The sequence below is a fragment of the Rosa chinensis genome, chromosome 4 (assembly GCF_002994745.2).
Source record: "Rosa chinensis cultivar Old Blush chromosome 4, RchiOBHm-V2, whole genome shotgun sequence".
In the NCBI taxonomy this organism is placed as follows: domain Eukaryota; kingdom Viridiplantae; phylum Streptophyta; class Magnoliopsida; order Rosales; family Rosaceae; genus Rosa; species Rosa chinensis.
In genome coordinates, this window is record NC_037091.1 from 33,585,277 (window position 1) to 33,651,919 (window position 66,643).

At 39.3% G+C, this 66,643-nt stretch overlaps 3 protein-coding genes and 1 pseudogene across 5 annotated transcripts; 2 read left to right on the forward strand and 2 right to left on the reverse strand.

Annotated features, from left to right (window-relative positions):
- Positions 1 to 6,749: 6,749 nt before the first annotated feature.
- Positions 6,750 to 21,092, forward strand: LOC112196949 (histone-lysine N-methyltransferase ATX2). 3 transcript variants are annotated; one of them, XM_024337450.1, is made up of 26 exons: positions 6,750 to 6,762; positions 7,013 to 7,636; positions 7,724 to 7,775; positions 7,883 to 7,957; positions 8,058 to 8,277; positions 9,049 to 9,172; positions 9,278 to 9,382; positions 10,123 to 10,328; positions 10,821 to 10,913; positions 11,034 to 11,131; positions 11,845 to 12,021; positions 12,852 to 12,995; positions 13,220 to 13,267; positions 13,493 to 13,610; positions 13,692 to 13,757; positions 13,838 to 13,899; positions 14,121 to 14,177; positions 15,610 to 15,678; positions 15,850 to 16,048; positions 16,552 to 16,836; positions 17,403 to 17,464; positions 17,536 to 17,613; positions 19,365 to 19,460; positions 19,778 to 19,881; positions 19,958 to 20,104; positions 20,765 to 21,092. In XM_024337450.1, exons 2-25 carry the CDS (start codon positions 7,035 to 7,037, stop codon positions 20,097 to 20,099), a joined length of 3,282 nt encoding a protein of 1,093 aa, XP_024193218.1. In that variant the 5' UTR covers positions 6,750 to 6,762; positions 7,013 to 7,034; the 3' UTR covers positions 20,100 to 20,104; positions 20,765 to 21,092. The 3 variants fall into 3 exon arrangements, with proteins under 3 accessions (XP_024193218.1, XP_040373997.1, XP_024193219.1); XM_040518063.1 differs by having other exon boundaries at positions 6,758 to 6,774; XM_024337451.1 differs by lacking the exon at positions 6,750 to 6,762 and having other exon boundaries at positions 7,540 to 7,636; positions 7,724 to 7,786.
- Positions 21,093 to 26,215: 5,123 nt separating this feature from the next.
- On the forward strand, positions 26,216 to 27,038 carry LOC121052661 (uncharacterized protein At1g05835). Its single transcript, XM_040518064.1, has 2 exons — positions 26,216 to 26,397; positions 26,512 to 27,038. Exons 1-2 carry the CDS (start codon positions 26,328 to 26,330, stop codon positions 26,823 to 26,825), a joined length of 384 nt encoding a protein of 127 aa, XP_040373998.1. The 5' UTR covers positions 26,216 to 26,327; the 3' UTR covers positions 26,826 to 27,038.
- Positions 27,039 to 33,482: 6,444 nt separating this feature from the next.
- LOC121052834 lies at positions 33,483 to 53,470 on the reverse strand (annotated as a pseudogene).
- A 1,539-nt stretch (positions 53,471 to 55,009) lies between these two features.
- LOC112199154 (putative UPF0481 protein At3g02645) lies at positions 55,010 to 57,955 on the reverse strand. Its single transcript, XM_040518538.1, has 2 exons — positions 57,712 to 57,955; positions 55,010 to 57,050 (listed from the first exon to the last, which is right to left on the reverse strand). Exon 2 carries the CDS (start codon positions 57,033 to 57,035, stop codon positions 55,686 to 55,688), a length of 1,350 nt encoding a protein of 449 aa, XP_040374472.1. The 5' UTR covers positions 57,036 to 57,050; positions 57,712 to 57,955; the 3' UTR covers positions 55,010 to 55,685.
- Between the last annotated feature and the right edge of the window lie 8,688 nt (positions 57,956 to 66,643).

Below are 66,643 nucleotides of genomic sequence, written 5' to 3' on the forward strand. Positions count from 1 at the left end.
TGTTAGGTACTTGACGAAGTACTTTGGACGATTATTTTGTGGATTGGCTGCTTTGTGCTATATTGAAGACGCAGCGGGAGTTTCGAAGTGAGTAATCACACAACGTTCATTTAAGAACGGAGTTACCATTATTGTTTTGGCGTTATTTATTTAACTGCAAACTATAGTTGATATTAATATGCATTCCTGAGCGAATGACTACGTATATATAATATATATATATATATATATATATTTGTGGATGATGTATGATAAATAATATGCATGATGAGTTCATATTATTGTTGAATGTGACTTTTCAGGAAACGATATTGTGGAAAAAGATGTTTTATATTGTTTGAAAAATATTTAGCTTGATGTTACATTTTGAGTCAAGTGTGACTCATTTTAAATGTATTAGTCCTTGTAACAAGGGTCACAGATGGTGATCGAGATTAAGTGGCTCACAGATGGTGATTGAGATTGATTGGATCACAAATGGTGATCGAGATTGAGTGGATCACAGATAGTGATTGAGATTGAGTGGATCACAGATGGTGATCGAGATTGAGTCACAGATGGTGACTGGAATTAGGTCATAGATGGTAATTGTAATCAGTGTAACACTTTTAGGTCCATCGCGATTTCTTTGAGATGTTTTGATCTGTGAAGTTCGGGGTCTGACAAGGAGTCGAGAATCATGCCTGTGGCAGGGCGAGTGGTTACGATCAGTTAGAACTCTAGTCTGTGCCAATATACATCATAGGGGGTAGCAGAGAGCTATTTGATGCTCATGAGTATGTGTTTTAAAAGAGAGTTTCGAGGATTTTTTCTTTTAAATGTCCGGGGAGGACTTACGTATCATATTCTATTTGTTAGGTTAACGATAGATATGATTGATGGTGTTGATGTTTTGTCTAGGTTGGACCGATTGTTGTTGTATCTAGGTTGGATCGACTTATCATATTTGAATTGTTAGGTTAAAGATTATATGATTTGGGTCACGGGGTGGCTCGTGTTGTTTTCTTTTGGGAAAATAATGTGTTGTTTTGGGAAAACAGAGTGTGTGATTCTTACTCACAAGTTGATGGGATTCCTTGTTGAGTGAGTTGTGCGTGTGTGTTTGAGTTACTCAAACGGGCTTGCAAAAGCTTACCTGGTTTCTTATGTGGTAACCTGGTACACCATTCAAACGGTGTAGGGGTTAATTCTGCAGGTTAGGATAATCGTGGCTCATGCTGAGATGGCGCCATTTGCAGCTTTACGGTAGGAAGCCATTTTTGTGACTTTACCGTTATTAAGACTTCCGCTTGTGGTGAGCTTTGAGGAGTAATTACGTTTTATTTTGTTGTTGGCAATTTAATTCGTAAGCTCGTGTAATATATTGACACTGAGGGTTCAAGGCATCAGTATGTACTTGGTTGAAAAGGAAAATAATTTCAGGTATTTTGTATTGATCACTGAACAATCACGCATGTATAATTATGAGATTATATATCGATTTTTATTGTGTTAAAAATCAGGGGCGTGACAACAGAATCCCATGGATTCTATGTAAGAACATAATGAATATTTTCATATCCTTTGCATAGGACGGTCTCAGTCCAAATTTCCCTAAGGAATGGGCTTTGTAAAACGAGCGAGAGGCTTTAGAAGCAACCAATGAGGATTTTGGTTTAGCATGAGCGTCTGAAACGCTATTTGAAGCAAAGTTGGTGATTGCAGCATCACCTGGGGCGCCATCACCATGATGTATGCTATTCATGGCATCATGGAAAAGGACTATGCCAGCCCTAGGTAGGTGGTGGATGGCGGTGGCTCCAGAGGCAGCGGCGGTGGTCACACTTAGTTCAGAATTCAACTTTTGATTCATGCTCCTTTTTGCTCAAAATAAATGATGTTCATATGAAGTCTTTAGTAGACGGATCATCATATCATGACTAGGATGACCTATCTTGTCGTGACAAAGCCAATATGATCTAAATCCAAAAGATCTTCTCTCATAACTTTATTGGATTTAATAGCTCAAATAATGACATAGAGTCCACTAGAAAGACACATAAACTTCTCTAAGATGCGCCTTTGTTCGCAATCGTTAGAGGTATTGCGAAGGAACTCATTTCCATTCTCTACACGTGTTTTCGCATGGAATCCGTTGGCTATTCATAGGTGCGATTTGCCCTAGGAGTGTAGAGAGTTTTTGTGACAGTAATCAAGGTGCCATTTGGCAAGGGGAACTTGGACTATTCCATGTCCTTGAATTAATACTGATGGCCCAACCATCGTAGTAAAAAAGTCATATGCTCAGAATCAAAATGGACTCATAATGAAAAGAACTCAAAATTTTAGTCATGAGCCAACAGAGTTACATAATTGTCTCTTTGACCAAAGAAAATCTAATCCCAAAATGCTAGCTAATGCATATATGGCACTTGACTATTACATCTCTTGGAAAAAATAAAGTCTTAAACAGAATTGGCAATCTATTGATCCCAGCTAGATTTGTAGTCTTCAACCATTCATTCTAGATCATCTTCTTGATTTTGTTGTTCCACATAGTGAGCTTCTCTCACTTCGCAATATGCTTTGTTGGCGGTCACAATTTCTTCACGAGCTCTACAAATGTGTGCCCAATGACCGGATGCTCCACATCGAGAACATACACCTCTTTGCTCAGACTCCATTGATTGAGGCTCTTTGAAAGCGTCATTTAGATGGCTTTTAGTGTTGGTGGTGCCACCAACATGGCCAGATGTGTTGCCTCTCTCTCTCTCTTTCCACGTTGACCTCTTCTGTTCCGTGTTCGCCTATTTTGGCTATTACCTTCCCAAGTAGAGCGATTATATGGACTAGAAAGTTCAAATGTATTCCTGAGATTAGGGTTTCGCTCTTGGCACCCTCTCCTTGGGGCGCGACTATAATTGGATTCTAGAATATGCTCTGTTTCCACGGATCTTGAATTATAGTTCTTCACAAAGATGTTGTCATGCTTTTCAGCGACATTCATAGCTCCAATGAGCTCATGAAACCTTGTGATCAGCCCTACAGTAACATCGATTCGATAGTTTTTAGTAACCATCAATGCAAAGACGGGGAAGGTAGAGAGAGTCTTCTCAATCAACATCGCATCTGTGATCTCTTTACCACAGAATTTCATTAAGGATTTAATGCGAAGTGCTTCCGAGTTGTAGTCAAGAACTAAATTGAAATCACAGAAGCGAAGGCTATGCCATCTCACTTCTAGGTCAGGAAGCAGGGAGTCACGGACGTTGCCAAATCTTTCTTCGAGTGAGACCCACAACCTTCTGGGGTCTTCATCATTCATACACTCATACTGGAGCAAATCATCCATATGACGAGTCATTAGGATGATAGCTTTTGCCTTATTTGCCTCTAAGGCTGCTCTATTTGCTTCCAAAGCTTGAGCTTGCTCAACAGTTAGTATGTCCTGGCTAGGCTCGAGAATCGTATCCAGGATTCCATCAGCCTTTGGATGTTGGCGGACATCACGAACCCACTTGTGATATCCCGATCCAGTTGTTCCCAATGGAGCAAAGTCCTATTTGTTCAGGTTACTCTTCCTGAAAGAGAACCAGAAATTAAGGTTAGTTTCGGAGCGAAAAGGTTACCACAAAAACATATAAAATTTCTGAGCGTAGTCGCTTCCAAGAAATTAGGGTTTTTCTGAGCGTAGTCACTTCCAAGAAAATCCGATTCCAAGAGGGGTTTATGATTAGATCAAAACAACGATGTATGTGGTCGATCGTTTTCTTCTCAACAAACTCTTAGTTTGGAGGATTCTACAAGCTCCAAGCTTGGAGTGAGCACAAACCCCCACATTTCGGCTTAATTAAGTCTCCCCTATGATGAAGAAAGGGGGGTATAAGAAGGGAGGTTGCAAGTCCTCGAGAAAAGAAGAGAAAAAGAATAAAAACTTCAAAACGGGAACTTTTAGTAAAGCATGCCTCTTAGGATCGTAGAACGTATTTGGTCCTTACCGTAGGATTTGGAGGCGAGCTTCAGTCCTAGTACGAGCAAGTAGACTTGTACGATTGCAGCGTGGTAGCGGAGTCGCGGGGGTCGCTGATTCACGGAGTCAAGGGGTCGCAGGTTCACGGAGTCATGAGGCCGTGGGTTCGCGGAGTCCAGGTCGCGGGGTTGCAGATTCGCGAGGTCTCGGGGTAGTGGAGTCGCGAGGGCTCGGCAGGGGCCTGTGCGGGACCGCTGCAAGGATACCGCAGGGCAGCTACGGAGATGCTGCGGGGATGCCTCGAGAACTGTTGTGGGGGCAGCAAGCGTAGGGCTGCGGGGGCAGCAGATGCAGGGCGCGCTCGCTGGGAGTAGCGAGAGAGAGTGCTGCGGGGGTAGCAGATTCAAGACGTGCTCGAGGGGTCTATTTGTCACGGGGTCGTGTGGTCAAAGTGTCGCGGGTCAGGAGCGTGAGAGCAGGCGAAACTTCGCGGGCACTGCAGGGGCAGCGAGGCTAACCAGGTAGGGTTAGCGATGAGTTGCGATGTGGGGTTTTGAAGGCTACGATTTTTAGGGTTTCAGGGTTAGGGCTTCGTGCTGATAACATGTTTTAGGGAATCAGAAATTGAGAGAAAATTGTTGCTGTATTCTCATTGATAATATGAGCATCTTTATATAGAGGATTACAATGCATAGAATCCGAATCATACAAGAAAAGGTAATCATACATTAAATAGGAATCTAGATCATTCTAATTTAACCCTATTACCATTAGGTCAAGTAACCTAGGGTTTGGGCCAGATACACAAATATGAATTTACTTAAACAATATTTAGGTTTATACACTTATTTTCTTCTCTCCTGCTCATTCTCTGTTATGTCTTCTCTCGTCTTTCCACTTCTTCTCCTACGAAACGCAAGCCGAAGTTTGCTACTCTTTCTTTGATTTTTAGTAGATTTATGAATCAAGGCAACATTAATCAATAAGGTAATTCATCAAATCTTAATAATAATTGTTTTATAAAAAAAATTGTTATTTTTAGTATTTTATGACTTATGATTTTTTTTCCTATCAAAAGAATGACATATAGATGAATATATGTAATTTTTTTTTTTTAACAATCAATATATACAATTTTATGTTATTTGAGGAATGAAGACGGCAGCACCTATCTCTATTAATCAGATAGCTTTTAGTTTTGATATGAATGAAAACACAGTGTAACTGATAAGTAATGCACAATAGCTTTGTTTGCTAATGATAGTAGCTTGTGGAAAGCATGACAGCAGCATTTCAAAACTGTAGCAGTAGCTATTTTGCAGTATATCAATTATCCAAAAAAAAAAACAGATAAACCAACAAATAATGCATAATAGGTTCGTCTTATAGTAATAGTAGCTTATCAAAACTATTCCAGTAACATTTTTAGAGAGGATCAATATCTTTTTCTACAGGATATCAAAACGAAAATCACAAAATAACTCTATTATTAAAGCAGCAGAACCAAAATGAAAATCACAAACCAAACACAGGGGAATGAGTTGCAATTCAAATATAATCAATTGGCTTTATGATGATACATATCCACTTTACAATACATCCAATTGCACTTTCAACGAAATGAATCCAATATAAATTCAATATTAGTTCTAAAGCTCAGGTTTTGAATTGAAACAAAATTAATTTCAAACAAAATCAAAAAAGAGAAACACATCAAAGACGACGTAGTCAATGTCGGGGACTCGAAGATGAAAACACTGCGGTGATCTGATTGTGTAACGCATTCCCAGTGGAGGTGTATGCAATTGATGGGAGAATCGATCGCCAACGACGTGAGAGAGACCTCGAGATGCTTCAATTAGACAAGTGGCCGTCGTGCTTGGAACGACGAGAGATAGCCGTTGTGCTTGGAACGCCGAGATCTCTCGTCGTTCAGGTCATAGCTAGGGTTGATGAAGGCCGTAGTCGTCTTGACCGTTGTTGCCGAAAGCTAGAGAAACAAAAGTGACGAATGGTTCGTCAGAGGACGAAGAGGAAGAAAGAGCGCTTCCCTGGGAGAGTCGCAGAGAGAGAGAGAGTGAGTAAACTGAGATATCAGCGATCGGTTTTCTTAGGTGGAAGGAAAAAATCGTCAGAGAACAAATTACTTTGAAGATGCAAGTATGTACAAGAAAAATAAGGTGGCATTATGGCTAAGGGCTAGTTTGAGATTGCTGTGACTTTTAAAAAAAATTGCTGCTGCCTGTATTGTGAGAATAATCAGCTATGAAGTAAAACAGTTTCATGTTTAGTAAATAATATTTTTAAAAGTGCTGTCAGTACATAAAATAACTGCAGAGTGTGTTTTTATCTATAACAGCTTCTAAAAGCAACCTCTAAGCTGCTTCTAAAATCTGCTGCCAGTGACCTATAACTTTAAATTAAAGCTGTTTTTTATTTATTTACCAAACATAATAAAATCTAAAATTTTAAACAAAAACTGATTTTTTTAAAAGCGAAAACGAGGCCTAATTAAAGTTTTAAAATGACAATTATGAGTAATTTTTTATATTGTTTATAATGGGCCTAAATTCAGGTACTGTTTGTATATTTTTCTCTGATTTATAATTAAGGTACTTATTGTAATATTTTTGTTTAAAAAAAAACGCTCGAAACGGGTTCGCTGTGCATAAGTATGACGTCTAACTGGCGGCATGGTGCAGATAATAGATAAAAAAGGTTTTCATTTTATTTTATCCGGACACCTTTTTTTAATTATTTTTTTGTTTACAAAGAAGTTCCGGTGGGTTGGGGGTTCCTCTCTCTCTCTCTCTCTCTCTCTCTCTAGTCTCATTGTTGCAGGCGGGAAACTGATAATTGGGGCAAAACCCTCCCTCCAAAACACACTCACCAGATCTGTCTCCCTGTAAATCTCTATCTCCATCTCCCTTCCTTTTAAAACCCTAACCCCACCTCTCTCTCTATTTCTCTATTTTACAAACCCCAAACCCCAAACACAGTACCCAAAACAGATTCTAGAGAGAGAGAGCAAGAGCCTCAAACCCTCCCCCTCCCGAACTTTTGCTCTCTCTCTCTCTCACTTTCCATGGCATTTCCCCTGAAGCATCGAAACGACGACGCCACCATCGACGTCGACACGGCCACGCCCCTCCGCTACCTCTCCCTCGACCACGTCTACTCCGCCACCTCCCCTTGCCGCGTCACCGCCAGCGGCTCCTCCAACGTCATGTCCAAGAAGGTCAAGGCTCGCAAGCTCAACCACTTTGAAAACGACGACGTTTCCGATCACAAGCCCCTTCCTCCTCCTCCGCCTCCTCCGCCGCCGCACAAGCCCGAGATTGTCCGTGTCTACTCGCGCCGCCGCGAAAAGAGGCCCCGCTCCTCCTCGTCCTTCTTCGACGGTCTCGTCGCTAGGGCACAGCCCAAGGCCGTCAAGGTGGAAGAGGTCGATGGGGATGAGTATGTGAGATTGCTGGAGAAGAAGAAGAAGAAGAGGAGGAAGTTCGGGAGTAGCGAGCTAGTCAAATTGGGGGTTGATTCTGATGTTCTGCGTACATTGGACGCGCCTCGATTGAGAGAGTGTCGAAGCAGCAATCAGAAACTTGAGAAATCGAAATCGAGCTCCAAGAAGCGCAATTCTTCTGTTAACGCCGATAAGGTTCCACCTTCCGTGAAGAGATGGGTCGGGTAAGTATGTCAGTTTTAGGGTTTCAGTTCATAAACCAGTCTTTGATTCTAGAAAACTATCGGTAATGTGTGTGTGATTGTCAACAGGTTGAGTTTCACCGGCGTTGATCCGAAAACTTTTATTGGATTACAATGCAAGGCAAGCACTCTGTAAGCTCTTTTGACATTTGTTTCAATTCTTGAGGATCTGAGCATAGCATTGCTGTGCTTTTAGGAAATTCTGAAAAATGCGCTTCTTGAGTACAGGTTTATTGGCCATTGGATGCTAATTCATATTCCGGTCGCGTCGTGGGATACAACTCTGACAGTACTAAGCATCATGTATGCCTCTCCTTTTCGTCTCCATCAGTTTTAGGATCAATAGTAAAAACTTAGGGCTTGAAACTTGTTGGACCCATAATGTTTGACTTTTACAATGTAGGTTGAATATGAAGATGGTGATGAGGAAGATTTGATTCTTTCAAACGAGAGAGTTAAGTTTTATATTTCTCGGGATGAAATGGAGAGTTTGAATTTGAGTGCCAGTCTCAAGAATCTGGACAGTGATGTGTATGATTATAATGAGATGGTTGTGCTAGCAGCGAGTTTGGATGACTGCCAGGAACTAGAGCCTGGGGATATCATCTGGGCCAAGCTTACTGGTACGTGCTTAATATACTGTTTTGGTTTCTTTGAAATGCTATCTTATGGTTTAGGAGATACTGGCACAGAAACATAGTAGATGAAGTTGTAAATGCATTTGCATTGGAAGCTCCTCTTTTATTGGAAAAGACATGAACTTAAGATGTGATTGTTTTTTGGGTCTCATACCAATTTGTTGGTTTAGCTCTAGGTAGATTTAATATTCATTGGTATATAGCTTTTTCTTTCTTTGAAAACATTGATGTTCTTCCAAAAGATAAACGACAATATAGGCCAAATCTCCATGGAGCTATTCAACACAAAGACAGTATTCAGTATTCACGCACTATTATTTTTCATATTTCTATTGACTGGATGTAAATCCAGTCTCTTTCCAAGTGAATAGTTTCCTTTCTTCTTGTTTTTGCTTTTTGTATTTTGGATAAGAATCTTCTGTTGATAAGAAAGAAATAAAAGATATAAGATGATTGCAAATGTTCATTAAAATCAGTTCTATGCCCAGTAAAGTTTTCTTTGTTTCTAAAGATATATTCAAATTCAATCTTTGGTATTGCTAAATTAGGAGTAAAACTGAGAATTATTTTTTCTGCCATGATGGTTGTTTGGCTACAAGTGTAGACTTATTAGGTCTCAGTGAATCATAGAGATAAGTTTTCAATTACATATGTCTCTACTACGGTGATACATGAAGTTTTTATTTCTTTGATTTTGCTTCAACTTTCGCATTCAATTATTGATTTCTCAAACTACTATTAACTGCTTTAGCGCAGGCTATGCTATGTGGCCAGCAATTGTTGTGGATGAATCACTTATTGGTGACCGTGAAGGCTTAAGTAAAACTTTAGTAGGAGGATCAGTTCCAGTGCAATTCTTTGGTACCCATGACTTTGCAAGGTTTGAGATTCATTGACATATAAGGGCTTTCATGCATCTGATGTGCCAATAATTGCAGAATACTTTTAATCTGACAGCATCCTTTTTGTGTTGTACTTGATACAGGATTAAAGTGAAGCAGGCTATCTCATTTCTCAAAGGACTTCTTTCTTCATTCCATTTGAAGTGCAGGAAGTCTCGATTTATTAAAAGCTTGGAAGAAGCGAAAATGTAATCTTAATACGATAGTTCAGTTTCATTAAAATAACATGAAAACATAGTGTTCTTGAAGTTTACTTTCTGAATCATTATATCTTTCATTCATAAATGGGGTCCTTCTGAGTCTTTTCATGGTGCATAGTTCATTTGTTAATATGACAACATGAGAAAATAGTGTTCTTGAAGTTTGCTTTCAAATCCTTGTACTGTATCTTTCATTCATAATTGGGATCCTTCTGAGTCTTTTCATGCATCTGCTGTTATTTGTTATAGTTGTGAGTCACTCAGGCTTGTTCTGATTCTTGTAGTTGTGACCTTATGTCTGCATGCTGGAACACATTGGCATATACCTGGAGGGCGACTTTTCACGAGTCATTTTTTCCCGTCGTTTGAATTATTTAGATGTTTGAATTTCTGTTTGTGAGACATTATCGAGTGTACTTATAGACTTGGAGGGTATGAGATTTAGATGAGTTATGCTTGGATATGTACTCCCGTAACCCTAAGTACCTTTCACGACTGCCTCAAGTATATATATATTTTTTTCATTTCTTTTGTGCTGGTTTTTTCCTTGTTCATACATATTCATCTAGATCTTTTTACAATACTTCTTGTTCATTTTGATTCATTTTTTTTTCCAAAAATTATAAGATTCAGGGTTTAGCACAGGTATATTTTCTGATTCATTTGTCACTGTAGTATGAGAACCTTTTAATTATTGCATAATTGGCATATCTTGTGTTTTTCATCAGGTATCTCAGTGAACAAAAGCTTCCTAGAAGAATGCTACGATTGCAAAAAGGAATAAACGTTGATGATTGTGAAAGTGAAAATGGTGAGGATGGAATGCGCACTGATTCAGGAGAAGGATGTCTGGATGATGTCATGATTCCAAGGTCGCTGGATTGCCTTGGAACTTCTGTGTTAGTGATGGGGGATCTGCAGATAATAAGACTAGGTAAGGCATCGTACTATTGTACTGCTCCCACATTCCTAGATGCCACAATGCCAGGACTAGTAGTAAAAGTTCTCATGCATTATCCACATTTTTGTATTATTGAAAGCTAGTTTTTTCTGGATTGTATTGAGTGAGGAAACACCACCATTCCTGTAGCCAAATTGCTACATCTTCCCCTTGTATAGGGGAAGGTCTTGGGTTCAATTTGAGTTTGGGCAGTGGGGTTCAATGAGGGAATGATACTATTCCTGTATTGCCTACCCCTTGATTAGAAAGATAAAAAGTAAAAAAAATTGGTAGGAGGAAACAATACCACATTTTTATTTATTTGTTATTTAGTTGATTCAGACATCTTCGGGGCAGTAACATTTTTTTTATGATATTTTTCATATATTTATTTATTTCTAACTTTGTTATGAAGAGATATATCCTATTTGTTTGTGTGAGTTGTAACTGCATTCTACTCACTCATCATACGGAATTTTCTTCCAGGAAGGATTGTGAGGGAATCAAAATATTTTCAGGATGAGAGATACGTTTGGCCTGAAGGTTATACTGCAGTAAGGAAGTTTACTTCAATAACAGGTGAAATGTGATCAATATACTATACATTTATTGATTTTTTTTTCTTCTCTATATTTCTATGATAATCTTTATTGCAATAACATCAGTCTCATAATAATCTCGCATTAATATTTTGGTTAGATCCGAGTGTATGTACCATGTATAAGATGGAGGTACTGAGAGATCCTGAATCAAAAATTCGACCTCTGTTCCAAGTCTCAATAGACACTGGAGAGCAGGTTAGTTTTTCTCTGGTTTTAGTTTTCAGTGTCAGACATTGTATGTACTTCTTTCTTTAATTTCCTTGCCCTTTGTTCATATCTCTACTGCAAAATTTACTTATGTATTGCTGACGACTGTAGATATTTAATGTATTTATTGTATCTTAGATTGCGAGCAAGACTTGATTGTATACAGAATAGGATGGTATACATTAAATTCATGTTTGATTAGACATGATAGTTGTGTTGTCTATGGTTTTAGGAACAATTTTTCTTTGGGCTATATGTTGGATTATCCTAAGAATGATTTCCTTTGAGGTGATGCCATTTAGTAGGGAGAGATTGTTATGTAGTCATGGCTTTGAAAATTTGTTCTGTAGGGATAAGTATTATTTGAGTTCTATGGGGGCAAATGGTGGTTGCGGTTGCAGTGGTGGGTTTATTTACTAGTGTGTTTTTTGGCTGATGATTTTCATTACTAGTGATCCAGAGTCGGAAACAACTATCCATTTCAGTGGGATGGAATGTGCAAACCCTCTTTCTAGTTATGGGACACTGCCATTGTTTTTGCAATAGATGCACATATTGTCTTGTAATGTGTTTCAATATTTGTACTAAGATTCCTGTTTTCGGCAAGTCAGTATCTTTACAATACAAGAAATTAAATTATATAAAATCAAGATATGCTGATTCTGTACTGTTATGTATTCTCCCCTTCCCCTCTTTTCTAGTTCAAGGGATCGACACCGTCGGCTTGCTGGGATAAAATATACAAAAGGATAAGGAAAATACAAAACAGTGCTCTTGATGATTCTGATGCTAATGCTGATGATGGATTAGAAAAGCTCTATAAATCTGGCTCTGAGATGTTTGGTTTCTCTAAACCTGAAGTTGCAAAACTTATACAGGTACCTCAGCTCAGCTGTACATTCGCACTAAATTTATTCTGATATACTATATTTGTCAATAGATTAGATGTGGTATATTTTATACGTTTTCTAGAACTATTATATCAAATGTATCTATTAAATTTCAAAAATTATATTCATTCTGGATGTCATGCTGAATTTATCGGCAAGGTTGGTCAGCCAACTTGCAGTAAATCCAGTCCTTACCGAGTCATTATACTTGGTCTCAATGACTACCGTCCGATATAAAATCTTTAAAATGCTTCGAATAATAAAAGAACTTCTTAATCTGGGCCCTTAAATCAAAACTTGGCATCTTTATTTTCTTGATAAATAGTCTGCTGAGTTAATGTAATATATTTGAACTCTCATTACATAGTGATGATAATAATAATAAGGTTGAGTGGTTTGACATCTTCTCTTAAATATTTACTATAACTTGTATTCTGTAAGCATGCCCATCAGTTTTCTACCGCTTTCTCAGATGATCAGAATCAAGTATCAAAACAACAATATTTAATTAGGCTGAACTTCCATGTCCCAACAATATGTGGGTGGGATATAGATGCTTGATTATGAATGAACACATGAAGACATTATAACATTTTCACATATAGGCTTGTCTGTAAATGTCACACAAACATACATACGTGTGTGTGTGTAATATACATATATATTATTTTTTTTAATTAGTTTCTTAGTTTGCTATTTTGTCTTGGCTGTCATCTTCTTAATTGTTCAGGATATGGCATTCTAAAATTCTAAATAAATTGCTGCTTCTGCATATATTGCTCGATTGTTATCCTAAAGCAACATCTGGGATTTGGCAGGGGTTATTAAAATCCAGCCATGCTTCAAAATTAGCCAAGTGCAAGTCAACCTCTAGAAGATATCGAGATGTTCCTGTTGGTTACAGACCAGTTCGTGTGGACTGGAAAGACCTTGATAAATGCAGTGTTTGCCACATGGATGAGGTGGAAGCTTGTTTATTTCACCCTCACTGACTATATCAGTGATACTATGTCTTTGCTTCTGTACAATGTTTGGCTGTTTATTTTCCTGTTTGCTTATAATTGTTTCATTTTGTAATACTATTGTATCCCCTACTGCCAAATTCCATTTCATTTTGTTTTTTGGATTTTGATTATGTATGTAATTATGTCTTTGGTTGGCTAGCTAATTGATGTTTTGTTTTTAGGAGTACGAAAATAACCTGTTCCTGCAGTGTGACAAATGCAGAATGATGGTAAGCGTTTTCTTCAATTATTCAGATTTGGGGATCTCATAACTTCTGCACTGGCTAAGTATAGTTTTGTTTTGGTTGTACCCACTTTAGTAAACCAAGGTTCTTGGTATAGGGTTTTGAAATGCTTATTCTCTGCCATATTTTTTACTATTCTTGAAGTATTCTTGTGCTCCACCTATTTGTGTCTGATTCTCAATTTCACCAGAAGTAGTAATGTTTTTCTAGGTCCATGCAAGATGCTATGGAGAATTGGAACCTGTTGGTGGTGTTCTATGGTTATGCAACTTATGCCGGCCTGGAGCTCCTGAACCTCCACCACCTTGCTGCCTTTGTCCTGTAATAGGTAGTTAGATATCATTATGATTCCATTTTTGAAATTCCATGGGTTTTACATCGCTAAAGTATTGAATTGATATTTCTCTAGGGGGTGCAATGAAGCCTACAACTGATGGGCGCTGGGCTCATTTGGCTTGCGCCATATGGATACCAGGTTCATGATAGAACAGTTTTCATATTTGTTTATTCATCTGTTTATTTATATTTTCTGTTAATGCTCTGAAAATACTCCAGAAACTTGCCTATCTGATATCAAGAGAATGGAACCTATTGATGGGTTGAGCAGAATCAATAAGGTAATTACTTTTTTACTTTATTTGCACACCACTTTCACCTCCTTTGTTTGTTATTCACTCGCTCTGTTTTTCCTTAGCTTATTCAACCTTTTCTTATTTTAATTTCCAAGGATTGGTTTGTGGTATTGGTCTCATCTATTTTCGGTAATATGGAAACAAAATCACCAAAAGCATTTGTGGTGAGGTTTATCTGCTTTTACTGATAATCTGTTCTGTAACAGGATCGTTGGAAGCTGTTATGTAGTATCTGTGGTGTTTCTTATGGAGCCTGTATTCAAGTAAGCTCATATCAGATGCTGTCACTGTGCTGTGTTTTATTATAACCACAATTTCAACCGGTTTATTTGCAATATTTCTTTTTTGTTACATTAGAGGGGAGTCGAACTCCTGATCTAACCTAGTCGTAACTCAATTCCCAACTCCCCTTCACCACTTGGGCTAACCCTAAGGGCGTTTATTTGCAATATTGACCTTTAGTGTCTGGGGTATTATTGTGCTGTCAATATAGAACTGTTTATTGAGCTTTATCCTTTGTGTACTACAGTAGTGTAATTAAATTTTAAAATCAGGGGGAAAAAATAACAACAGGTGAAAGCTAATGGGTGGAGAAAGTATATGTGACTAAATTCGGTTCATCATAATTGTTGAGAATATATACATCCCACATGGGAAAAATGGGACCTTGCCTATGGGTTTATAAGGGTTTGGGTCGCTCCATTCATTGCCAATTGGTTTTGGATGTGAACCCCAATTTACTTTATCATGGTATCAGAGCCAGGTTACCCACGTGTGTATGCCTAACGGCCACACGGGCTCCACATCACCCAAAGTTGTCCACGTGTATGGCTTGAAAATTCGCCACACGTGCGGGGGTGTGTTGAGAATATATACATCCCACATGGGAAAATGGGACCTTGCCTACGGGTTTATAAGGGTTTGGGCTACTCCATCCATTGCCAATTGGTTTTGGATGTGAACCCTAGATTACTTTATCATGGTATCAGAGCGGGTTACCCACGTGTGCATGCCTAACGGCCACACGGGCTCCACGTCACCCAAAGTTGTCCACGTGTATGGCTTTATAAGGGTTTGTGTCACTCCATCCATTGCCAATTGGTTTTGGATGTGAACCCCAAATTACTTTTATCAATAATCATGTTTGGGACGGTGCTAGAATTATTATGATAGCTGGGCTGAGGTTGGAGGGGGTGTGGCCCGTAAGTAAATAAGCTAAGCTGTGGGGTAGAATAGGTTGAGAAAACTTCAAAAACTCGAGGCATAAGCCATGAAGCCGTTAAAGAAGCTCTGTCCATACTGCCCAGAAATATGGTAGGGTTTGACAGGAGGGCCCCAGTTTCGAGCCTGGATCTGTGAAGTGGTTTTGAGAGACGTCTGCGGATATATATAAAAAGAGAAAAAACAAAATGTGTTCCCAGAAACTTTCTCCAGTTATATTAGTATCACAGGGAGTGTCTTGTTTTCCTTACATTAGTGTGATAAGTGTAACTTCTGTGCTATAATTTGGTTGATTTTCATATAGCATATTGATGCATACGTTTTGACAGCATCACTGCTGTATTTTGAACTACTTAAAATACATATTGATTTCTATTCTAATCTATTGGGGCATACTTAAATGTTTATATTTTTGTATCAAAATTGATAATGTGCTGTTTTGGATTTTCACTTTTGTGTTAATTTTTTTTGTAGTGTTCAAACCATACTTGTTATGCGGCATATCATCCACTTTGTGCACGAGCTGCTGGTCTTTGTGTTGAGGTAGTCTTTCTCTCATTTCTACATAATGGTTTTATGTTATATTCATGTTTAGTAGCTTGCTTTATGTTATTTTTTTTTGGGTAAATAATGAGCTCAATTTTTACCTCAAATAATCCATCATGAAGTGTTTATGTTGACTTATCTCTCTCTCTCTCTCTAATAAATGCAAAGCTCGAGGACGAAGAGAGACTGCATCTACTTTCAGTAGATGATGATGAAGAAGGCCAATGCATTCGCTTTCTTTCCTTTTGCAAGAAGCATAAGCAGCCATCTAATGACCGTTCAGCAGCTGGTGACCGGATTGGCCGAACTGTGCGCCAATGTTCAGACTACACCCCACCATCTAATCCATCTGGATGTGCTCGTACTGGTATGTTTATGCTTTATCAGTATTATCTTAAGAGTTATATTACTTTTATTCCTGATGCTCATTATGTCACACTCAGATAAATTAAAACATTTCTCCACTTTTGGTGGTATGCGGTGTGTATACTGGTGCTAGACCAGTTCTGGGAATCATAATCATTTTGACATTGTTGTTATTCTTATAACAGATGTCATGTGATTATACTACTCTTTTCTTTATTTAGGGACACTCCATGAGGTGTGGGTGTAGTTTATTATTCTTTGAATTGGTAAACTGTGTATTTGGGTTTGACACCGTCAGTTTTTAGTCAGAGCTAAATAATACATATTAGAGCTAAGAACTAAAACCCTGAATTCCTCCCGATGTAAATAGTTTCTGAGAACAGGACCTCTATGATACTGATGCCTGAAATTTAATCCCCACAGCTTCTCAGCACCAGTTTAGTTTTTCAATTCTATGAAATTAATAATTTGTTTTATAATCTCTGCTTTCAACCCTTTGGGCAGAGCCATACAATTACTCCTGTAGAAGAGGGAGAAAAGAACCTGAAGCAATAGCTGCTGCATCCTTAAAGCGTTTGTTTGTTGAGAACCAACCTTACTTAGTTGGTGGGTACAGCCAACACCAATTGTCAAGCAATCCACTGCCTCCCAATAGTGTTGTTGGCTCTAAGTTCAGCTCTAGGCTTCTGAGGCTGAAAGCTTCTCAACTTGATGCTCCTACCGATATACTTTCTATGGCTGAGAAGTATAAGTACATGAGGGATACTTTTCGAAAAAGACTAGCGTTTGGTAAGATATATTCTGAAGCAAGTACTCAATACCTTGGTCTTTATTGAACATTTTGAGCATTTAAGAAATTGTATATGTGATTTGAGGCTCTGTAGTATAACTGCATAACTCATGTTTAATTGTAGATTTTTATTGTTCTATTGATTTTCAGAAATTTATCTAGTAATCAATAAAATTTAATTGCCTATGTGTTCTTAGCATTTAAGACATTGTAAATCTGATTTAAGCTAACCACTCTACGCTTCTACAGTATACCTGCATAATGGATATGTTTAGTTGCAGATGCTTGTTGTTCTATTGATTTTTTACGAAAAAGAAAAACTTGTCACGTTTAACTAATAATCGATAAACTTTGACTTTTCCTGTGTTTTATTATTCTTTCTTAGATAAGATGCAGAATTTTATTTAATAAATATGCTGAAGTATTATCGAATTTAAGCATTAGTTCCACTAGTTTCTATTTTATGTATTTTCAGGACAGTTGCATGGATCTGCCATGTTATTCAATGTTATATATAGTATTATTGTTGTTTTTAATTTATTTTTCTTGCAACTTGTTTTATTAGGAAAATCGGGAATTCATGGATTTGGTATATTTGCGAAGCACCCACATAGAGCAGGGGACATGGTATAATAACATTCTTTGTACATTCTAATTCCCTAGAGAAGAATATGGAATGCTTATCTCATCTTTTGCAGGTGATTGAATACACTGGTGAACTTGTCAGACCTCCTATAGCTGACAGGAGAGAGCGCTTCATATATAATTCATTGGTGGTAAGTTATTATAAAAAGTCATTGCTGAGATCATTCAAACATATGATGCTATCTTGCATTATTTTGGTTCTAATGACCTTCAACTCTACAAGATTTACATTTCAAATTTATTTTGTGGATCCCTAATCACTGGAGCATGCATTATATTTTTATGCTGTATAGGACGTTGTCGTGTACTAACAGCCTTTGATCTTGCGGTTCTCTTGCTTCTTTAGTCATGGGGCTGTGCTCGCTAGTATGGCACTGCCACACAGACTACTGTTAAATGATATTGTGGATCACCTCCCTGTAGAAGGTGACTAATTAACTGACTTATACTGCAAGTCTTCTTGGACGAGTTATGTTCTCAGACGTGGATGTACTTAAAGGGATATTAAAGCAGTCATCTTGATGCTTTCTTGAGTGATCTTCACTTTTATTACTCATAGAATACTGAAGAATTGATTATGGGATCCATAGGAGTGCAAATAGATTTTTTATTATGGGTGCCTCATTAAGAGGAATATGCCTGTATATGCTTGTTGGATAAAGCAGAAACTTGTATTATTGGTATGAGGTACTACTGGGAGTTCCTTCTGTTTAAATTTTTAAACCGTTGATGTTGAAGGATCTGAGGGGTTGGCTGTGAGCTTTTAAGGCGGTTGATTCCTAAATTTCTGTTGGCCTAGAATTTGAAGTTGTTGAAAGGAGAGATAAATATATGAAATAAGGAGTTTTGGTAAATTTGGAGTTATAAGAATGGGTTTTGAGGTTGGACAAGTTGGAAGAGGAGTTTGTTTGCTTAGTGACGAGAAGAATAATTTTTAAGCTAAGATAGATTTTGCTACATTTTTGGATGTGCAGGAAATGAGCCACATACCAATATATAGAGTTGTGGATGAGAAAAGGGGACAGGAAACATGAAAGAGACTGATGTTTCAAGTTGAACTTTAGTTTTTTCTTAAATTTTAATTTTATATTATATTTAAAGAAGGTGAGGTTTTCATGATGAAGTTGGATTAAGGAATCAAGTGAAGGTTTGATCTGATGGATGGTGTCGTGAGGAAAATAATTCATGGGTTATTGACTATTTGTCTTGCAACGAAGACAAGACATTCTGAAACTTTTGCTTTGTTGGGTATTTCAGTGGTTATGAGTTGGAGGTAATCACAATTCTTTAATGGTTTTAAGTTTCTCATGGCGGGCAAGTACTTCTTCCTACAGCATTGCAGTGTTGATTTGGGAGATATCTTCTCGTGCACTTTTTGGACAATTTGGAGAGGGAGATCTAGTTTGTATCATCCATATCAAGTGCTCCCAGTTGTGCATGGGAGAAATCTGTTCTTAGTCTTTGTTTTGTATCGTTAGATGTTAAATATAAATGTACTAGAATGTAGAAGGTACTTGGAGGTAAGGAATTACTAGACTTGTAAATGTATCCCACGTGTATGTTTAAGCTTCCGAGTCTAATCTTATACACTCAGTTGATCCAAAAGAACAAATAGTTGCAGTTTCTATCGGTTTGATTTGTTCATCAATTTGCTAAATTGTGTTTATACTACTTTAATGTCACAACTAAGAATCAGTGCTAAGTTGTTCCCCAAGATTCAGGCTTCTACGAAGCATATTTTGTTCTACTAAGATCTTCTAGTATTCATATTGTTATCCATATAAGTTAGGTTATTTATCATTTAGTAAGTTATACATATTTTGATACTTCCATATAACATGAGAAAGAAGTGTCTCTTCAAAGTTTTACTTTTCCCATGCAGGGGGCTGGGACTTATATGTTCCGGATTGATGATGAACGAGTCATTGATGCTACACGGGCTGGAAGCATTGCTCACCTGATCAATCACTCTTGTGAAGTGCGTATAATCTGACCTGATCTTCCTTATCTGGTTTTTACTTTTTGTGTGAAGTTTCATAAACTGGTTGATTTTGCTGTTAGTTTAAGACATGTGGATTGGGAGATAAGACATTCATTTGTCAATTTGATCCTGCATATTTCTACGTTCACCTGCAGCTTTTGGTTGCACTTCTTACGTGTCTAACCATTTTAGATGTGGTTGAAAGATATAATTTATATATGCATCGTTTGAATTTCATGAACAATTATGTTTAGTGAGTTCCATATCTATATTTAGTTAATTCTCCTGACCTGAATCGCCTTTCGTGGTTGCAGCCAAATTGCTACTCAAGAGTCATAAGTGTGAATTCTGACGAGCATATAATTATATTTGCAAAGAGAGACATTAAAAGATGGGAAGAACTTACATATGATTATAGGTTATCCTCGATTCTTTTTGTGCTTGCAGTTTCTACTTTTGTATCTCAGGTGCTAACTTTCTCCTTTATTTTACAGATTTTTTTCAATCGATGAACAACTTGCATGTTATTGTGGTTTTCCGAGATGCCGGGGGGTTGTTAATGATGTTGACTCAGAAGAGCGAGGGACAAAGCTTTATGCGTCTCGCAGTGAATTAATAGATTGGACGGGAGAATGATTAAGGTTGGTAAAAGGAGATGTGACGTCTTTCCTGTGCTTTTGTTACCTTTCCCTAGAGACTGGATTTTCTAGCATTTTGCTTATTCATATTGCATTGTTGATGCCACGCGTGATAGTTAAACAATAATTGGATCTGCCTGGGGATAGGATCAGGAGATGGATAGAAAGGTCAAAGACATAGTATAGATGAGTTGTTTAGGTTTCATTATCGAGTATTAGATTTTCACTCCTATAGATATGTTCTCTCATTTTATTGGTTGAGGAGAACACTGCTGCAATGGTCTTTGAGGTCAGTTTTGTTAATAATAATACATAAAGATATACTTGGTTCCTCCAACCATCATAAAATAAGGGTCACTTTCTATGTTGTCTTTGGGGTTCGTATTATCTCTGTGCAAATAAATTGGGGCATCTTGTCTGTGATCTGTGTCCACAGACATGCAGTGTCCATTATGTAAAACTTGGAATCAAGAAACCAGGATCACACACTTATACAGGCATGCTCCCTACATACTTGTTAAAAGACAGTACATTCAAATTGATCTAATGACCAGGGATGATACTGCAGCCAAAATAGTCTCCAACAAAGGAGCATACCTGGTAGTTAGTACAGCCATTTTCTTTTGAAATGCCTATGTACTTATATTACCTTCTTTTATGCAGAAAATTCTTGTTGTAAAATATGTTCGGGTGAGATCCTTGGTACCCAGATTGATGTGACAAGAAGCAAGTGATTCAGCTGTTTTTTGCTCAAGCTGTTCCTCTTCTTGGTCCGGTCGTGTAAATTTCAAGATGTCGTTGAGGCTCATAACAAAATTTAATTTCACCCGGCTGAAAAAGTTGGGTACTTTTGTCAAACCTAGCTCATTTTGTCCTGATTCTGTAATTCGCCATTGGTTAGGGATCCTGTTGTTCATATGATTACATAACTTTGTGAAAAACAATTCAAATGTTATCAATGAAAAGTGATTTGTATACTATTGTTCTTGTATTTTCATGATTCATTGAGCAACCGCTCTTTCCCTCGACTACCTTATTGCCCCATCTGTTCAAACTTCTTTTCTCTTTGTTTCATTTACCTAGCTCATTCACTTTCTCATTTACCCAGACCTGTCTGAAATTTATCTCAAGACATGCGTAGTATTAGCGAGACGGCCATTTTGAGTGAATAAAGCATTCAGAACAAGAGCTCGGACTGAATTATCATTTAACAGGGTTCACAGCTAATTATTACGTAATTTGCCCATTTACTTGACGTGTAGCAAACTTCGTACGCTCATTAGAATTATCTACGTATTTGCAGTTGATCGTATATTTGATTTCACTGAAAAATTGGAAAAAAAGAAAACGGAATTTGGGTCTGAAAATGTAGTAAGGAAGGAAACGGAATAGAATATCTGATCAACAAAATCAAGGGTCAAATATGGGAAAATCGTCCGTACAGTACCTGACATTTTCCCCATTCTAAACTTTAGTACCTCACGTTCAGAAAATATCATAACGGTACCTAAGGTTCTGACCCCGACTGAAGATCGGTACCTGGTGCCGTTACCTCCGTTACAAAAACTGACAGCTGGCATATTTTGATCATTAAATGACTAATTTACCTTTTTTTTATAACCTTTTTTTCTTCTTCTCATATAATAAAAAAAAACTTTTTATTTTTTTATTTAATTTTTTTTATACATGAATGCTAAGTGAAAGGGTTAGGAGGGTCGTAGGTGGGAAGGGCTTAGGCGGCGGCGGCGGGAAGGTTCAAGTGGTGGTCGGGCATCAGCAATTTCAAGGTGGCGCAGCAGCACAACAACACTCCAGCAGAGTCGGTGAGCCACCATCAGCCACCATCACCATCACAGCAACAGCACTCCAGCAGAGTTGCTCGAGAGGTGGGAGTGGCTGGCTTCGATAGGAGGCGGCAGAGGAATTGGAAAGCCATCATTCATCAGCCACCATCACCACCACCACAACCACAACCACAACCATAACCACACGACCCCATACCCAAACTTTGTGATTCAAACAACACTCGTAGCAAATTTCAACACATAACACCACCAAAGTGGTTAAAGGAAAACAACTTGAGAAGATTTCCATGTCGATCACTTCGATTTCCCGAAACCCAGACAAAGGCAAGTCCTTGAGCAAGTCATTGGGTTTACTCCTTGGCTGGGTTTAAAGTTGGGTTCAACTCTAATTCAATGCAAAGCAAGAAAAAAGAGGAGCTACTAAAGAAGATGGTGGGTCTGGTGACGGAGTTGGTTCACAGGCAAACTCGGCTGCTGGGATCATTGTTGCAGAGGGTGGAGTAGCTGGAGAGGGCTCTCATCAATGAGTGATTTAGGGAGGAAGAAGAGGAGACATGATGTAGATTGCAGGGAAGGGTTCTGGGTTTGAATGGGGCTGAGAGAGAGAGAGTTGGGGGGGGGGGGGGGGGGAATGATAGTGAGAGAGAAAAAGAAAATAGAAACAAAATGAATTAGATAAAAAAATAATATATTAAAATATGAAAAGACGAAAATATCCTTCAGCTGTCAATTTTTGTAACGGAGGTAACGACACTAGGTACTGATCTTCGGTCGGGGTCGAAACCTCAGGTACCGTTCTGATATTTTCTGAACGTGAGGTACTGAAGTTTAGAATGGGGAAAAGGTCAGGTACTGTACAGACGATTTTCCCGTCGAATATACTACGTAAGAACCAAGGGTGGTAGCAGGGTTTATTTGTTCTGTTTTTTTTTTGGTCTACACTGTCATTATTGCTCGCGTTAATGTTGCGTCTTTGGTAAGCGTCATTTTGAAATAATGTATTTGCATAGAAAAAACAGTTTTATTGATAAAAGTCTAATGAATAATTTATTTTTCTTTGATAAAACAGAAATTGATCGATAGTTTCCCACATATACTCACATATGCCAGGCCGTTTAAGAACACAGAAAAATTATACAGCGTACAAATAAAAAATAAGAATATGTTACACCATACTTTTTTTTTTTTTTTGAGAATAAATACTCAAATTTGATTGTGCGGTTATTTTCTATATCAAAAACCTCTTATTGAGCTTAGGCCTTCTCCAACCCGTTTGGCTAAAGGGGCAAAGGGCTTTTTTTTAGCCTTCTTGGTCTCCAACCCAAACAAATGAGGGCCAAAGGGGTAAAATTTAGGGCCAAAAGGCCAAACAAAGGGGCAAATATAGCCCTTAGGATAACACTTTAGCCCTTAGGGCCAAATGGATCAGAAATGGGAGGCCCACCCGTGTAGTGCTGTGTGACAAATGCATGACGTCAGCAACGGCTAGTTTTATTTTAATTTTATTTTTATTTTTATTTTTTAAAACTTTTACACTATAAATACATATGACTTCAACATTCTTTTTCACATCTTCCTTCTACTTCCTCATATATATCTCTCTATTCTAAATCTTTTATTTTCTCCCTATTCTTAATCTCTCATTTATTTTACATTTATCGAAAATGGCTAGTTCGTCGAAAAGAAGTGTGAATTGGTCACCGTTGGAAGATGAAGCACTCACCGTTGCTTTCGTGAAAGTATCCCAAAATTCTGTCAATGGTACAAGTCAATCGGAAGATGGTCTTTGGATCCAAGTCCAACAAAAATTCATGGAGATCCAAAATACTATTTTGGTACAAAGGACGTGGGAGAGTTGCAAATCTCGGTGGCAAAAACACATTTTTCCTCAAATGAACAAATGGCACTCTTGCATCAAACGTGCCGAGAGGACGAACCAAAGTGGAGGCAATCTTGAAGATCAAGTGAGTATTTTTTCAAAGAAAAATTTATTTTAAAATACAATGTGATTTTTTAAATTTTGTATCATATTGTTATGTAGATTATATTTAATTATGCTCATCATTTACAACATACATTTTATAGAAACACCAAGCGGAAGAGTATTTTCGGGACGACAATAGAGGAAAAAAATTTAATTTTCTCAATTGTTACAAATTGGCCAAAGAATGTAATTGGGCGACTTTTCAAGATACACCACAAGTTATTTACAACACACCAACATCACAACAAAATTCTTCATTCGAATTAGATGATGATGTTGAACCTATCATCACAAGTTCCACCCATTCTCCACCAACAACTTCTCCAACTGAAAATCCTAGGCCAATTGGGCGAAATGCAGCAAGAAGAAGACTTGCCAAGAGAAAAGAAGCCGAAAGTAACGTTGGAGAAGAAATGGTGGCACACCTAAATCAACTAAGAGAAGATCTCCAGAAATCAAAGGAGGAAAGAGCAAGAAGAGATCGACTCAAGGAAGAGAGAAGAGAGCGTGATAGGGAAGAAGCTATTTTAGCAATGCAAACCATCAATTTTACTCCTTTGAGTAAAGAGTATTATGACGGAAAGAAAAGGGAGATAATGGAGAAAATTCGGCGCCGTGAGTTGTTTCCGTCATCTGGTTCGACGTCGAATGAGTACCGCCCGGAAATGCCATTCAATGACTCGGATGAGTAATTAATGTTGCCCAAATAAATTGTTATAATCTATTAAAAATTCCTTGTAACTTTTATTTATTATGAATAAACTTTGCTTGTAACTTTTATCTTTTATTAATAAATTTTCCTTGTCAAGTCTTGTAACGCATCCAAGTCTAATATCAAGAAAATTTTGAAATGGAATAAAGTGGTTTTGTACGTGAAGGCAAAGAATGACATAAAGCTGAATATGATTCTTGGAATATCACGAAAATTTTGTAATGGAATAAAGTGGTTTTGTACGTGAAATGCTTATGTCATGAATAAAATAAATATTAAAAATTCTATTCCAGTTTTATTTCATTTCAAAATTAGCTAAAGATATTTTTAATTATCTTTAAAAAAAAAATAAAACCGAAAAAATATTTTTTATCATATAATTTATTTCAATTACTATAAGTCAATTGACTTTAAAAAATAAGCACACATATATATATAACCAATTCAAAATGTTAAAATATATTTTAGGGCTATAATTTAGCCTTGACGGGTTGGAGACGGTTGATGTCAGATCAATGAATAGTACATAATTTAGGCTAAAATTTAGCCCCAGGGCCATTTTTAGCCATTTGGGTTGGAGATGGCCTTAGGGTGCGCAAAGCCTTTTTTAACGCAGCATTAAGCTCGGAGATGATTATGATTTTTTCCATGCATATGAGGACTTCTTATCTGTGGGCGATGATTTTTTTTTTCTTGTGCACGAAATGTAAGCTTTCGGCACGGGGAATTATTATGTGGTCCCGGACTACTACCTAATAATTTCCCTTTCGGCCGCATGACCTGAAGCAGTGGAAGTGTGATACTAAACAGCAATGGAACGTGATTAATTGATTCGTTGGCCGAAGAAATAGAATTCAAGACGCCAAAAGGGCAGCGGGCACTGATGTCGCTGCAAGACTCGTGGAGCAATCAACAACATAAAAAAAAAAAAAAATTTATTTGATAAATTATAGTATTAATTACAATCCAGGTAAAGGTTGAAAATTTTAGACCTCTAAATTATATATGTGGCTAAGATTATGAAGTACGTTATACAATTTCTTAGCCTTTCGTGCTACTACGTTTCCTCTCATATTGTCGCTCCCCGATGTAATCACATTCGCATGATTGCTAGAGTCTATTTACTCGTTAATATTTGGATGACTAAACATCAATTTTGTTTTTGTTTTTGTTTTTTTTTGTTGTTGTTGCAAAAAAGTGAAGTAAAATACTGAGTCTGAAAAACAAAAATTATAATTATAATGCAGAGAGGAAGGAGAAAGGAGTGAGTTGAAATGCATGCAAAAGGTTTCTGAGTTGAAGCATAGACAAACCCGTGTGACTGTAGGTAGACAACAAGCACATGTGATTGGTTTCGTCGGACTGGGAAAAAGAGATGTCTTTTAACTCTTTTAAGTCTGTACGCGGTGCTGCATCGTAGATTAGCAGTGGAATTGTTGTCAGCCTTATTGGGATTTCTGACATTGTCCATGTGAAACATTGTAAGCTAGTTGTTTGGTGGGGAAGCAAGCATGAACGTACATGTCCTTCTCCCTCCCTTTTCCTTTTCTAGTTTTCTTCTTCCAACCATGTGACTCTCGCTCTCTCTCTCTCTCTCTACACAACCACACAAAAGCTTGTGACTTACTCAACCCCATCCACTCCTTTTTCTGTCTCTTCTATATATACCACTTCCATGCTGCAGAAACTTGAAAAACTCATTCCAACTACACATTTTAACCCAGAATGCAAGGCCAAACAGCTTTCAAGCTTCTTCTCTGGACGTTTCTTACTTTTGCATCTCTTCTCTGCCATGGTCTCTCTCTCTCTCTCTCTCTCTCTCTCTCACACACACACACACACACACGAGATCGAGTTTGATTAATTGGGTTTTTGTTCTGATTAAATCAAGTGCTAATTCTCTTTTCAGGATGGGAAGAAAAATGTACTACAAATGATCATGCCCCAACTGTGCAACAGTCTCAAGTAGGGTTCGGAAGATCTCCAACATTCATGGTGGAAGTGCAAAACAACTGCCCAATGTGTCCAGTTATCAACCTTCATTTGAAGTGCGGAAGCTTTCCTCAAACCCTGGTCAATCCCAGGCTACTCAAGGTTTTAAGCAACAACGACTGTGTAGTTAATAGTGGTTTACCATTGGCACCTCTGCAAAAGATTTCCTTCAATTATTCTCACCAAATGTATCTGATGTCTCCTAAAATCTGGTATTTCCAGTGTGAGTGAGAGACGAGTGATTATCACTAACCGTTAGCACCTTATTATCCTTTGCTTTGTATTTTGTTGGTCAGCTAATGCGATTTAGAAGCCTTAAGGCTATAGGGTAAGGTTTCATGTCATCCCAACCACCAATTGGAATGTAAAAGAGTATGTAGCCAGTGTTCAAAATCAGGTCTCTTGCAGACTTGCGGCAAATTCATTACATGAAAATACAGTTCTGCAAATCAAATAATCTTTTGGATAAGTAGCAAAAGAAGAGGGATATATAGTCAAATAAGACAGTATTGAGAGAATGAATTTTCTTGTATATTATTACACCCATTCTGTGGTGTATATAAAAGGGTTACAATTGTACTACAACGTACTACAACTATTGTGTACTCCTGTACTACACAACATATACAAGGTAAGTAATTACAATAATATATTCTCTTGTAGTCTATTTCTAATAGGGAACGATGACTCACACTAACACTCCCCTCAAGTTGGCGCATATACATCAACCATGCCCAACTTGCTTAGTGAGTCATAAAACGCCTTCCTGGAAACTCCTTTGGTAAGTACATCTGCAAGTTGCTCTTCAGTTGGAACAAAAGGAAAGCTAATGATTTTGGCATCTAGCTTCTCCTTTATAAAGTGACGATCAACCTCCACATGCTTAGTACGATCATGCTGTACTGGATTCTGTGATATGTCAATAGCTGCCTTGTTGTCACAATACAACTGCATGGAATTTTTGAGTATGAAACCCAGATCACGTAACAGATTTCTCAGCCACAACAATTCACACACTTCGTGAGCCATACCTCTATACTCGGCCTCAGCACTAGAACGTGCCACAACTTTCTGTTTCTTACTCTTCCATGTAACCAAATCACCTCCCACAAAGGTAAAGTAACCTGATGTCGACCTCCTGTCTGTGATATTTCTAGCCCAATCTGCATCTGTGAAGCCACAAACCTCAAGAATGTTGTTGTGTTTAGAAAATAGTACTCCCCTACCTGGAGCTGACTTCAAGTACTTCAGAATTCGCATAACAGCATCCATGTGACTCTCACTCGGATTATGCATGAACTGACTCACCACGCTCACTGCATACGCAACGTCTGGTCTGGTATGAGCCAAATAAATCAAACGTCCAACTAACCTCTGATAGCGAGCTCGATCAGTAGGTACCTGATCTGGATACTCAGCTAAACCATGGTTCTGCTCAATAGGAGTGTCAATAGGTCTGCAATCTAATAAACCTGTCTCTGTCAGCAAGTCAAGAACATACTTCCTCTGGCACAGATAGATTCCTTCTCTCCCCCTGGCTACCTCAATTCCTAAGAAGTACTTAAGCTCACCCAAGTCCTTCATCTCAAACTCAGAAGCTAGCTGTCTCTGCAGTCTATCCATCTCAACAGTGTCATTACCAGTGATTACCATATCATCCACATAGATAATTAGAGCTGTTACCTTCCCCTGTTGATGCTTGAGAAACAAGGTATGGTCTGAGTTGCTCTGCCTGTAACCAACCTTCCGCATGAACTGTGAAAATCTTCCAAACCAAGCGCGAGGTGACTGTTTGAGACCATACAGAGATTTTCTCAATTTGCATACAAACTCACCAGGAGAAGCAACTACATACCCTGGTGGGAGGCTCATATATACTTCCTCGGCTAACTCTCCATGAAGAAATGCATTTTTGACATCAAACTGTCGGAGTGGCCAATTTAAACTAGCAGCAAACGAGAGCAGAACCCGAATAGTATTCATCTTGGCAACAGGAGCAAAAGTTTCATCATAGTCTATACCATACGTCTGAGTAAATCCCTTTGCTACAAGACGTGCTTTGTATCGATTCACTGATCCATCTGCATTATGCTTCACGGTAAAAACCCAACGACAGCCTACAGCCTTCTTGCCTTGTGGTGGAGGGACAAGTTGCCAAGTACTGTTCTTCTGCAACACCTCCATCTCTTCATCCATAGCCTTCCTCCACTTTGGATCCCTCAACGCATCCTGCACTTTGTTAGGTACTGATACAGCAGATATTTGATTCACAAATGATTCATATGACTTAGACAACCTCCTAGTGGACATATAGTTGGCTACTGGATATGTTGATTTGGCAGTAAGTGTAGGTTCATATCTTTTGGTTGATTGACCTCGAGTGGTCCTAGGTGGTAACACATATTGCTCAACATTAGACTCACTACTACTAGTATCAGTGGATGGACATACCTCAAATGGGTGATCTTCAGTACCAGGAAGCTGTGGGTCAGGGGTAGAAGCGATGGCAGGAGGGGCATTTGTGTCTTCAACCTCATTTTGAGTGATGGGAACTGGTGCTTTTGCTGCTGGAGGCGGCGAGCTAATAGTTTCAACCGGATCCGTCAAAATACCTCCTGGCTGTGTGGCTTCTCCTTCTCCCTCTGATTCCTCCCCCTCTCCATGATATAGCTCTTCAAAATATGAATTCTCCCCCTGAAGAGCTGTATCTGAAGAGGAGAAATAACTCATGTCTTCAAAGAAAGTAACATCCATAGTGACATAATACTTTCTGGTGGGTGGATGATAGCACTTGTACCCCTTCTGATGACCTCCGTAGCCAACAAACACACACTTAAGGGCCCGGGCATCCAACTTAGACCTCTGATTTTTGGGTACATGGACAAAGGCAACACAACCAAAAACACGAGCTGGAAGATTGTGAAAGGATGGTAAGGAGACATGAGAGGCGAGAACCTCAAATGGAATTTTGCCTTGAAGGACACTGGATGGAAGACGATTGATAAGATGAGAGGAAGCATGTATAGCATCGCCCCAAAGATACTTAGGCATATGAGCACTAAAAAGAAGGGCACGAGCCATATCAAGTAAATGACGGTTTTTCTGTTCGGACACTCCATTCTGTTCTGGTGTTTGTGGGCACGTGGTTTGGTGAACAATCCCATGGATTTGAAAAAACTCTTGGAACACATGATTAACATACTCCCCCCCCATTGTCAGAATGAAGGACTTTAATGGTGCTATGATATTGTGTCTGAACAAGATTACGAAAGGTTTGAAAAGCGGGAAAGACTTCATCTTTGGTTTTAAGAAGAGCAACCCATGACAATCTTGTACAATCATCAATAAACAACACAAAATATCGCATACCCGATACAGTAGGCTCTCGAGAAGGTCCCCAAACATCAGAATGAATCAACTCAAAAGGAATAACACTTTTATTAGAAAGACTAGGAGAATAAGTAGCACGATGACTCTTGGCCAACACACATGTTTCACAATGTAAAACTGACTCATCCACACCAATAAACAGAGTAGGCATGGTTTTCTTCATAAGACTAAAAGATGGATGCCCTAAGCGGCGATGCCACAACCAAATTTCACTTAGCTTATCAGAAGTCGAAGTCAAAGCGGCTCGGGACTGTGCTCCTGGTTTCTCTCCTGTGTATGTCTGATCTAGATGGAACAACCTGCCCCTCAGATACCCCCGACCGACTATCTCCCTGGTGAGAAGATACTGAAAAATCACATACATAGGATAAAAGGTTACAGAGCATTTAGACTCAGTGTTCAATTGTGGGACAGATATCAAGTGATGAGATAAGTCAGGCACATATAACACATTATGAAGTTCTAAAGTGGGAGTAATACGCACTGACCCTGACCCTAACACAGGAAAAGCCTCACCATTGGCATTGGTTACATAGGACACTGATGGGGAAGACAATTCAGTAAAATATGATTTGTCATAAGTCATATGATCGGAGGCACCAGAATCAATAATCCATGTATCAGAACCAACAAAGTTAGAAATATGTAAAGCCATACCAATTTTACCTCGACCAGCTATAGAGGCTGTAGGGGTAGCTCCACCTGCTGTATGATGATCTTGGCCAGCCACTCCATAGAAATCCGGTTCTTGGACCAAGTGAACTGCAGCTGCTTTCCCCTTAAGGCGATAACCTTGTTTTTTAGGTTTAAGGTGTGGGTTCAACTTCCAACAAGTCTCCCGAACATGCCCAAGATCGTTGCAATAAGAGCATTGAGGACGAGGACGATTGGTGAAGCCTTGCGGGAAACCTTGCTGATGAAGTGGGGCTGAACTCTGTTGCTGAAGGAAAGGTGCAGGTGACTTGGCCTGAATGGCTAGGCTAGATACTTCAACTTGTGCATGTTTGACACTTTCCTGCTGAGACTCATCCTTGCGGATGTATGTAAAAGCTGTGTTCAAACTAGGAGGGTCTGTCATTCTGAGCAATTCTCCCTTGACACTGCTATGCTTCTCATCAAGCCCTCTTAGGAAGACATGAACCCTTTCTAGCTCCTTCTCCTTCTGGTACCACACAAGATCTTCCTGATTCTTGATCTTGCAAGGACGCTTCTGATCAATTTCAGCCCATACATTCTTCAGCTTGGTAAAAAATATTGACACTGGTTGCCCATTCTGTTGCATTCCTGCAGCTTTGCACATTAGTTCATGAACCTGTATAAAATCAGACTCATTTGTATAGAGATCTTCCAACGTCTTCCATATTGCCTCAGCAGTTTCACATTCCTCTACCATCTGTAGCACATCATCAGTCATGGCTCTAAATAAAATAGACATTACTAACCCATCATCATCTTCCCACTTAGCATAGGCCTCTATGTCATCTTCACTAGGAACCTTGATTGTTCCTGTCACATGTCCCATCTTGTGTATCCCACGAAGATAAACGGACATAATCTTCTTCCATGTTCGAAAATTGGTACCAGTGAGTTTGGTACCTCCAAAAGAACCACCTTCTGAGCTCTTAACAGAGACCTCAACTTTCTGAACCTCATTGGCCTTAGAACCCTGACCTTCACTGTCATCACCACCCATTGCAATAATACAATAGAAAAATACACAAATCTCAAAGTACGCAGCGGAAATAAGACTAATAGATGTCTCCAAATAGTAACAGTTTTTTTTTTTTTGGAACCTAGTTGACTAAGCTGAATGAATTGACTGAGTTCGGTTGACTGTGTTGACCGAGTTAAGCGGGTTGACTCACTGAGTTGACCGAGTTGAGGCGACTCACCAAGTTGACCGAGTTGGGGCGGGTTGACTCACTGAGTTGACTGAGTGACGGAGTTCATCAACTGAGATCGATCTGGAATCGTCCCGAGTTTGGGCGATCTGGGCTGGAATCGATCGATCTGGAACCTCCCTGAGTGAGCGACGCTGATGTGGACCGAACGACGCTGCTGTGGTTGAGCGAACGACGCGGCTGAGCGACGCTGCTGTGGTTGAGCAAGGATCGTGAGCGATCTGGAAACCGACCGATCTGGGTTGAACGGCGCAGGTTGACGGCACACGTCGATTCTGAAGAAGCCGGACTGGATTGAAAGAGCAGGTGGTCTGAATTGAAGGCTGCCGGTCTTGGTTGATGAATAATTGACGAAGATCGGTCTCGGAAGAGACGAAGATCGGTCTAGAAAAAGAAATAAGGAGACAAAGTCCTTTCGGATCTTTGCTCTGATACCAAGTCAAATAAGACAGTATTGAGAGAATGAATTTTCTTGTATATTATTACACCCATTTTGTGGTGTATATAAAAGGGTTACAATTGTACTACAACGTACTACAACTATTGTGTACTCCTGTACTACACAACATATACAAGGTAAGTAATTACAATAATATATTCCCTTGTAGTCTATTCCTAATAGGGAACGATGACTCACACTAACATATATTGAGTACATAAACAACATGTATGACCAACAATTTGGATCCGTAAAAGAAACAAGCATAAAAACTAAAAAGCATCTATGGACCAAACTATCTAATGGATAGATAAGCTAGAGGTAGTTGAGCAAACATATGCTAGATATTGAGCTTTCAACTCGCATTAATTCGAAGACGGCTCAAAAATGTGGAAATGATGGAAGTTGTTCAAATATGCTTCAACAATGACAACAATTCTTCACCTCACAGCAAATTGACAAACATCATGGAAAGCATCACAACACATAACAATGGTTAAAAATGGCAAACCAACCAACTTGTGTTTAAAGACATTCTGAGATGAACTGAGCATCAGTTGAGAATGCAAGACAACAGATAATAACTAGAAAATGCACACTGAAACTATAAAGGCAGAGGAACCAAGTGCACATACCGACTTTGTTTTAAATGCTGTTTTTATTTGATCGAAGACAACCTCTAGCTGCGCACTACCATTTTAGTGACACTTACAGCATTAGGGTTTCTTAGCTCCTTTCTGAATTTGGTGTTGCGTCAGTTAAAAACGCATATCAAAATACTTTTATCAACAATGATGAATATATATATTTTAAATGTAAAACATTTCTATCATTAGATACGGACATGCTGTGCAACCCTGAACCAATGGAGCCACAAAAGGATATATACTAAGGATTTTATGTACAATCTTATCTAGACCGAAGCCTAGAAAAAATTCAAGATTTGAAACCATATACAATTAATTCTAAAGCTTTTGAAGCTAATAAGCTTTCATATATTTCCATCAATTCACAATGGGGAGAAAAATATATCCCATAGTGAAGCTTCAAGAGATACGGAAGTCTATCCTAGCTTTTGTTTTCACCTTGGGAGTGAATATAGGTACACAAATATGAAACTACTCTATGCACCATCTCGACAATACTTCTCAGATTTTCTCTATGTTGATTTCCTATAAGTTGAACTGGCTGTCAGTATGTTTTAGTTGTTCCATTTCAGTAAAGTAAACTGTACAGCAGCAGTGTAAGGAAGAAGTTTATAGTCCATTGGTGATTCAAATGGCAAGCAGAAGAAGAGATGTAGTGGGAACCTACTAAATGCACTGTTCCACTCTGTTCATCCTGTACTTTGATACTTGATGAGCCTGAAAATATCCACGGGAAAGTTACAATTAGCAAGCAGATAACAACTCATTTTTGTCAACAGTACATAACAAATTCCACTTATATTCTAAAATTTTCTCAGTAAATCCGAAGTGCAGACAAAACTCAAACTTCAGTGAAGACTGAAGAGGCAAAATTTAATTTTTAGTTAAGAAACCGGTAACTATAAACCATTTACTTTTCCTCTCAAATGGTCAAGATATTTCCTTTTAACGGAGTCACTTTACATTAGTTGTTAGATGGACAACCACTTATAATCACCAGTTCAGTTTCACCAAATTGAATTACATTATGACAATAATAAAGAAACAGAAAATGCATATGGCAAATATTGATGCAATACTTCTGAATTTAATTAATCAATGACATAAGATATAGATGATAAAAGAAAACTAAAATGCCAGCTTCACCAATTGTTATATCAGATTGCAAAGCTGAGCGACAGATTACTTATTTTGCCGTCTGCCCTTAATTTCATACGTGCCTAAATAGAGGTGTAGCCGTGTAGGCTATCAAGGGGAATTTTAGCGTTAGGACTAGTGATGAATTGGCTATAAAGATTCAGTTATGGGGATCAGAAGCAGATGCTATAGGAGTCATTGCATGTTGCCCACACCCTAGGATGTAGACTTCAGCTAAAAAGTACCTGGAAAACAATAAAGGATACGGATATATTAAAGAAACACTAAATAACTCTCCTACCTCCAAAAAGAAGGTAATATAATTTCTGGAAGAGCGATATTTCCTCCTTGATGCATGTAATAACGCCTTTATAGACATGCCAGGCTGCTTCTCTTATTTACAGGCTCAAGTTCTCAATAGAATGCACTTTTGTCCCATTCAGAATGAAACTCGTAACCTTTCACTCCCAAGTCTTCTCCTAGACCGAAGGTTTATAATTCAGATTTCAGAGTTTAGGACTGCCAAAGTAGAATAATGGCCTACAAGGAGTTAAGCCCACAAATGTGTCTGCTTTACGCAATAGGAATTTTCCTAATTCTCAATTGTTATCCATTACGTAGTTCGAGAACTGAGCATATTGTTTTACCTTTTGTCTCTGCTAACCAAGAACTGACGGAAGTTTTTGTAATGGACAGTGGCTTAGTGGACCCAACTACCAAGCATGAAAGAAAGCTCGGTAAGCTTAGCAATTGGAAAATTCATACAATATATCTTATATATATAGATTATAAAAAATCCATGCAATATGTACATGAAAGTGATCTTGTAAATAGAAGAATAACAGCAATCTTAAAGTGATAAGGAAATGCAGCACAAACAGATGACAACAAAGCAGACCACATAACATCTCATATTACATTAAGATCAAGCTGCAGGGGTAAAAATTATAAAGATATAAAAGAATGAAAATTGTTGTAAATATTAATGTAGCTATTCATGTAATAGCAATTACTGTTGCGTGATATACGCCAATTAGGATTGATTGGTGATTAACATAATATAATTACCGATTGATTGATTTGTAATCAGACGAGTGATTGGTGTAATCGTTGAATAACTACCTTTTGTATACCTAAGGTAGTCCTATATAAACCTCATGCTGAGATGAATAGAAACACATTCCATTCTCTACGTCATATCTCTCTTCTCTCAAACTCTCTTACTTTATGTTTTACAACACGTTATCAGCACGAATAGTTCTACCACTGAGACAAGATTGAGGATCGTCAACCAAATCTCTAAGATTGTGAAACGCCAACAAAGGAAGGATGATCGTTCAACTTGCTATTCCAAATCACTATCTTGCATGTGAAAGATTCATCCATTCTGCATCGAGTAATGTTTTCTAAATTCTAATTTTAATTCATGTTTTTTCAAGCCTTGATTATATGAACAAATCAACATGAAGCATGAACCATGTTTTGTTTATTATTTCAAATTTTGTATTTCATGCTTATTATCTTGATTACATATAGAAAAATCTCCTATGATGCATGAACCCCCAAATTTACATTATTAATTTATTTGGTTGATACATATATATCTTTTATATAAATTTGTTCATGTTTTGAGATTGCAAAAGGAAAATTTGACATCACAAATCATCGGAGTGGCCAGTAGCTGCCAGAATTAGCCACCGCATGGGCTGAATTATTACGCTGATCACCATAATGATTTCATGACATTTACTTCCTTCATTATTACCCCTTAATACCGTACATTAAGTTCATTATCATAATGGCTTTACAATATTTATTTACTTCATTACAATTCCTTAATGCTGTACATTAAGTTTATTGCTGTAGTGATTATGTAGTACTTATGGGGTATGTCATGATGCGTTAATGCCAGAAGCATTTAAAGAAAAAAGAAAGGAAATAATTTTTGTATTAAGTTATTTCCGTTATGTAACTTAATGATTTAGTAACGTATTGAATTTATTTATGTTGATAGTTAATGGTGAATATTAAATGAGGCTGAGTCAGAAACTCAAATCAAGCCCAAACAACAAACCCAAGCCAGAACCTCAGGCCCAAGTTGCAAGGCTAGCACAGAAGCTCGCCATGTGTTGTCATGGCAATGGTTATGAATCTTCTCCAGCTAGGCTCATCCAGTTGGATATGATGTCTAGGTATGGTTCAGATGAGGCTGTGTACTTAAGTGAGCCTTGCTCCACCTAAACCTCATCATTCCTTACCTGGTCGTATTCAGTTGGAGTTACCGAAAGAGTCGACTAGTAACATTTCATTCCTTGGCAAACCAGTCTGAGCCCAACAGACCCACTCTCCCTCTGTGGGACCTAGCAGCCCAGCAGGCCTCACACACCCTTTGACTCGCACATGAACTCCCGGGTCACGAGCTCACAGACTAAGCCTTGTAGGCTTCACTATCATGCCCACTCATTCTTTGGTCCAGTAGAATCAAATGAAAGGAAAAATGATTTGACTATACTGGGGTTCGAACCCGGTTAATATGTATGTCAACAAGGCACGCTAACAACTTTGACATTATGACTGTTGTAAATAGATTCACCATATTTATGTGTGATGTCATCAATTGATTTGTGATTTCCATTTATCCAATTTGTGAGATATTATTTCAATTTGCTCTATTCAATATTATTTTGTTATTTGTCTAAGTTTTTGCACTAGAATATATGTTTAAAAAATGCATGTACCTAATGAACTAGAAGTTCATAAATGAACTAATAGTTCATACATAAATCGAAATGTAGTTTCAGTAATGCCATTTAAGAAACTTGAAGTTTCCTTCATAAATTCACCACACATGATAAAACCAGTAGATTTTACATGTCTAATCCGATTTTTCATACCATGTTATAGAACCTGAAGTTCCTATTAGTTGCTTATGGACGATATTACCCAAAGCGCTACGATTATTTGTTCCTTTCCTGTAAGAATGTCAAATCTCAACAACTCAACAAGCTTGACTTTGTTGCTTTGGAGGTTTCCGGAAGAAACTATCTAAAGTGGACTCAAGTTGTGAAAATTCATCTGCAAAGAAGATGAGATCAAGAATCAATGCTGACAATGACGTCACTGAGGCTTTTAAGGCGAGTGCCATAAATTAAAAAAAAAAAAGAAACATATGGAGAGAACACTCCAAGTTGAGTATCTGATGAAGAGGATCCACAGACTCTTTGGGTCGCTCTGGAAGAGCGCTTTAACCATCAAATGACCATTTTCTTGCCTGAAGCAAGACATGATTAGTAGAACAAAAATAGCCCATATGATCGTCAGCCAAGTGGCCAAGGCGCACGTAATCCGGCTCCACGTGGTGGAAACCGTGATGCCCTAACTCAATAAGGCCGAGTTGAAAGGAACACTGGTCTGGCCCGTCATTGCCAGAATCAACATGATCTTTGCTATCAATGTGGAAAATTAACCACTGGTCTTGAAGCACACATTGTAAATGTGGAAAATTAACCACTGGTCTCGAAGCACACTTTGTCGAAGGGTCAATTCCTATGGATACCACACTAGAGATCATGGACTTCTAAGCAACTATTGGACATATCGAGAATTGAAACTCAAAGACATGGATATGATTGTCCATTGTGCCATATTTACTTCATCTTTATGAATGATGTTTAATTTTTCAGATTATTTTGTGGTGATTTATGTTTCCAATTATTTTGGATTATGAAAATATGGTTATGTTCGAATATATTTAATTCAATAAACTTATTTATACATGTGATATGTTGAATTAAATAAATGAATAGGCATATTCTGTGGGGAAGTTTGTTGTCTGGCTAATAGGGTTATTGCACACACCATACTCCCAGATCGGAGATATTTTCCAAACTTATTACCTATTCATACCTCTGTGACAACCGTATTAGGTTAATCCAACCTGCTAGAGGGCTATGGAAAAGCCCACTTTATGTTGTCCAATGGTATTGAACTTACCATTAATGAGGCCTTATGTTCTCCACGTTCCAGAAGAACGTTATTGAGTATTAAGGATATTCGAACCAACTGTTATCATGTTGAAACCACTGAGAAAAAGGAGTGGAATATCTTTGCATAACCTTCAGGTGTGCGGCCAGAAGTGTACATTGAAGAAATTAAAATCTGTTAGCTAGAAGCTAACTGATTTGAGCAACTACTTGTTATGACATTACCGTTTGAAACACCCAGGTCAAAATATGATGCGCCGTATCCTCAACTAATCACACAGGCATCCCCTTCTGAATAAGGGTCTTGTGTTTTGTGACACATTATGCCAAGCTCTTGCTCGTTAAGAATGTTGAAATACTAGACCATCATATGCAAAGACTAGTGTATACGCTATCTTTTTTCTGCACATAATGCAAGGGAAATTTGTGGACATATCCAACCGCCATGCAAACCAGTTAAATATTATTGGTTTTGGTTGATGCATCGACAAAGTGATTACATGTTACACTATTGTCCATAAGAAAATACTGCTTTTGCTAAACTCTCGCCCAGATCAAGAAATTGAGGGCACACCACTCGGATTATCCCGTAAAGTCCATAAGACTTGATAATGTCGGAGAGTTTCCAACAAAGTTTTTCGATGATTATTGCATATCCCTTGGGATTGATGCTGAACATTTAGTTCTTTATGTTCACACCCAAGATGGTCTTGCAAATAGAATCTTGGTAATGCACACCAAGCTTCTATTTTCTGCATGGGGCTATGCAATCTTGCATGCAGCTATGTTGGTCCGGTTGAGGCCCACTGCTACCTAACCTTACTCCGTGTTATAGCTAGTGACTGGGTACGAACCTGAAGTTTTGCACTTACACGCATTTGGGTGGCAGTTCTCGTGCCAATTGTGCCGCCACAGCGTACAAAATTGGGTCCTCAACAAAGGATGGGCATCTATGTCGATTATGAATCCCATCCATTTTGTGCTGTTTAGAGCCCTTGATAGGCAATCTCTTTACCGCTAGATTTGAGGATTGTCACTTTGATGAAATAGTCTTCCCGTCGTTAGGGGGAGATAAGAACGTCACCGTTCCTGATGAATGGCGTGAATTAACATGAAATGTCCCCACTATGTCTCATCTTGATCCCCGAACCGTATGAAAATACTGAAGTGCGGACAATTCTAGATCTATAGAGTATAGAATACAATATGCCAGACACTTTCTCTGATCTAGCTAAAGTGACGAGATCACATATACCTGCTGCAAATGTGCCTGCAAGGATAGACATCCCCGTAGGACGTGTCATTAGGGGTGGGTTCGGTTATGTACCGGAGCTGCAAGCCCAAAACCACCTACCGTACAGGACTAGTTTGGTATGTAAAATCTCCTCCCATTACTAGCAACAAAAGTCGGTATACCAACATCTTGGTATACTGAGAGACTCGGTTGGTATCGGTTGGCTGGGCCTCAAACCAAGTTTATAATTAGGCCACATTCCGGCCAGAGCCCAAGAATTGAGCCCGCTAGGCAAGGCAAGCCCAGATGTTGTAGAGTCAACCCCAACCCAACACCACCACCTCTGCCATCCCTCCACCACCGCCCAGATCGCGCCGACTCCTCTGTCGGCCCACCACTGTCGGACTAGCACAAGGAAACTATCCCTAGCCAACAACAACAAAGATCCAACCACTGCTGCTCGTCGAGGCTTGGTCATCACAACAAAGATCTATTTCAACCTCCTCCGACCCCAAACCAGCAACCAAGATCCAAATCCCAACCCCTTTAGCTCTGCAAGACCCGAAAATCCACCCCTCAGCGCCCCTGAACTCTCCTTCCTCCTCCCATCTACCATCGTCGCTTACGGCCAGAGCCCGTCCGACGACAGTTGGAGTGACAACAACGAAGTTTGAGGACTGATGAGCTCGGATTCGAGAGAGAGACTGAGGTGAGAGAAGCAATTTACAGGTTGCTATTTTTCAAGAAGAAGAAGATAAGAAACGAAAGAGACGGGAAAGAAGAGGAAAAAGAGAGATAGAAGAGAGGGGAAAAGAAAGAAAAAGAAGAAAGAAGAAAGAAGAAAGAGAAGAAGAGTCCAAAAAGGAGAGAAGAATAAAAAACTAAGAAGAAAAAGATAAGAAGAGAGACAGAAGAGATGTGAAAAGAAAGAAAAAGAAGAAAGAAGAAAGAGAAGAGAGGAGAGAAGAAGAGTCCAAAAAAGAAGAAGACTGAAGAATAAAAAACTAAAAAAAATATGGGTATTATACATGAGTTCGGTACGGTACGGTATACCGTGTATATATGAAAATTGAAACCATTACCGTACCATATGTGTGGAGTCGGTACGGTTGAACCGTACCAAGAGTTCGGTTACCAACAATGTCGGTTACCAACTTCTTTGGTTCGGCTCGGATTCGGTTGGTTGGTTTGTCTCGGTTGAAAATGCTAGCCCTACGTGTCATCTCAGATGGACGAGGTACGACCATGGTGGCTAACCAGTCATATGTCCCTGCCCAGAAGCAAGGTAGACCATTAGGTTCAAAGGATTCTTATCCCCGGAAGAGGGTAAACTTGGCACAAACAAATCCTTTTGACATCGCAATCTCAAACCGATTAATCTCACGAGATAAATCCGGATTATGGGTCTGTCCTAGATGAGACGACGTTGGGGGATGCTCCAACATTTGAACCCACTCCCGAGAATAGAGAAATCTCTGTAAATTTAGTGAGATTTGGAATTGGAATGAGATTATCATTGATGATGTGTTTGTATTTGCGGTGGCCACTGAAACTATAAAAAGCGATGAAATCGAACCTTGCTCCGTTGATGAATGTTAACGAAGAAATGACTGGCTAAAATGGAAAGAAGAAATCTAGGTCGTATTAGATTCCTTGACAAAGAGAAAGGTGTTTGGGCCTGTTGTTCCTACACCTCCCCATGTTAAACTTGTAGATTTTAAATGGGTATTTGTAAGGAATCATAATGAGAAAAATGAGATTGTGATACACAAGACTCGTCTAGTGGCGCAAGGATTTCGTTAATGCCCTGTGATTGATTACAAGGAGACATATTTTCCCGTAACGGACGTTATAACACTCAGCTACCTTATCAGTTTGGAAGTTTCCAAAAAAAAAACTGAATATGCAGCTTATGAATATGGTCACAACTTAACTCTATGGGGATCATAATACAGAGATATACATGAAAGTTCCTGAAGAACTTATGATACCCGATGCAAATAGTTCTAGACAGCGAAACATGCTCTCCATTCGTTAGAGACGTTCACTTTATAGATTGAAACAATCCAGACGGAGTTGGTATAACCGTCTAAGTGAATATTTGATCGGGGTGGGATATATGAATAATAAACTATGCCCATGCATGTTTATTAAGGAAACAAGTTCTGGGTTTCCAATTGTGGCTGTCTATGTCAAAGACATGAATTTGTTTGATACTCCTGAAGAGATCAAGGAAACCACAAAACACCTGAAGTCTGAATTTGAGATGAAAGGCCTTGGGAGAACAAATTATTGTCTCGACCTGGAGCCCGAGCACAGTGCAGATGAAATTTTGGTCCATCAATCAGATTACATCTAGAAGATGTTAAGACGCTTTAATGAGGATAAAGCGAAGTCTTCAAGCACACCCATGGTCGTCCGAAGTCTAGAGAGACCCGTATTGTCCTACAGATGATAACGAAGAGATATTGGTGCCAAAAGTCTCATATCTAAGTGCAATAGGCGTATTATTGTACTTGGCTCAATGCCCTAGACAGGAAATCTCATTCGATGTGAACTTGTAAGCTAGATATAGCTCTGTGCCAACACGCCGCCTCAGTAAATAGCATAAAAGACAATTTTCGCTACTTCAAATGTATGACAGAAATAGGCTTATTCTATCCCTACGCATCAGGGAATGGATCAAACCCTCTTTGATCCTCGGAATGATGTATGCCTTGTTAGATATGCTAACACGGGTTATTAATGTAAACCCATACAAGGCTTGTTCCTAAACTAGTTATGTCTTTACTATTGGGTATATAATAATATCTTGGAGGTATATGAAACAAACTTTATTGCTACCTTTTCAAATTATGCTGAGAGTCTAGCTCTTCACGAAGCATGTTCAAGGTATTAGTTTTACCTAGTATATAATTTTCAGGGGGAGTTGAAATCAGGGGAAGTATCCCGAAGAATACCCATTTGACTATCGTGTACTCTTTTTATCCTTCGTCCAGGGTTATTTTGTCCCACTGGGTTTTGTTACCTGGCAAGGTTTTAACGAGGCACATCTTTAGCATGGTCATCCCACTTATACTATATCCTGAAGATGCTTTGATATTCGACACATACGCATTTGCTCACTTTTCCCTTCGACCACGGGTTTCTCCCACTGGGTTTACTTAGCAAGGTTTTGGTGCAGCAACTCTAATGCATCCCTCTTGTCGACATACTACCTACTTATGATCCCGATGAGAACTTCACCCATCTCTGAAGTTCTGATACGTCTACTCCACATTCATGCGCGTTGTGCTCTTTTTCTCCTTCGACCAAGGTTGTTTTTTCCCACAGGGTTTTTATTACTTGGCAAGGTTTTTGACGAGGCAACTTAGAAGCGCACAGCAGGGGCAACACTGTTGACATGGAATATCCAAGGGGGAGTGTTATAAATATTAATGTGGCTATTCATGTAATAGCAATTAGTGTTGCGTGATATACGCCAATTAGGATTGATTGGTGATTAATGTTGGAGACATCATTGAGTATGAAAGTGTGTGCAAATTTGTGTATGATGTTCCTTACTTCCAAGTGTAGAAGGTCAAGTTTTAGTAAGGGAAAGTGTAGAGTATCGTATCCAAGGGATTGAGGGAAACTCCACCCTAGCTAGATTACCGCAAGAAAGCCTAGAAAAATTATGCAATCTACCTTTTTACAAAGTCACAACCTTAGCCCTTTGGAAGCTAAAGATCATGAGGATGGTATTAACAATTATGGTAGTGAACGGCTTGATTGATTTTAATTTTTATGCGAACAAATTAAAAGTACACAAAAATAAAGTATGCAAATAAAAATAGAGATTTTGATATAAGAGAGAAATAGAGGCTTAGGCATCACACCTAGCCTTACTCATGCACACAATGTAACCCAAATTTAATGTAACAACATGTTTTGATAAATTCCCCCTTAGTGCTTTGATGAAGCTACCAAGAAACCAACTAGTCATGCAATTTAACAATCTCTTCCAAAGCAAAGCTAAATTACACAACCTTTATACCATTCAAATCTTCCGGATTATAAATGGCCTATGGTGCCATGAGCCTAAATTCTTCCGGAACCTAAACTCACAACATCATGCTTTAATTTCAAGGTAAGAAATTCAAGCAACTTAGTTCTTCCCGTAGGAATAAGCTAAGTCACCACCTATTTAGCTACATATGCTCACGGAATCAAGAGTTTATCAAGTTCATGTTTTCGATTCATTAACTTCCTAAAGCATGCTTCTAGGTGATAAATCTATGAACACACTTAGGACACATTAAAGTATAGTAGCCAAAAGATTCAAAACATGCATAAACATCAAAGAGCATAAAGATTACATTGTTTTGTGCACAAGTTTGGCTAAGGCTATGCCCTAGCCCCAAATTAAACTACTCACAACTCATATTTACACAACTACAAGCCATGAACATCATAAATAACAAATAAAAGAGAGCAAAGAGTGGAGAACAAGTGATATACCCACGGGTTTGACTCTTTTTGGAGCCAAACCAAAAGCACAAGATGGCTCCCTTGTCTCCTAGATGCTATATGAGAAGAGAAATGCTTCAAAGTATAGGGATTTCGGTTTCTAGAACCCAAATCACTATACAATTCCACAAAATCTCAAGAACAAGGTAAGAACAAGGCTTGAATGTGTGAGAATCAAGAGAAGTGATTGATCAAAGTGTGTAGAAACTTCGGTTTTGGTGAAACCCAAGTGGCTACACACCTCTCTCTTACACAAAATCAAAGAACTATGAACTAGCTATGAAAAACTAGAGAGAAACTATGCTAGAACTAGAGAAAAGAGAGATTTTGATGTTGCAAAGTGAGAGACTAAAAGGGTGAACGGTTTTGGGGAGAGAGAATGGACTATTTAAAGGCCAAGGCAATTCAAATCAAGGGTGGAGATCAAAAGGAATCAATGGTGAGATGTGATTGACAAATGTGTAAGCACAAAATGTGGATCTAATTTTTGACTCTACATAGAAATGACCTAGAAAGCCCATAGATATTTTGGTGGAGAAGAAAAAGTAAGGGTAGAAGGGTAATTGTGTGAGGGAACAAGGTAATAAATATGAGACAAAGGTGTAAGGTGTAAGAATGAGATCATTTGTCATCTTGCAAATTTTGAATTTCAAAATAACCTAAACCTAAAGTCTTCCCACCCAAAGTTTCTAGCCCTAGTCAGCTCTTCCTTGTCCTCCACAACTGTTCTTGGTCGGCCAACTCAGCCGGAAATGTCCGGAATCCTGCGTTGACCACCGTTGACCCATTTTTTGTCCCTTTGCGCACTTTCGTCTCCTTTCTTCCTTCAATTGAATCTCCACCGAGAGTTCGGAATTGGCCTTTGACTTCTTCATACAAAATGTTCGTCCATGAGTGTAGATCATCCAGGTAAAATTTCAGAGCTTAGTTCTCCTTGGTTTGGCCGGAAATTCTGCCGGAATCCGTACAGGTCCGGTTTTGCAGTTTTTGTCTTTTAGTTGGAAAATTGTGCCTATCTTTTGAAAGCTTTCCACTCCGAACTAGCTCTTGAACTCTTCATAAGAAATGATCCTTAGGATGTCTAGAATGGATCTGGAAAGTTTCAACTCATTTGAAGTTCATTTGGTCAGTCTTCCACTTCTCCTTCTTTGCCTAGCTCGGTTTCTCCTACCTGGAGTAGGAAAATGTGCTAAAGTTGACTTTTTAGTGCATTTCCAAGCTTCTCCATCATTTCCTAGCATGACAAGGAAAACATAATAAATATATATAAATAAACACAAAGGTTAAGCAAAAGTACAAGATTAGGGGAATAATTAGTAGGTAATTATGGACCTAACAATTAACAGAATATAATTAGCGATTGATTGATTTGTAATCAGACGAGTGATTGGTGTAATCGTTGAATAGTTACCTTTTGTAAACCTAAGGTAGTCCTATATAAACCTCATGGTGAGATGAATAGAAACACATTCCATTCTCTACGTTATATCTCTCTTCTCCCAAACTCTCTTACTTTATGTTTTACAACAAAAATAACATGATGCTCACAGTTATACTTGGTCCATCCAATGAGTTGATTTTCAAGATCATGCAACACTAGCTTATTTGAAATTACCAAATCTACAAGGAACACTGAAAATGATCAAATCCCAGGCTCTAATGCTTTTATTATAGATAACCATCATGTACCATGCCCATTAAGCCCAACACTTAACCTTAAATGTCGGCATCAAATAATAGCCCATTTTGAATAATTGCAGGATAGTTAAAAAAAAACCCTAGGAGAGTTTTCCTCTCAACCTAGTCTTCAACAGCGCCCTAGCCTCCTTCCCTAGTTTCCTGCTATCACTTTCTTCTCGACTTCTCTCCATCCAATGGCTTCTATTGATGCTATCACAACAAGCTTCCCTGCTTTCCTTGCCCTCGATGAAGGAGGCAGCGCTCCTGACCTAGGAAAGATTGGCGCCGTTGCAAGCTACTGATAATGATGAATGTTTGGGCTTGCTTTCTCTTTGAGACTTGACCCTTCTGAGAGTGCAATCGCCGAAACCAGTTGAAAGTCGCCGGAGAAGCTCCAGCTGCTGCAGCCGCCAGATCTGCTCAAATGAAGAAGCTGAAGCAGTGGCTTGGCTTTGGGATTGCTGTCGTCTTTAACCTTACCCACTACGGTTTCGGACCGAAAAGCCCGAAAAGCCGACACTAAACATAACGGGTTGGGCTCCTGTCGGTTCTCACATCTTAAATAGACTGAACCGGCCCGGACCGATTACTTCGGGCTTGGTCTTGGTTCTGGGAAAATCCGGGCCCGACTCGACCCGAGCCCAGGCATAAGTGCAACACAAAAAAGTTCGGTGTTCTTGTGCTTTAGTTGTTCTTCCTCTCTAATTTTCATGACACATTTCAACGTGTTTATTCCAATACAAATAAACTTTCAATAAAGTGAATTTTCAAAATTAAGACTCTTCCGGAGGATCTACATATATCAAGTGCTAATTTGGTCCATAAGAAATATGAATGGATAATGGACAGTAATGTTTGCAGTTCCTAATACTTACAGAGGGGAACAAGTAGTCATGTGGATAAACCTTCAAAGAAAGTGAATTTTCAAAATAAAAGGTGACTGCAGGAAATCCATCGTCAACACTGCAAGTAGAAGCAAACCATACAAATATCAGGAAAGCATCCTGTACTACACAATTTGAAATAATACTTGATCAATTTGTAGTACGGCAGATCAATGTATCATCTAATGAAGAGATCACAAAGACATATATCAAGCTGGAAATAAGCAATTCAGGTGACAAATTGTATAGCTCAAAAATCATAATAAGCGTAATGTAACATCAATATCAAAACTAAAAAAATACCATTTACTTACTGAATACATTATACACGGAAGCATCTGAAAGAGTTACCTATTGTCTGATGATTTTTATATATAACTATAGATACCTTTTGCAATGAACTAGCAAGAAGTTTATATATTGTTGAAGGATCAATATCAGGATTATGTGTGCCATATTAAACTAGGATTACTTTCTATTGTTATAATAGGAGAAGATTGTTCTAGATTCCTAGTTCTCTAATTAGAACAATAACAAGAAAATCAAGCATCAAGAACACCCAGTAAGTTTTACAATTAAAGTTCCTGCTTTCTGTACTTTAAATTTCACTTCTTTTTCTTGGGGACTTGCAACCTCCCTTCTTCTACATCCCACCTTTCTTGTAATGTGGGTTCGATTCTCAAAGCAGAATCGTGGGGAGTTTACGCTATATACAAACTAAGAGTGTTCGTAAACCGCGGACTAAGAGAATGCGTGAGCATCGAAATATTACGAACTAAGAGCATTCGTAGGCTACGGACTAAGAGCGTTTGTAAGCATCAAAATTGGACCATTTAAACGTCATTGTTTCTATCTAAATCCAAACTTTGGAAACTATCAACAAAGACATTAGTTACAACTCTTTCGCAACTAGGCTCATCCAATTAAGTGTGATGTCTAGGAGAATATTTGAGATAAGTGGTATTTAAGCGACCTTTGCTCTACCGACATCTCCTCTTACTTTCCTGGTCATGCTTAATTGGAGTTACTGAAAGGATTGAGTAATAACCATTTGTAGAGTATTGATTATTATTATTTTGGATTAGATTTTGGTTTAGAAACTTCGACGTAATCATTGGCTTTCATTGAAATAAAGTGTCGATTTTGATTCGAACTTTATTCATTCAAGTAAAGGTAAAGAGATCTCGACATTAGGGGGAGGCATGATGTCTACATGTTTGATCTCGAAGAGTGAAGGGCGTGTTGTACTTTTTTTCTCCTCCTCGAGTTTTTTTTTTTCCCCACACCATTTTTGTTACTCGAGCAAGGTTTTTAACGAGGCAAATGTGTTGTCACGATGACATCACATTTGGACGACACAAGGGGGAGTGTTGAAGGATATCAGGATTATGTGTTCCTTACCAAACTAGGATTACTTTCTATTGTTAATTTGTTATAATAGGAGAAGATTGTTCTAGATTCCTAGTTCTAATTAGAATAGGATTCCTTGTACTCAAAGATTATGTACTTGTAAAAAATGAAGCGGAATCTCTTTTGGCTTCTCCCAAACCCTAGCCGCCATGGTTTGGGATTTCAAACATAGGTGGTCGGCGCCAACACCAAACAACCCCTCTCTTGCTGTCTCTCGATGCCTTCTCGAGATCATCCAATGTTGACTCACTTTGACCACCTTTCAGTCGATCTTCCGTGCACCAAACGACGAGAATCTCAGACTTACGAGTACTGACAGCCAGTCTGGAAAATCATTGGGGAGCCTTGATGCTTTCTAATGTGAGATTGCAAAGAAGGATTTTTCAATTGATTGGGGTCGAATCAGGCCAAGCAGAGGACGACTTAAAGTTGCTGACGTCGCGACGGGATTGGCTACAACTTTGACATCGAAAGCTAGTGACGAACTGGGGTTGAAGTGGATCGTCAGATGTGACAGTGGCTTGGACGACGATGGTTCGAAATGGTTTCTGAATTTCCACCGCAAAGGGTGTGCAGGTCCCGCGAGGCTTGATGGGGCAGCGGTCCTGGTGGCAGCAGAGATCGCATTGGTCGAGGATGAGGGGCTGCCCTCTCCTGAAGGGGTGTCCAGAGTGGTTGGGTGGCCCAATTCAAGATGGAGGCCCAAACTAGCTTGGGTGCAAACTCAATTTGGTGCCCTAGTTGGTTTTGGACTGTTCTGGGCCCGGGCCCTAGCGCTACAGCAATTGGATTTTGGAGTTAGACTACTACTGCAATGTGGACTACTATGAGGCCCTCACATTTTGGATTTATGTATTTTGGACCCAGGCAATTTTCGTCTCTTGTATTTGGCCTATTTACTATGTCCTAGTTATCATAGTTTATAGGTTATGTTTTGGTTTTCCAGCCTACAGAATGAATGTTTTTCCTATACATCTAGGTAATGAGAGTTTTTTCTAGTGCACCGCAATTGAGCGCATTGGCATAAGAAGCTCTCGTACACTATTATCTTCTGTTTAGAGTAGATTTTGTTATGCTAGGCTTTTGAATAAAGGAGTGGAAATGTTTCAAATGAAATTATACCTAATTACCCCAATAGGGGACTTGTATTGTGCCATTCTGATTTGAATTTGCTTAGAAATGAAATTATTACTTGGTCAAAAAAAAAGATTATGTACTTGTATCTTTTATATATAGAGGCTCCTATTATCAATGAAAGACACAACTATTCTCCCAATTCTCTTTTCCTTAAACATATATAAATTTGTTCACATGCAAACAAAATGAAATTTACATCTATGATCTCTTAACATTTATGGCCAAAGTTTCTTTTCTGGGTATAGTAATTGCTGTTATCAAATTCCAGTTAGTCTTTACGCTCAATTTAGTCTAGAATTTTGTATCATATGCAATACAAGCTGTTAACTAAGGAATCAAACACTCAAGACGTGATTAATAATAACTTGGCCCTCTTGGCTAAGTAGGGTTGGAGGTTAGTGCGTAATCCGGGTTCTCTTTTGGCTCGATTGTATCAGGTTAAGTACTTCCTAGATGGAGATTTCTGGTCTAGTGGGCTTTCTTTATCTCCCTCTGCATGCTGGAGGGGTATCCATGCATCTAAACACATTCTGAGGAGGGCTGTTCGGTGGCAAGTGGGGAATGGTCTGCAAGTAAGGATTTGGGAGGATCCGTGGATTCCGAGACCTTCTTCTTTTCTCCCTATTATTCGGCATGAGAATGGGCCGGAGAGAGTTTCTAATTTGTTACTCCCGGGTTTTTCTTGGAATCTGGCTTGTATTAATCAATATTTTGTGGCTGATGATGTTGATTTGATTTTATCTATGCCTCTTAGTAAGAGGGCTGTCCCTGATCGTCTTATCTGGCATTATGATAAGAAAGGTAGATTTTCTACCAAGAGTGCTTATGTGTTAGCTTTTGAGGAGCTTCATAACTATGGAGAAGTTGCTACTAGTTTGGAGAATCTTTCTTCTTTTTGGAAACAGATTTGGTTTGCTCAAATACCAAGCAAGGTTAAAGTTCATTGGTGGAAAGTATGCTCTTCTATCCTACCAACAGCTGCTTTGTTGTGTACTAAATGGGTTTTTGTTCAGGATGGTTGTTGGTTTTGTAATGATCATGATGAATCTATTAATCATATCACAAGGGATTGCTAGTTTGTTCAGGATTTGCTCTCTCTTTTTCCGGAGCTACATGGGGTGTTACAGATTGATTTTAATGAAAGTACGTCAATTACTACTTGGTTGGCCTCTTGTTTTGATATCCTATCTAAAAAGAATGTGGCTCTATTGCTTATAGTTGGATGGTTTGTTTGGAAAGAGCGCAATCTGAGAGTGTGGTCAAATCAGTTTGTCTCTTGGACTCACTTACAGTTTCAGATTAGATCATTTGACATGTTGTTTCAATCTACTTTGGCTACACCTCGTAGTACTGTCTTGAGGGGTGGGGCAGTTTGGTCACCGCCTCCTTCCGGCTAGCTTAAGGCCAACTGTGATGGAGCCTTTGATTCCTCCTCCAAATCTGGTAGAGTAGGAGTGGTTCTTCGTGCTGCTATGGGGCATATTGTTGGTGGAATTTGTTTAAAGGTCAACTCTGTTGCCTCTCCAGATATTGTTGAGGCCATGGCTTGTAGGGCTGCTTCTTCTCTGACAGTACAATATCATCTTTCTCCTATTATGGTTGAGACAGATTGTCAGAGTTTAGTTTATGCTATTGAGGCTGGGGGGGACTTCATCCTTGGGTCGTATTATTGAGGACATCAACTTTTCTCTTGGGATGTTGGTGGGTTCTTCCTTGAGACATGTGTATCGTGAAGCTAATATGGCTGCCCATAATCTAGCTAAACTAGGTTTACATTCTTCTTTAATCTTTCATGGAGTGGGGTTGTCCCTCCTGTTATTAAAGCTTTGTGGCTTCTCATTGTACTCTTTGATTGAGTAATACAATTCGGTCGTCTTTTCCCTAAAAAAAAAAAAAAAATTTATTATTATTTTTTTGAACACACGAGAATGCACTTATCTGCTATCTTCTCCTAACAGAAATATCAGTGGCACGGAGATAATACCTTCCCGAGTACTCAAAGCATGTATACTCGCCATGAAGAGTGTGAATTTTCAAATCAGGCTACTAAGGGAAGATCTATAAACAAGATAATATTTCTATTAATAGTGATAAAGAGATACTAAGAGCATCAGCAGTGGGGACATCAACTTGAGGACATCAACTTTTCTCTTGGGATGTTGGTGGGTTCTTCCTTGAGACATGTGTATCGTGAAGCTAATATGGCTGCCCATAATCTAGCTAAACTAGGTTTACATTCTTCTTTAATCTTTCATGGAGTGGGGTTGTCCCTCCTGTTATTAAAGCTTTGTGGCTTCTCATTGTACTCTTTGATTGAGTAATACAATTCGGTCGTCTTTTCCCTAAAAAAAAAAAAAAAAATTATTATTATTTTTTTTAACACACGAGAATGCACTTATCTGCTATCTTCTCCTAACAGAAATATCAGTGGCACGGAGATAATACCTTCCCGAGTACTCAAAGCATGTATACTCGCCATGAAGAGTGTGAATTTTCAAATCAGGCTGCTAAGGGAAGATCTATAAACAAGATAATATTTCTATTAATAGTGATAAAGAGATACTAAGAGCATCAGCAGTGGGGACCTATTTTTGGGTCCAAAATGAAAATTTGGGTCTAAAAGTTTGGAATTGTGCTGCAGTGGGTTGGAGAGAATTGAATTCATAACTCCCGAAGACTTAAATTTTGGAGCAGATTTGGTGCAAGGAAGGACTCAAATCCATATGGACTCATAAATTGTGGGACCCACCACATGGGAAACAAAATCTGAAAATCCCACTTATTTGTGTTCCGAAGCTTATGACGTGGGAACCACCATCACACACCATCATTCTTAACGGCTATATGATATTAAAATGGGTGGCCCAGATTTGTTGCTTCTTCAATCCAATGGTGCACAATTAATTAATTCAATCATGCCAATTCTAAAATATGAGTCTAAAATATGGGTCCAAAAATAAGTCCTGCACCACTACAACACCTAATAAAAGTAAGTCTTTTTGTATACTATTCAGATGGACTTAAATCACTATTCCAGCTTATTTGGACCCAAATTTGATCTAAAAAATGAGTCTCCACTGCTGATGCTCTAAAGAATTATATAATGGAAAACTTTTTACAATAATCATCAAAAGAAAGAAGTTTAATACATCACATACCTTACTTACTAAAGGGCTCGTACACAACGTCTGGAAGATAGGCCAAAGTTGTACCGCTGTCAGTTATAGTCCCTTTTCTATCTCCCGCTTCAAATACATCTATAGAAATATTTAGAAAAGCACGGCCAACTTGAACTGCCTTCATATTGACATTGTAGTGTGGCCTGAAAAGCAACAGCCACAGAGTGAGGAGTTGAAAAACAATGCAACACCATTTCAAACCTAGTAAAGCATACCACGGGGAGTTCTAGAGAGAATTGCGCAACCATTTACCCAACAGATCCTTAACTCATTTTTTAGACAGCTAGGAATGGCTAATGGGAATACAAAAAGCTACCAATGAGTAACCCTCTCATATTTGGCCTTTGACAATGTATTACATGAACTTTCCTTTCGTCACTAGCTACTACCTTCTTATAGAAAAATCCTCGTTACTTTTGAATGCTACTAGAAACTTTGGCAATCAAAAAGAAATGAAATAAGTAGGAGGCTATTCAAGACCAACTGAATCAACATGAGCTCCCTGGAATGACACCCATTTTTCAACCATCTAGTCTCCAAATATGTAAAGATATTTCATAGGAAGTTCTTTAGAATTATAATCGGCTGTTTGTCATAATTCTTTAATACTAATATTACATAAGCCACCTTTAGGGAATTGCAGTTGGATGGTTAGGACATCCTATCTTTGAAGATAAAGAGGGGTGTGAACTTCATACGATTTTTTTTTTTTTTTTTTTTTTTAAACATTTCAATAAAAAAATTGCATGATCCATTTTATTTAAAATCACTTTCTTGCTCTCACAGACTCATGGGAACCAGTCCATATAAGTACAGCTACTCTGTGCTCAATGCTCGCTCATAATATCCTCATGTTCCGTTCGCTTCATGATAAACTGACACACTAAAGTACGGCCTTCAAAAAGGACTGGTTACTAGAACTAGAATACATAACACACTTCATTTGTTTAACTTTTTCTGTGATAGCATATACGTACTGAAGCTTATATCTATCATGCAAAGAAAAGAAAGAAAGACCACTTAATCATAAAGAAAACATATCTTTTAGAAAATAGCATGTTATATCTAACAAAATGAATAAACACATAATACTATAGTATAATGAAAAATATCACATGCTGATTTGGTACCAATGGAGTCATATTAACTTTCGGCCGCACAACACGCCCAATAGCAAAGATACCGCATCCATTCTTTCCATCTAAGCAGTGAGCAAACGTCTTCTTCACTTTTCCTGATGAAGCTGGCTGTGAAATTATGGATCAATTGGACTTCCCAAAGCCAAGTATTCCATCAAGTGCTTCTTCATCAGATGAGCCTATATCACCAGATTGTGCGGCACCACACCGATTGCACAAACATCAGAAGGCATGAATACCAACAAAATACTCATACACATGCACCTGCACATTAGCAGACATTGATCCTTCTACCACATATCAATCATACATCTCATATGACAACAAACCCGTCCCACCTAGGTGTTGTCCGGACTAATCGAGACAGCTAAGCCATCACCTAGCGCCTAGACGAGGTCTAAGCGGACGCTCAGATGAATTTTTAAAGCAGAGCTAAAGACTATCATATAATTTGTCTAAACTCCAAAAGTGACATGCATGCACTTAGTTGCATCCTCTTTAACATACAAAAAGATGATTATTTTAACTTTACAATTATTTAATTCTCTACACTAATTTTATCTTTTTTCTTATTTTTAAGACAGAACAGACAATATTCCTCGTGCAATTATAAGAATAAGGGATTTTGAGCATTTACCCTAATTGTAAAGATTTTCTCCCCTTACACCACCCACTTATTTTTCTTCTGACTTATCCATGAAAACTCTAATAAGGTCTTCCCTAATACCCAATTAAGTTTTTTTTGTGTGTGACTATTTTGCCCTCACCCCTTTGTTGCATAGAGAGAGAGAGAGAGAGAGAGAGAGAGAGAGAGAATGGAAGAGAGAAAAGCCATAGGAGACTTCGTCGGACTCCCGTCACCGGTCACCAAATTCCTGTCAGTGGTGGCGGGATTTCAGTCACCGGTCGTCGCCCACCGGACTTCTTTGAAAACCTTGCCGAAGGTCCTCAAAGAGTTCATCGGAGATCTCATATGGGGGCGGAGAGGTTTATTGCAAGATAATAATAAAAAAAAAATTTCTTCCCTTCTCTGTTTTCTGCCTACAGTTTACAAAAAAAAAAAAAAAAAAATGATTTGGGCACTTAGAAATGCTCTGGGCACCGACTCGGAGCAAACATACCCAGAAATTAGGTCGGACCTTGGGTGCAGCTGAGGGATCAACCGGAATTGAGGAGATGCTGTTTGAGTGTGGCCAACCTACCCTCTGTTTGCGATTACATGCCGCCGATTTTAGCGTCTACACCATTGGAGCAGAATTCCCTTCAAAATTGGAGGATTTGGGAGTCGGACCTCAGGAGGACTGAACCGAGTACAAGTTGGCGAGTTTGAAATTGGAGTGGCAATGGCGAGAGCGACCGTTTGTTACTGGTTTACTTCCATAAGGTGATGCGAGCCGAGCTCGCCGATCTCCACTGCGTCACCACGGTCGCCTTGGATAGTAGATTCATAGGCCACGGCTTTGTTCTCAAGGTTTTGCAATGGTTTTAGTTCCTCCAACCTCTTTCTCCCAAATGGCTCGGTTTTGTTGAAGCCGAGAGAGAGAGAGTGGGTGCCGGCGGCGTGGATGCAATTTCTTAATTATACAAAAAACAAAATTGTCATTTTATTATAAACTGAGTAAGTGGAAATAAAAATTTGTTGTTAGGGTAAGTGAGATAATTTTGTCCAGTTTTGATGTTTTGGGTCAAGAACCCTTAGAAAAACTCTTTTTTAAAAACAACTAATTATGTTGTTTCCAACACTACCACACATCATAAAGAAACTAACAAACCAAACAAGCACTCGGATTCAATCAACTCGATAATACTTGATATCACCCCTAGCTACATGTGCATAACTTCCACCGACAAGGCACGCTCTCTGTATTTGCTTCGAGAAAAGCTGATCCTCCTCGTACATAATCCTTCTTCAAACCAACCAAGAAAAAACCTCCACGGTGATGGAAAATGATGGGGAACCAATCCGGACACAGGTCTATACTCACGAGCAACAGAACACCAGAAATGAAAGAACTCAAGAACTCACTCTTGCAGCAAAGTTGCTACGTTTTCTGAATATATATTTCTCAAAGATTAGATACTGAAAGGTTTACAAAGGTAGGCTTAAATAGCCTCTTAGCCCTACGTACCTTAAGGAAAGAAAGGAACAAAGCAAAGATTACATTGAATTTAAAGGAGCAATAAAACTAAATGCACTTATTCAGCAATCACTACATAATCAGTAAGGTAATTGTGCAAATCAATCACACATCAATAGCAGGGAACACAGCAATACCAAATGATCTGCTCCTCCTTTACTTGGGCACAAAGTGTTTGAGGTAAGGTGGAGTTTGAGTCTTTCTCTTTGGCTTCTGGGTTGAATCCCCTGCATCACAAAAGGATGAGACACACCGAAGCAGGGTGCATGCATTGTTGTTACCGCTCAAGTAAGAGAGATTATCGAGCAAATTGTTTGAATCATAGTCAGTATCAGGAGAAGGACTGCTGCAAAAAATGAAATGGTTGCCCAAGGGGTGTTGAAATAATTTTGTCTCAAATTTGCCATCCTTTTGTGCCATGTTGAACTGCAGAACTTGTTCAAGTCTACAAGAAGAGTACCAAAATAGAATTCATTTTGTTGGCTAACCCCATTTGACAGGCGGTTAATCATATCTGACAACTCATTATTCCCACCTCCTAGCATGTTTACAATGATTTTATACTTAACGAGCAACTCAGCATCTTTTGAGGTGTCCACAAGCTGATCCATAAGAATGACATAATCAGATAGGTAATTTCCTAAGCCAGTGCATTGCTCAAAAGCAACTAGATTTTTTAGTACAAACTCTGTAGCATCATGTGCTACGAATTTTGGAATTTCCAGAATTCCATCATCAAACTGTATGTCAAATAAATTCTTGGTTAGTCCTGCCTTAAATTTCACTCCCGCCCGGTTTAGCTCTTCAATGGTAGGTACTGTATAAATTTTCGTTTCTACAGACTCTCTATTGATAGGGGCTATATATAACTTTCTTAAGAGATCAACAAAATGGTCTATCTCTTCGGAAGAATAAACCATCTCCACATTATCCAGCACCCCCCCTATATCTTTCGCGATATCATTTACAAAATGGTAAGAAAGAAACAATATTGAGAGCCTCTCAACACCAATAAGCCTGTTAGAGTACTCTAGAGGGACCGGAAATATGTCTGGGTCGAATAGGTCCTCAAGAATGAAGAATGGAAGCTGATTTTCAAGCCGTACCAGGTCAGGCCATACATCATTTACCCACATTGGTTTCCCAAATATGCAGTCATTTTCATCTAGCAATGCACGGCACCAGTATCTATATAAGAACTCAATGGCGAAGATGGCATCCACTAGAATGATTCTTACTAATTCATCACTTTTAAGATCAATGGTTTCTGAGTAACAACTACGCAATTTTGGTTCTCTATCCTTTATTTTTTCTATATAATCCGTCAGGCTGAATTTGCTTCGACCCATAACATATTGTAAGTACCTCTTTTTGTGTTCTTCCATGGCTTTCAAGGCTTCCCTTCCGTGATGCAGTGGGCCTATAGAGATTACCCTAGGTGTGTAGACGTCTTCAGATACATGCCGTAGTCGATTAGGAACCCGGTATATACAACGCGAATTGGATATGGGGGACAATCTACCCACCTCCTCTATCAATGAATTTTCTAATACAACGTACGGGTTTTCTATGTCATGTGGTCCAGCTTCAACACTTCCTTCCATTTCCCTCCTGATGTATCGTTGTGATTGCATGGTCGATGACGCTGACTGCAACCACAAGCGACGAGTATTCAATTATGGAATTACCAGATACTCCGGCCAAAGATTATAAAAATACCGAATTGGACTAGATGTTTCAGAAATTCCAGACGATAATGCAATTGTACAGTTACTAAGAGTATCACTAGTGGGGGAACTCAAAATTTGGATTTATACTTGACTATACATATATTTATTCGGTTCTACATTCTACAATCAATGGTGCACGACTCGTATTCTAGACTTATATATGGATCTAAAACTTTAAACTTAAACCTATAGCTCAATACTATTTATTCTAGTGGCAGGGTGTTTATTTTGTAAGCGGAAGGTTTTGAATTCGACTTATGAATTAGTTTTGTAAATTTTCAGTTGTAATACTGCTAGTTGTTTATTAACGTTTCTACTAAAAAAAGTAACTTATATCTGAGTCCAGAATAGTTTTCAGGTCTTTCAGTCATTAGATCTGGTAATATTTGCTTAATAAATTCCAATTTCTGACTATCATGCTCAAGATCGTAACATTCAAGCTTCAAGAAAATGTGGGGATCGGATGTATACAACTGGTAGTAGTAGGGAAGAAAAATCTTATATGATGATATGTACAAAAGCTCAAAATAAAGATTACGAATTGAAATAACAAAGATTAGAGAAAGAAGTGAATTCTCACCTGCACGCTCTGTAAAAATATACCACACTGAGTTGCAGCCTGTGGACTCTGGTTGCTAGCTGACTAGAAAAGCTCACGCAGATTAAATACTTCTTCCATTTTCTACTTGGTGTATTGTTGTGATTGCAATGGTTGATGACGATGATGATTAAAGGTCACTGGAACCACCACCATCAACAAGTGTGTTAGGGGGCTTACCCTAACTACTGGAAATCAACAGATAAGAACAGAATTCTAGAGAGAAAAAGAGGAAAATAGAAACTGCAATTGTATTGATTGACGATTCTTCTACAAGGGAAAGCTGGAGCGTGGTCATGTGAGACACGTGCCACCTCGACATTGGTCAATATTCTAACGTGAAAGTAGCTATTAGATTCCATTACGAGGACGAACGAAACGGTTTGTAAACCGCTTGGAGTTGCTTCAAATCTCATTATTGATTTGGTTCGTCAATGTATGTTAATATATCAATACAGAGGTAGATTAACTCAATACAGAAGTGGATTAATTTGAGATCAAGTCAAGCTAGTCTACTTATGCATGGAGACAGTCTACCTCTGTATTAAATTAAATCTATCTATTGTATTGGTACATGTAATGTGGGGCCCACTTTAGAAATAACTCTACCAAAATTTTTACTGAATTATTCTTAAAAAATGGACTATCCAAAACCTGTGGAAGATTAAATTAACACTTCTACAGTTTGCACAACCAACCTTAACACCTGGAGCCTACCTGCTCCCCATTCCACAACAAACTCCACAACACAAATAAAGGTCTGTAGCTACCCACAATACACAATTTACACAATAGGTTGGTTATCAAAACAATTCTAATTCATAAGGTAAACAAGGAAATAGAAATAAGATAAATATGCAGAAGTTGTGCTGTTGACTATGATTCGACTCCAAGTACGTCCGACCTCAACTAATCTAGTCTACAAACTGGGCATTTGAAACCGAATGACCCATCGAAAAGTAGTGGATAACATGTTAGTGTGAGTGGACAAAAATAAATAAACAAGATAATTTAAATGAGGTAAGCTGTCACGCCCTGACCCCATAAGTGTAGAGATCATAAAGGTATGATAGCCATTTACAACTCAAGAAACAGTAAAAGAAAGTAAAACAAAATAAGCACTTCAAGTGAAATAAAAAGATGGCTTTACATACTACTCGAGTGAAATATATTACAAACATACAAGAGTTAAATTGCATATGAACAAGATCAAAACCCTTGCAGCAAGGGATAATGCCCTACGGGACATACATCACAACAAAGGAGAAAGTTTACAAAAGACAAAATTCCTAACACTCAGAGTCTCAGACACTCGTTTCATAACCCTGCCACCTAAGTATCTGCAAAGAAGAAGAAAAGAAAATAAAGGAGGAATGAGCAACTATAGCTCAGTGAGTAGCTAAACAAAATTAAAAACGTACAGATTAACAAACGATCAATACTGAAACCAAATTGAGAAAAAAGAAAAATCGAAATCATAAAACAAATCATGATCGGTTCACTGGTATTAATCACAAAAAAATCTGAACTCAACTAACAAGTTGCCACAGCAAACTCAAATGTAGAAAACAGGCTTTCAAGCCCCGAGCTACCACAACTCAATGACCGTGCCACTAATCATGGTCACGTCATATGTAATGTGCACATTGCCAACACCACTCTCTTGTTGACTAGAGGATTCGAAAACATAATTAATTTTAAGGTAATTCTCAAATCATGATCCATAACAATTGCAGCACGACAAAACCAACAAATTCACAATTCGAAACACATACTAAGTTGATGACTAACATAGCATATAATCAAAATCCAAAACCCAATACTCCAAAGTAAAAATCAATAAGGAGATTAACAAAGTAAGGAAAATAGATAGAGGATACCACAAAGTAGAAAACCACTAAAATTCATAAATCATATGAAATTCTAGAATGCTCCTCGGAAAACGATTCACAAAATATGATCATGACTGAACTCAAATCTCAACTATAAATCGAAAACCACAAGTCATGAATAAAATCATAAATTCAAATCCAAGCATGAGAAATCTCCAAGTAAATCAAGATCGACTCATATCCGAAACCAATTCATAATCCGAAACTAAATTATATGCTCGAAAATTAAAATAAATAATTAATTCAAAAAAATAAATGCATGCATGATTTAAAATCAAAATTCCACCCGTAAGGATTTCCTCATCGAGCAGTGGCTCGGTACGAGGTCCTGTAAACAACAATATATCTTAAATTATCGCACAGAATGTCCGAAATAAATTCACAATAAATAAACCGAAAACTCGATATCTTCAACCCTCCGTAACTTTTTAGTTCCAAAACTCCTCGGAATTAAACCAAACTTCACCAACAACATCATTTCATCGATTCTAACATTCTAGGATGAAAACGAAGGAAATCCAACGGTCGGATTTGTAAAATTAACACACGAAACTCCGATACTTCGAAAATTCCCAGTTGATATCCAACCTTCTCTGATTTCCACCAAAAACATATCTACAAGTTCTACACGCTAACAACATCACAACCAGCCAAATTAGAAGGCCAGAATCAACCCCACATGCCTCCACGTACCACTAGAAGCCGATGCCGACCAGAATTGCGTCACAATACCTATACCAAAGTGTTCATCTCAACATCCCCCACAACCAAAGTGTTCATCTCAACATCCCTCACAACTTTCATAACTACAAAAAAGTCCAATTTGAAACATATAGGCCGGAATTTACCTCGAAAGAAAATGGGTCCGATTTTCTCAAAAATTTTTTGAAGCTCGATTCTCCATCCTAGCTTTGAATCGTCCCAAGCCGTTTATAGGGGCTGATCAGCATCAAATGATCTCCAAAAGCTAGTAGGTATGCCTGCCAGAGGTGGCTGAAAAGTGAAGTTATGTCTGGGTTGCCGAACGGTTCCACCGCGAGCATTCTTTGCCTTGTTGCGTCTTCTACACCTCAAATTGGACCACAAGACCACCACAGATTACTGGAGGGATGAGAGAGGTTTAAATGGGACTGGTGGAGTCCAAATCTGTTGCCAAACGGCGCAGTTTGGGATGGATTTCCAAATCGAGTCTGGTCGGGTTTGCGGGTCAACTAGAGAGAGTTTTGACTCTACTTGCAATCGCCAGTGGTCGCAAATATCGAGCCCCTACACGACATCAACACCATCGACGGCGGTGCTCCTATCACCAACATGTCTCATAGGGCAAGAAAGTGTTATGAACGTGCCAACCACCCCAAAGAAGTCTGCAACATCCGCTATGAGAGGTCCGCTAAGCTACCGAGATCTGGGTGGGAACCCATAACCTTTTCCAAAGAAGAAGAGCGTGGAGTACATCTCCCCCACGAGGATCCATTCTTGATCGATGCCATGCTCGATAAATGGTCCGTGGTCAGAGTCCTCGTTGACAGCAAATCCGCTGTCAATGTCATCTTTAATAGCTGCTACAACCAACTCCAGCAGAACAAAAAGCTATTCCAGGATCATGAGCCACTGCTCAGCTTCTCTGGCGACGTCACACAACCACTGGGTTCTGACTACATACGCCTAGCCATCGGCGTTAGCCCATGCATAGTGGAGGTACATACAGAATTTATTATCGTTGATTGCTTCAGTTATTACAATGCCATCATCGGCCAATCGACGCACAACAAGCTGAAGTGCATCATTGCCGGATATATGCTTCTCATGAAGTTCCCTACACCCAACGGCACGGGATGTGTGAAAGGAAGCCAACAGCTGGCGCGAGAATGCTATTCAACTACTGTGGCTCAGTCAGCATACCACCATGAGATCCTAACCGTGGGGAATCATGTGCAACTGATAGATGCAATTGAGGACCCTAGGGACGGCAAGGAGAAGTATGTAAAAAAGGAACCCATCAATCCATAAACTTCCCTGCAGGTTATCAGCATTTCTAAAGAACACCCTGAGCGGACGGTCCACATTGGCGCTCTGCTTGCCCCAGAGATAGTGGCAGAACTCACGCAAGTTCTGTGAGACCACGCCGCTGTATTCGCATGGTCATATGCGAACATGCCAGGCATCTCCCCTGAAATTAGAGGTGGCAAACGGGCCACTAAGCAAAAGCACGGCACGGGCCCGGCACGTTTAAAAGCGGCTCGGCACGGCCCAAGCCCGTTAGTGGCCCGGCACGACCCGAGCACGTTAGAATAACGGGTCGGGCTAGGCCTAAGAATATTGGCCCATTGACCCGGCCCGGCTCTGCCCGAGCCTGTAATGGGACCGGCACTGCCCGAGCACGACATATTGTGGGCCGGCCCGTTACAAACACAAAATTTCATTTTGTTTTTAAAAATATTAAAAAACTACAACGATGAGATTTGAATATGAGACATTTCTATTTAAAATCTCATGACAATTCCACCAATGCTTTCTTTTATATTGTCAAAATAATGAAACAAAACATTATATCCTTATTTTGACATAAGTATTTTTTCTAAATATTAAATATATGTTTATTAATAAAGACTAATCTCATAATAATACAACTATAGAATGAAGGAAAGAATAATAGATACTAAATCTTCATTATATTAATAAAGATTAATCTCACAATAATATACTAAAAACAATTTATTTTGATTTTTTTTTCTTTCTTTCTTATAGTGGAATATAAAAAATTATTAGAAATCTAATCTTAAAAAGCTAAGATTAAGAAAAACGTTGTAGAACTTAATTTATTTTAATTTTCTAAATAGTTAAATAAAATTAATTTTTATTTGTTCAAATTAAGATTTTAAAATCGTGCTTTATAGTGGGTAGGCATGAGCACGGCCCGTTATTGACCCGGCACGAGCACGGCCCTGCAAGATATGGGCTCGGGCCGGGCTTAATGTTTAAGTAAATGGGCCGGCACGAGCCCGGCACGATAATAAATGGGCCGGCCCAAGCACGGCACGAAGCACGACTAGGCCTGCTTAAAATGGGCCGGGCCGGCCCGTTTGCCACCTCTACCTGAAATCATCACGCACAAGTTAAGCATCAAACCATCTTTCTATCCAGCAAAGCAGAAGTGCAGGGACTTCGACGAAGAAAGATATCGTGCAATAGGGGAAGAAGTAGCCAAGCTACAAGGCATCAGGTTCATCCGTCAGGTCAATTTTCCCCAATGGATTTCCAACTTGGTCATGGTAAAGAAGCCTAGCGGGAAGTGGCGTATGTGTGTAGACTTCAAGGGTCACAACAAGGCATGCCCCAAAGATAGTTTCCTGCTACCCCGCATTGACAAGCTAGTCCTCGCAACAACAGGACATGAGCTATTCAGCATGATGGACGCTTTCTCTGGCTACAACCAAATCAAAATGTACCCCGGCGATCAAGAATGCACCACCTTCACAACCGACAATGGCCTATATTGCTACAATGTCATGCCTTTCAGATTGAAGAACGTCGGGGTAGCATACCAACGGTTGATGAATGCCATGTTCGCAGAACATCTTGGCAAAATAATAGAAGTCTATGTGGATGACATGTTAGTTAAAAGCATCAAGGCCAGCGGACACGTGGCAAACCTCCGCATCATATTTGCCATTCTCTTGGCCAACGGTATGCGCCTCAACCTTGATATGTGTTTTTTCAGCGTCATCGCTAGAAAATTTTTAGGTTATATCGTAGCGAACGAGGCATAGAGGCTAACCCTAACAAGGTTCAAGCCATCCTTAACATGAAGTCCCCGGTGTGGAAGGTGCACGTTCAAAGCCTCCAGGGCAAGCTAACCGCCCTTTCTCGATTCATTTCTAAACTCACCGACAGATGCCTTCCATTCTTCAAAGCCATGAAGAGGACCCACAAGAAAGAAATTGACTGGACCCCAGACTGTGAGGCGGCATTCCAGAGTGAAGGAATATTTAGCTGCAGTCCCAATTCTGTCCATTCCTGTACAGGTTGAGATACTATACATAAATCTAGCGGGTATCCCCATTAGCGGTCAGCTGTGCAATCGTACGAAGAGAGAAACAGGACGAGCTTCTGGTGTTCTACGCCGGCAGAGGTATGAACGGCGCTGAGACCAGATACACCCCACTCGAGCAGCTTGCCCTCACACTCATCGTTGCCGCTGGACATCTCCGCCAGTACTTTCAAGCTCACACAATCCATGTCTTGACAAATCAACCGCTAAAGCAGGTTATGCAGAACCCTGAGCACTCGGGATGCCTTAGCAAGTGGGCTATTGAGATCGGCGAGTTCGATATTGAATACATGCCACGAGCTACTACGAAAGGTCAGGCGGTAGAGACTTCATCACCAAGCTCACGAAGTGTCAGGATGAATCCATCCTCAGGGCAGAAGAACGTAACACGGCAATGATAACCACTGAGGAATCAACTCTCAAACAACAGTCAGATTGGAGCCTCCATGTGGGAATGAACGTCGGAGTTATCTTGACAGGACCAGGGGGACTGAACGTGGAGTACGCATTGAAGTTCTATTTCACAGGCTTAAACAACATGGCGGAGTATGAAGCGCTCATTGTAGGTTTGCTCCTCACCAGCGTCAACATATTTAGCGACTCCCAGCTAGTCGTCAACCAGGTCAATGACAGTTTCTAGGCCAAAGACACACAACTAGCGGCATACTTGGGATACGTCAAGACTCTCCTCAGGAAATTCAAATTCCACACCATCACACAAATCCCCAGGGAAAAGAACGCCAAGGCAGACTCTCTGGAAAGGTTTGCAACCTCTCAACCACACCAAAGTCCGGCATACACAAGGGTGGAATGCCTTGACAAGCCAAGCATCACCAAAACCCTAGTGGAAATTTTCAACATTGAGGTCAACCCTAGTTGGAGGGATGAAATAATTGAATACAAGCGCAATGGAACGCTGTCGATCGACAAAATCGAAGAGCGGCAACTCAAGTGTAGAGCAACTAGCTATAACATACAGAATACCAAGCTTTACCGCCAAGGGTTCACCCATCCCAACCTCCGGTGTCTGACGCCAGAAGAGGGAAGGGTCGTTCTGGCAATGATACAAGCCGGGGAATGGGGAAATCACGCGGGTGCTAGGTTTCTGGAAAATTGCACCATGCGGCAAGCGTACTTTTGGCCCACGCTCGGTGACGACGCCAGAGAAGTTTCCAAGTCCTGCCACAAGTGTTAACAGTACGCGGACCTCCCTCATGCCCCGGCAGAGCCCCTCTTAATAATCATAGACCAATGGATTCACTCCACTTGGGGCCTCGACGTGGTCGGCAAGTTACCAACCGCTAGGGGCCAGTTCAAGTACATCATTGTTGCCATCGATTACAACAGCAAGTGGATCGAAGCAGAGCCGCTGACGGCAATCACTACAGCCAAGGTAACCCACTTCCTCTAGAAGAACATCTATTGCCTGTACGGCGTCCCCCACACCATCATCATGAATAATAGAGCACAATTCAACAACAAGGAGATCAAATCTTTCACCGCCAATATGGGCACCAAGATGAGCTTTGCATCTGTGGCTCACCCCCAAACCAACGGACAAGTTGAAGAGGCAAACTAGATAATCCAGAAGCTGCTAAAAAAGAAACCTGATGACGCTAAGGGTTTGTGGACGGAGAAGCTCCCGGAAGTTCTGTGGGCCATCAGGACAACTCCAACATCCGCTAACGGTGAAACACCGTTTTGCATGATGTTTGGGACTAAGGCCGTCCTACCCATCGAGGTCACCCAACCTACCGCTAGGGTCAAAGGCTACTGTTCCAAGACCAACGCTGAGGGTACCAACCTCAACAAAGATCTCCTCGAGGAAAAACGCCACAAGGCCCATTTGCACAACTTGCAAGATAAGCAACGAGTATCACTTTTCTACAACGCCAGGGTCAAGGCTCGGAACCTCAAACTGGGGGACTGGGTAATGAAGGAAGTCATTCCACCGCCAACGGCACTCAGTCCCACTTGGGAAGAACCATATAAAATAGTAGAAGTCGTCAGCCTCGACACTTTCTACTTAATGGACAAGGATGGGGTCATAACGACCCACTCTTGGAATACCAAACACCTACGGTATTACTACAAGTAATCATACCACTACCCAAGAGCATCTTGACTTAGCTAAATTTTTGTACAATATTTAGCTAAGGGAAGCTACCCAATGGGTACTCTCCCTCTTTTGTAAACACTGATCTTTCAGCTATTAATGAAACGAGGAATTATTCAAACTATTGTTCTCTATAGCACAAGTTAACTGGCAACACCAACAACAATTAGCGGACGTATTACGTCCGCTACATCGAGCACTTAGAACAATTTTAATTCCTTTAATGTTTCATTGATTAACAAAAGCTCAAGTCAAAGTTCTAGCGCTATACTAAGGTTCAAACAACACAAGCATCTTATCAGCGGCAATCACACAAAAATTCCGAGAGAAATAACATTACTTCATATATCTAGGATGGGACTCCCCAACCAAAATTTTTGTCCTATTACAAATATAAAACGCCTCAATGGCGGCAAAAAAAAAAAGGGGGGGGGAACAAGGCTAAGAAAGGATAAGGCGACATCTTCATGGGTTGTTTGGAGCAGCAGAAACACCTTCACCACCGGCCTGCGAGGGTTGGGTGATGGACCGACTTGTTTAGTTGGACCCAGGAGCGGTAGAACTAGGCGTCACCATCGTACCATCCTCCCGCAAGTGGGCCACCAGGAACTCGGCACGAGACAAGTCTGACGAATTGGGCAGCGAAGTCTGTTGGGAACCATCCACCACACGTTGGCCACTCTCATCACTACAGGAGCGCACACCCTCAGGTTGACTAGCAGTCAGCTCACTTGCGGGTGCTTGCTGCTGGCCCGACGTCCCTGTTGGCCGCGGCGCTTTGTACCAGTTAATGACGCCCTTTGATTCCAACATCATAAAATTGGCCTCGGCACCAGCTTTCACCGCCTCCGTGAG

Bases quoted from the DNA above. Each gene is read 5' to 3' on its own strand.
- LOC121052661 (XM_040518064.1), top strand. From the start codon at position 26,328: ATGCAAGGCCAAACAGCTTTCAAGCTTCTTCTCTGGACGTTTCTTACT. The intron at 26,398-26,511 runs GTCTCTCTCTCT...TTCTCTTTTCAG, and splicing joins TGCATCTCTTCTCTGCCATG to GATGGGAAGAAAAATGTACT.
- LOC112199154 (XM_040518538.1), bottom strand. From the start codon at position 57,035: ATGCAATCACAACGATACATCAGGAGGGAAATGGAAGGAAGTGTTGAA.
- LOC112196949 (XM_024337450.1), top strand. From the start codon at position 7,035: ATGGCATTTCCCCTGAAGCATCGAAACGACGACGCCACCATCGACGTC. The intron at 13,758-13,837 runs GTTCATGATAGA...AAAATACTCCAG, and splicing joins TTGCGCCATATGGATACCAG to AAACTTGCCTATCTGATATC. The intron at 15,679-15,849 runs GTAGTCTTTCTC...ATAAATGCAAAG, and splicing joins CTGCTGGTCTTTGTGTTGAG to CTCGAGGACGAAGAGAGACT.